The 72,089-nt window shown below is 35.2% G+C and overlaps 1 protein-coding gene across 2 annotated transcripts; it reads right to left on the reverse strand.

The window, feature by feature from the left end:
- Positions 1-294: 294 nt before the first annotated feature.
- LOC129257307 (metabotropic glutamate receptor 7-like) lies at positions 295-17,761 on the reverse strand. 2 transcript variants are annotated; one of them, XM_054895601.2, is made up of 6 exons: positions 17,474-17,761; positions 14,431-14,592; positions 11,312-11,512; positions 5,528-6,585; positions 3,939-4,188; positions 295-2,756 (listed from the first exon to the last, which is right to left on the reverse strand). In XM_054895601.2, the coding sequence occupies exons 1-6, from the start codon at positions 17,577-17,579 to the stop codon at positions 2,677-2,679; spliced, it is 1,857 nt and encodes a 618-aa protein (XP_054751576.2). In that variant the 5' UTR covers positions 17,580-17,761; the 3' UTR covers positions 295-2,676. The 2 variants fall into 2 exon arrangements, with proteins under 2 accessions (XP_054751576.2, XP_063953040.1); XM_064096970.1 differs by having other exon boundaries at positions 3,933-4,188.
- Positions 17,762-72,089: the final 54,328 nt, after the last annotated feature.

Below are 72,089 nucleotides of genomic sequence, written 5' to 3' on the forward strand. Positions count from 1 at the left end.
GACTATACACCACTCGTTTAAACATGATAATACTAATGATGTAGCCTACGTTCTGGTGTCATATTACACTCTAAAAACGAAGTGCTAATTCAGCTCTTAAAGAGCGTGTATAGTGACTGCACTTCGGAGTGCTGATTTTTTAGTTCAAATTTGAACGAGAAAATCAGCACTCCGAAGTGCAGTCACTATACACGCTCCTTAAGAGCTAAATTAGCACTCCAGTTTTTAGAGTGTATTAAAAATGTGAAGGACAAGTCATGTAAAATCATACATTAGGATAGTACATACGTAAAATGGTGAATATTATAATGCTAATATATTATGTTTTCAAGTGGTGAAAGTTGGTTCATCATTATATTTACATCCATTCGTCATAACGACAAATGTATCCAAATCCGTACGCTGTGAACGTGCTGCCAAACGAAATAACATTTATCGAGTATGTTGTAACAGGAACCACTCAGGCTCAGCACGGTTTTTTTATTCGTGGAAAACACATATTAAAGATAACGTTTTGCAACAAATTAGAATTCTTTCATCCATTCTTGCATTTATGACATAAGGTTGAGCAATCAATAATAGTTGGCTCGAAATTCAAAATTTCCTAACAAATGTGTTGTTGCTACTCGACTAGAATTAATTCGAGTAATATCTAATTCATTATACTCATGCATGCGTTAATGCAGGCAGGCGGAAACTACTTCCGATTGAGTGACAACGATATTAATGAAAAAAAAAGCGAAGAAGAATGTTATCAAACTCGTATAGATAACCATTCACAGGCCATGCAGACAACAGATAAATTGCCACATTATTATTTTTTTCTATAATAGAAGAAGACAAAAGAGAAAGGGGAGGAGTTGAAATTGAAAAGGGAAAGAGACCTTTTGCTTGACAACACGACAGAAAAATGAATGGAAATATATAAGAATTATATTCATAATAATTAGAAACTAGCAAAAGAGATGAGAGATTTCCATCAACTTTTCGCTGACATAATTTTACACTAAAAACAACTGGCAACGAGATAGAGAGAGATAGATGGGGGGGGGGCAAAATCCTCATGAACAGCTAATAATTTCACAAGCGTCAACTTTCAGTATTCTTGTAAAGTTCATATGAACTTTGTTTCTTCACTATCTGAAATTCCCGTGTCCGTAATTTCTTTTCTCTCGGTAAAATTGGGGATAAATTATTATTAGACATACAGCATCGTTGTAATCCAAGTCACAATTTGTGTGAAAGAGAAATAATGCAATTTACATTCGATCAGATGAAGACAGTTGTGCAACATTGAGACATAACACATGAATAGTCTTTAATAAATATCCACTGCCATTACTTCAGATTGCAGGTAGAAACAACTGACGATGGTCTCTTTTCCTGGAAACGTAGATCATATAATAGTGTGCTGTCTGACCTCAAGATGATTGATAAAACCCCCAAACAAGAAACAAAAAAGTACATATATTTCCAGTTTTTCCAAGGTTATTCCATGGCAGTCTTTCCCCTCGTAGAAAGAAAAAAATGTACAGACAACATCGAGGAAATCTGACGAAAAGTGCTGTTGTTTAGACTCAGATTGTAAGTCATGTAGATGGTGCATGTTTGACGGTCTTTGTTGCACTTGTTTTTTTTTTTACACAGGCTAATCACTTTAGTTTATACCACAGGTGCCCTACCTGTAAGGTACAGCGTTTTTCACAACATTTCTTGCATGACTGGAGAAGACGTTCGAATTCTTTCCTTGAAGATCTGATCTTCAATTCTCTGATCTCAAATCCGGCGATTGATACACAAATCACATACCTGACTATCTGATTCGCTGTATGTAACTGTAAGGGAATCGGCACTTAGAACACGCGTTTAATTCAAGCGGGTATAAGATTTCCAAAAAATTCCAAAGTCATATAAATATATGGTTGAAACATGCTGATGACGTATGGAGATATTTTGTGAATCATAATGATAATGCTCAGTAGTTTGGAACGGCAAGCAGGTAACAGGTAGCGTATTTTCCCACATCAATTCGTGAACCCTTGGTCCTGATAGCTCATCTGCTGAGATGTGGAATGGATGAAATCTCCTCTATCATGATTCCCAAAGCATGGTCTTTGGAGATCATTTTACACTTTAAAATTTTATTATTTCATTGATTTTTCGTTACTAACAAAATTTGGATATCCACTGCCTCCGAATGTGCTGCTAAACGTCAGAATGCATGGTGTTTAGATAAACATGAGACAGTTGTACAGGCGTCTATAAAGATATATGCTGATTTTACGTAATACTGGCGAGATTGATGTTGCAAGGAGTTGATTTCAGCAGAAGATAATTCAAATATTTAAAAATACATCCGCTATGTAGAATTTTAGAAAATCTAGTTGAGAAAACATATTGATGAATGTAGGAAAAACTCATTAATCCCGAGCACCGGTAATTCACAAGACGTATATAATCTCTGCTGATCATTAAATCGCCTTCACACAATGGCATCAACCTAATTACGACGTCATAGTTTTCCAGAGTGAGTAAATGTTCTCACGTTGTAACGACATGTCTTTTGTCTTTTTATTTCATTTCACTATTCAAAGTGTCTGATTCATACACTTGTTGGGGTTAATCAACTTTTAATTGGTTCAATTGTCTTTGGTCATAAATAAAAGCATGGCTGTGTCAGACGTCCGTCGATGGCAGGTCTTGTCTGTTGAGATGTGTTTGTTCATCATCAGAACCAGCAGCCTTGAAGTCAAACTCTGCAACATAAATAAACATAGGAAGAAGAAAGACTAAATCATAAAAGCGCAAGCATAAGAACAAAATTTATAACTAAGCTTTCATAATTTACACAACATGCATTCATGATTAGATATCCCTGCAATCAGGAACAGTGCATCTGAACATGCTGAAAGTGCTGATAAATGAAAACAGTCTTTAAGAATTATGACCCGAAGTCATCATGCTCGATAAAGGGTTATCAAACATGCAAATCATTTGCACTTCGTGAATGTCAACATGCCTCAGAGATTTTGTTTTCACTGAAAGACCAGGAATAATTGAAATATTGTTTGTGTATTGGGAAAGAAGATGGTTAATGCAGAAGTTTTCCTCAAAAGGTCTATCGAATGTGTGTCCACCATATTATTTTGCACCGAAATGATACTCGAATTCCATCTTCTAATTAGTTTCATCATGGATGAATGTAATACAATGCCTCTTACAGAAAGGTTTTGGGAACAACATGCTGATTATATTTCAAGATTGTTTTTGTATTGCTAGAAAGTGTGGCGATTGGGTTAAAATTTTCCTATACATTTGCATTTATATATACTTCATGCTGTTAGAGAAAGCGAATGTGCATGCTTTTAAGTCCTAAGAAAAGATATATTCGAAAGCAGCCAAAGTAAATATCCTGCCAAAAAAGTAAAAAAAAACACCAAATCAGATTTCAAATGTTAAAGCCAGTTATGTTTGTATCTGCTTATTGGATCCGTAGTATACCTGATTGGTTGTTTGCTTTCCAAATTATATTGCAGAATTCTAAACCGTATGTGAAGTGCAACACGAGAAAAGATCTTTGCAGAAGCAGTTCTCCATTAATTGTCGTGCTCCTATTGTCAGCTTAGTACATATAGACAAACACAGTCATGATGACCCTCCAATATCCCTTTAGTTCTGAAGTTCTGCGGAAGGTGAAAGTGCAAAAGATATCGCTCCAAGAGGTGGAATGATCAGTGTGTGCAAGCTAGTGTGTGTGTGTATGTGCATTAAAGGTGATTCTGATCAGCGAACAGTGTGGTGTGGGTATTTATGAGCTCATTCAGTGGTTCAATCATACAGATAATGTTAAAGGTTGTTGAAGCATTCTAACAGACACACGCACACACACAAATCAAGCTAATCTTGAACCCGAATACTTTGAGGTGCATTACCTATACCTGATGAGGTTGTATTCGACGTTGGCGCCGTGGTCAAAACAGGGCGTGGCTTCATCTCGCCATTGGGTCTACAAGTGTTTTCTGCTGACCCACACGCCGAACGGACCCGACTATTCATCACCATGGTACCCGTCGGTTTCTTGTTTTTATGGGGAGCAAGTACCACGATGTAAACTTTTGGCGCGAATATGCAGCCGAGAGTCACAGCTGCGCTGATGATGATGGAGAGGCACAGGAGCATTTGTTGAATCTACAGAATTTTATAAGAAAAAGAAGAAAAAAATGTTACCCCAAATTATAATAATAATAATGGCATTTATAAGTGGCTTAGCGCTAAATCTGTCCTATATGAAAATAATAATTCAATATAAAAATAAGGAACTGCTTAAATCAGACACTCTCATACACTTAAGGTACTGAATGAATATTACAAGGGTTGAAAATGAAGAAAACTTCGAAAACTTTCGATGCGTGGATCTGAGATGATCAAGATTGCGTCAAACATTATAATGTGATTAATCGAGCATTTTGAAATTAGATATTCCTCATATCTTTTTAATGTTGATCTAATTTTTGTTTTAGACATTTCTATGGTCAAAAGATAAATACATTAAAAGAAATCCCAAAAAATTATAAATTATGAATATTTACACTTAATGGGATATATTTTGATATGACAAACACAATACTTTTTACATCTGTATGGAATTCGTACAATAAACGGAAAATAAAAATATTGTTCAGAATAGATAGTGAAAAGGAAACGTAGTGAAGAAGGAAACGGACGGAGTGTGAGACACTAATCAGAGTGTGAGAAACTGAGAGAGAGAGGGGGGATAAGGGGAGGGGATGCGCGGACTGAAGAGGGAAGATACGAAACAGAGTCATGAGTTTATAGTAAGAGCGAGTAGAATACAAACTGAAAGACATGTTTACACGACAATCATGATAACCAGACTAACCATCCTCGGTTGTCGTCTAAACTTTCTCAGAGGCGTCAAAGTCATTTACATACTAAGCGGACGTTCGGTTTCTCAAAACAGAAATAAAAGTTAGCGAATCATTCTCACAGATTTATGATGCCATGTCTTATTCTGCATTCCCTAAGGGCTCTAAGAAATAGAATGACGTACATTCTGGTTTCTTTAAGACCTGTGGTTTTAGACTTTCTTTTGATTTGCTCTAGAAATAGTTTATATAAACACCAAATTATCACTCTTTAACTGCATACCAGTTGTGTAACACTAAACTGGTTTCCTTTTGTCGTATGGCACTGAAGATCACTACTCGCAGGATGACTCTTTTAAAGAGCATTTTTCAAATTTGAAAAAAAGTGTACATTTTAACCAAAAACATGATGAAATTAGATACGAATTTTGTGTTTGCCTTACATGTCCTCGTTGGCTATAATATGAAAAGTGACATATCACATTGTTACAAAGCAGAAAAGAAAGGAACGCGGATCCCGTTTTTATTACAAATCCATAATAGATTTGGGGAGGGGGATTATATTAAGTGAAGAGCATCTCTCTAGTTTAATGATTGAAGATGCTACACAACAATGCCAACATAGATATTTGTATACCTACCTTATAATCTGTTGCCGAAGTACCAAGATAAATTGGAATAAAGGCCGACCACATGATGCATGTCGTGTACATTGTAAAAGCGATAAATTTGGCTTCATTGAAATTTTCCGGCATTTTACGAGTCATGAAGGCATATAATGTGCATAAAAGTACAAGAAGCATTGCATATGCTAACGAGAGTGAAGTTGCAAAGTCTGTGACACTACAGTCAAGAATGACTTTGTTCCACGAAGGATAGTGTTTTTCAGTTTGTGGTGGGACGAGTATCAACCACACGACCACACCAATCACCTGGACTGATACTAAAAGCGAGCAGATGACCAACTGGGACCGTGGACTAGTGTAGCGAGGTCTCTTGACAGAACGCTTTCCGCTGTTAAATATTCTGTAGACGCGGTTTGTTTTGGTAAAGAGCGCGGAATAGGAGATGACAACAGAGAGCCCCAGGATGATGCGGCGGAGACAGCAAGTAAAGGTGGATGGTCGAGAGATGATGGTGAAGGGTGTGATGAAGGTGAGGAGGATACCGACAAGAAGTACGTAGCACAGCTCTCGACCTGATGCTCGTATTACCGGTGTGTCGTTGTAGTAGACGAACACCGCAATGACATACATGGTACTGAGAATCCCGATAATAGACATGGCCACGGGGACAATGGCCCAGGGTGACGACCAGTGTAGATACTCAATAACAATATCATCACATCCTGTACGGTTCTCGTTAGGGAGTGAACCCTGAGAGCAGTTTCTGCACGTCCATTCATCGTGGCGGTACTGCTGATACTCACATTTGGTGCAGACCCAGCAACATTCGTCGCCTTCGCGCTTTTTCCTGATGTGGTCTTGCGCGCAGGGTAATGAACACACAGATCCTGGTATCCGGTTGCTTGGTGATTTGTCTCCCCAATTCAGATTGGTTGTGTTGAGTCTTAGGAATCCGCTTCTCCATGACCCTATTGGCACGTACTTGTAATGATTATCAATCCTCTGGTACTGGTACAAATCGTAACTTCCGGGTCTGTCGCCATCTTTGTTAAACCGTACCTCACCACTGCTACCTGCAAGTAACCAAACCCATAATTATGATTATTTATGAAACATTTCCCCAAACATGTTAGAATATAGAAAATATTAAAGTACATTACGAATACCTATGGATTATTCCCGCTAAAAGAGTATACCAATGGGCATGACGATGTCACTAAAGAATCATTACTTCTTTTATTTTTTTTGCTCCTTCCCAGATGATAACTGGTGCTCACTTGATTTAATTTATCTACACTGTTTTCCTTTGAAGTACAGTAAATTAGGATTCTTCGTCAATAAATGAAATATATAACCGGGAAAGCATATCACGATTGGCTAGAGGGGAGGGGGAGGAGTTTGGAAGGAGTTTCTGCATTTTATTCATAAATCAATAAACTAACAGATTCATACAATAGCAATGATATAAATGAATACATTTTTTGTGTGTGTGACAATCGAAAAGATAGATAATTTATAAGACTCAAAACTGTATAATAAACTTAACAAAGCATGTAAAATAGTAAGTTGGGTAAAAAATGCAGGGGCCAGCTATAATGAGCAGGAAACTGTTTGAAACAATAGCAGCCAGGAGGGAGGGCTACATTGAAAGCGTAATGCACTATACAGTGCGTATCAAAAAAAGTTTACACTTAGAAAAAATCCTGTAAAATTATAAATTTGTAATATCCTGAAGATTTTTCCACATTTTAACATTGGTACAGATCCATTTAAGCAAATGACGATATAACTGTCGAAAAATATTTCTGCTCGAGTGAGCACCATTTACTTTTGAAAAGTTAGTGAAAAATGATTTGCGCAGAACTTTGAAATAGTTATACGAATAAAGGTAGACCTTAATCATGAAGAACACGTGGAATTTAGCTAGTAAAATTGATTTGAAGATATCTTTTACCTTTCTTAACATGTTCCTTTGCCCAAAACACTTCGAAGAGTGCATTGCGCCCCACCCCACTCCCCCACACACCAAGGCCATCGTGACGATATTTGCTTTACACTGAGCTGTGATTTACATGAAATGGCTTAAGCTTGATTTTAATTTTGTTAATCATTGTCAAGCTTAGAAAAAGTGTAGAGAATTAAGTATTAAATGAAAAATGAAATTTAAACCCACTTTGAATGATAAAACCTTAATGAAAAAATGCTGGAGATGTTTGATATAAACTTTTGTTCAGATTGATTTATTTTCTCCGATCCAGCTGGCACAAAAAGGGTAAAGTTTGTGCTTACTAAGTGTTGAAATTTCAATTTGGGTGGCAAAATTGTTACAAAATGCTTGAATGTATCCGTTTTATTTCAATTGACTAAAAGTGCAAGGGAAATGTATGAGAAATGGTTCGCATGCTTGGTAAGTTTGATTTCGCCCTTTCCCCTTGACACAGCGTGAAAACGAGCATTTCTGCGCAAACAGATTTCTGCGAGCTTTACAAAAATGGACAGTTCTCACTCAAGTGTAACATTCTGTCAAAACTTTTATTTTCATTGGATAGATGAGACCCAAACCCAAGATTATATGTGAAAAAAATTACCCACATGTTGTATATTTTTTAATTCCCAGGGCTTTTTCAAACTGTAAACTTTTTTTTGATACGCACTGTATATATATACTAGTATACATGTATATTAATAAAATGATGTCACGAAATATAAAATATTAAAATTTAGAAAACTTGGTGGGGGATAAGATAAAGTAATTATGGCTAAAAAAGTGCGAGTTAGTAAGTGGGTGAGTGCAGGTGATACATTTATGTGTACTTAGATATAAAAAACTTTTTCAATGAAGCTTTGAAAGAGATAAGAGACACAGACTGTTATGTGTCGTATTGTCTCATTAGTGAGCAATATTCTGGGGTTGGTTAGGTGGATATTTTTTTAATGACGCGTTGGATGAGTATTATTTGAAAATTTTTACATAAATATGGCTGTTCGGTATGTAATATCCTAAATTTTCAAGGTCTTTTAAGTTGTGAAATATTGGATCAGTATGTGCCATGTAATATGCATGTGTACAGATGCGAAGTGCTTTTTTAAGACGAAATATTATTTCTATTTTCGACTTACTGCTATACCCCCATACTATGTTGTAGTAAGATAAATAAGTATATTTCAGTCTTTTTGTGAATAGAATACATTTGTATCATCTGCAAATAAAATATATGATAATTCTCTAGATACATTCACAATGTAATTCATATATATGAAAAACATGGGCCCTAAAATAGATCATTGTGATACTTCACATTTCAACGTGCAAATATTAGATGATTTAGATTTGAAACAAGCATAATGGCGTCGATTGCTTAAGTAATTTTTAAATCAAGCGAGACCCACCCTCTGACTCCATCACTTCATTTTACAAAGTAAAACGTAATGATGTGATGACTTATTTTATCAAATGCTTTCGAGAAATCCATAAAAAATCACAATAGCGTGTTCCTTTTTATAAAGAGAATCAGAAATTTTGTCATATAGTTGTAAATATACCAGATCCGTTGAGTGATTATCTCTGAAACCGTATTGATTAGGAATCAACAAGTTATCACTGTTTGAAAAAGAATACATGAATAACCGCTTATAAACTATTCTCTTAAGTATTTTAGAACCACTCGGTAACAAATGATTAGGTTGATAGTTTGAGATAAGACATGGATCATCTTATTTATTTGAATTATTTTTGCAATTTTCAGTAGATCGGAAAAAATACAAGAGATCGATTGAAAATATGCGATAACGGGGAGGCTATAATATAAATTATTTGTTTCAATAGATAGACACTTATTCCATCATGCCCACAAAAATCTCATTAGTATTTGTTGGATTAAATATTAAGAATGTTCTGGAAAATCGTACAAGTATTCGAAAAAGTCAATATCATTAGATATTATTTTTTAAGCTTGGTTTGGGCCAATATCATTGAAGAAGTTATTAGATGCATTAACAACATCACTCGGGTCTTGCACGTATTGACCATTTTCTAGAGACTTAACGTCTTCATATGTTTCTTTTTCTTACCTAATATTTTTAATAGATTTCCATAATGTATAATTATTATCTTTATTATTTTCAATTTGATCAGAAAGTAAGATTTGCGAGCTAGGTGGATTATTGATGTTAATTTATTTCGGTATTTCTTGTATTTATTCTTTATTTTGAGTTGTAGGCGATTTTATGGATATTTTATAAGATTTATTTCGAGTAAATATGGATTTGATTATATTTTGGGTAATTCAAGGTTGTTTGTTCTTCTTTTTATTTGATTTGATTTTTATTAATGGCTCATTTGAGGAGAGGCATTAACATTTTGTTCAAAGTAAATATAATGCAAAGATTCTTCAGCTAAATCTACCTTCATGGAATCTATATTTTGATGGGTTTCTTTCCGTCGCATTATGTTTACTTTATCACTAGCTTGGAGTAGGCGTTTATCATTTGGATACATTGCAAAACAGGCAGATGGCCTAAAATATCATAGTAAATTGTTCCATTACTTTTCATTATCAAGTGCATTAGAACAAATATTATCAAGTATTGTATTGGATATGTTTGCGATTTTAGTAGGTTTATTTATAAAATGATAATAAATTTGTGAAATGTTGGCCGAGTGTAGTATAGAGAAGTGATAGATCAATATTCAAAGTCGCCCGTGATATAAATATCTTTGTTTTGACGCTATTATCAAATGTAGTTTCTTAATGATTATGTTCAGTTTGGCTTTATTGAGCTACCATACACAGACATACATATTTATTACATCTCAATAATGATGAACCAACTGCCTGTTTTCCTTAAAAAATATATCTATCTATCTGTCGTCTATTTATCTATCTATGTCTATCCATCAATCAATTTGAAGTCGGCTTGTGCTCCGCCACTGGTTATACCTGATTTGGTATAACAGTGTATTTTTTATGTAGTTTGAACATAATTAATTGAATATCAGTCTAAAACATATAGTTAAATCGGAAATGTTACTCTCGATGCAAATCAATCGTGTTTGGAGCTTTATCAATAAACAAGTATAATTTCTCATATGTCCACGTAATCAATGGAGATTGGAAAAAATCGACCATTCTCATCGGGGAGTACAAATTGGATCAGTAATATCTTTTGTGGGAAAACCCACTAATTTGTATTGATGGTATTCACTTGGCGATATTTACGTCATAGGGCGATAGCACTAAGGTCATTCAGGTATAAGGATAGACAAGAAAAAAAAAGGAGGCTGCTGCTACGATTGCAATAGATTCTACAACCCTAAGAAAAATTAAAATCCCAAAGCTAATCAACTAGATTCTATATATATATATATATATATATATTTATATAGATATATATATATATATATATATATATATATATATATATATATGTATAAGTCTTTTGGGAGATGGGGGGGGGGGGGACTACGAATCCTGCTCCCCTTCCCCAGCTGCGTATACGTCCATGGATGTTAAATGGAACAAATAGGGCACGTTTAACAACACGGAATTCGTCACGGTTATTTTTCCGTTAAAAAGTTGTGTTTATGCATATGGATATGATGGAGGAGGAGGCTCGTCATTGTTGTTCACTATGTTTAACCAACGCTACTCGTCCGTCCTCAGAAGCACCAATGCACTCTTCTTTCACCCCCTCTAATCTTGCCCTGTCTTTAAGTATATAGTGGAGTACGCTCAGGGGTGGGTAGATTACGCACGAAAGCGGCAGATGTTGTAAATCTATCTTGAAACTCGACAATACCTTCGAAAGCAATGTCTTTGAGATAGTTGAGATACTTTGCGCCGTCAACACCTTGGGTCACCGTACTACATATCCCGTCCGTCCCGTTACACAGCTCTCGTTGCATCCTGTGCAGGGCATGGGCTAGTGCGTAGGTGGCATCAATGACAAACGCCACTTTACCTTCCTGTTCGTAAACCTCTGGCGTCAGAACCTCGGTCCCTGTGCAAAAAAAAAGATGCAAAGGTTATTCATTCTTATAATCTTTCGTTTCAGTGTGTTAAATTACATACAGAGAGTTTGTTAAATATTGTGTTACTTGTTTAATTCCGTTTTGTACAGAACGGAGTAGAAAATTAAAATATATTTGAATCCATTAGACAGATATTTCTAAAGATAATTAGCATAAACAATTTCATAGAAAAGGAATTGAAAATCAAATTTGTTTGGAGCTTTGCAGAACAGTAGGACGTGTAAAAGAGGCACATTTTCTGTAAAACCCAAAGGTAATCAAAACAGAGATAAAAATAGGAACTTTTTGTCGTTAATATCTATCGCTTACTAATCTATTACTTTACTACTCCCTGAAAAATCCCCGGTAAAATATAATTATTACCTTTCAAAGAGCTTTAAAAAAATCACATTATCTATGTCTATCTGTGAGCAGAATCTTGTTTTTTGTTCAATGACTGAGTATTCGGCAGGGTGATATATTTCTTTATTAACTGTTTGCATGCGTTGCTACTTAACTTTTTTTTGCACGTTTTGGATGTTTCTATATTTCGACGAAAGTTTGTCTAATCGATCATGATATTTTTTTCAATCCATAGAATAATGATATGATAGCAATATACTTGGGTTATTACGCAGTATCTTATATTGCCTTGGGGATTCTTTGTAATGGAATGAAAGTGTAACCTACAGCGAGGCAATCCTTGGTTACAAAATACTGTCTTACGTCTCATTAATCAAACAGATAGATGGCGCCGAAAATATTGGAAGAATGTAGGTTAGCCTGTGATGTCCAGTTTGCGTTTCAATTCTTCCAAGGAGGTATTACCCCTTCCTCCGAATATTTCTGTCCTCGCCCTATAATTGGTATTCCATTGAGATGACCCAACACCAATTATCCTATTCTCGGTACCAAGACATCGTTTATACAAGTTAAGTACTCCTTGAAATAATTGGAGCCCTTCAACAATTTTCAGTTTAGCTAATGAATGTTCAGTTACCAACATGTAATGTGTGAACATTGCCTGATTATGGCCTTCGTATGACTGAGGTTATTTATTTCATGATTGCTCTATTCATTTTTTTCAGTTTTGTTGTGGATCATGAAGAGTCATGTGTTTGATGAAATATGGTTTCAAGTGTTTGATGAAATATGGTTTTACAATTGGCAATTTCCAAATGACATATTATATCGTATAACATATCATTATAAATGGAGTAATATTAATTACAATAATAATGATAATAAAAGTAATAATAACAGTAATAACAATGAAAAAATAATAAAATAGTAATAATGATAATTCGATCAGTTCTTGTATAGCGCATTATGTACCATTTAAGGCTTCTATGTATTTCCAAAGACACAATGGATATGATCTTACTGGATTTAGCTTGGCGTGCCTTTTACAGCGAAATTTCATTTCAAGAAACAAATTCCTGCCAGTGCCGGGTACCAATTTACATCACCTGGAATGATTTCTTGCAGAAAGAAATTACATCATGGCTTGTATTCGAACCCACAACCCTAAGTTCAAAGTCAGGAACTTTGAACTCTTCTGTATTTAGGCAATTTTCGCCCTGTTTGAGGTTTTGAATGTTCTAATGCGTCAACATATTCTCGTTACTTCTAAAAGGAAACAGGTAAGCAGGAACGACGGTGATTTACATTTGACTTGATTATACATGTATACCTTTAAGCCATGTGTCTCCAGGAAGGTCGGTCTTTGAAATCAAGCTCGAAAGAAAATTGAAACTAATGGGAGAGGCCGGCTGACAAAATCAATGGGCCCTCTTTGAATAACATATCAAATAAACAAGACGTCACTCCACATGGGTAGGTTTCAAACGACAAAAATCCACCTCCAACGTACGTGCGCGCGGTAATTGCGTGAAGCAATGAGATGAAATTTCTATTCCACTGACTATTTCATTTCCATTTCCCTCTATATTTTGTTAAAATTAATTCCTCATCTTGAGGAAGCAAATTTCTTCGATGCCTATCATTCGAACGTAGTACATTCCCGCTTGCTCGCTGCTAAAGTAGATCGATCAGGAATAGCGGGGATTCCAAAAGAAAGTCGAGAACTGTTCTGACGGCAGATTTTTAGAAGTGCTACACCGCTCAATGTATTTGGCCAATTAATCAGCCAGTCACTGCAATATGACATGCAGAAATAATCATACACAATATACTTCGGCTTGAGTAACTCATAACTCATAAGATACGGAAGAATGCACTAACCCTCTAACTGAACAACATGTTTCCAAATATATTGTTAGAGCATATTTTCTACTCAAGAATTCAACGTCACTCATTTACATGGCTTCCTAAATGATATTGTGGTTTTCCTTTAGTAATATATATAGCCTGGCATTTTCAGTCTAATCCTACCACATCTTTTTTCAGGTTCTATATTGCTGTTCTTTGTTGCCCTCCAAGTTGTCCTTAAAAAAGCGTTAAGTTTGATTATGACACACATGTAGATTGGTGTAGCTTTGAAATCACTATACATCTAAAGAATTATATCAAATTCAAGCTTCTTCTGCAATTGGTAATTTCATCAAAATTAACACGAATGCGCATCTCATTCATAATCATCATTTTCATCTTTATTATGTTATAACGAGTAGGCTTATATCTGCAACCAAACTTTTGTTTCTGCTAAGGGCCACTTCTGAATATATATATATTCAAATGTCAGATTTCTGTCGATATACTTATGAAGGGATAGAAGTACAAAAATATGAGCCCCCGTAATTATTTTCTGATGATCAATACAATATCCCAGAGGTGTGCACTGTAACATAAACTATGCAGCATTTTTTTTTAAATTTCGCCAGCCAGTAAGACTTCCTTTGGGTCCTCCTGAGTAGAGAAGAAAAAAAGTATATTTGTGTGGTCGTACCTGTACATTCGGTTATAGTTTGGGCAGTGGGAACGAACGAAGCCTCTTCACGTTTGACCCTGATCGGGTTGAATGAACAGTGGAAGGTCCTCTCCCAAAACTGTTTGAACCAGAAGTTGCTGTGATTCAACGGGTTCAGAGATGTGAAATAACTGTCGAAACCTGGAAGAAGAAGGAAATAGACAAATTGATGTAAGGAAGGAGAAATCAAGAGAGAACGAGGGAAGGAGGGGGGGGGGGGTAAAGGAGAGGATTGGGTCGGGAGGAAGAGAGAAAACATTAACGCCACTGATGTAGGTCGTCTATAGTAATGTAGTTGTATGACCCTAATTCACCAAGGACTTGATGATAAGACCTGCTGAGAACGGACAAGATCGAAAATTCCCTTTCTTAATAGGTCTATTAAAGTCTAGGTCAAATGTTTATCTGTGTTAATGATGGTATCTGCAACTAATTTGGTTGGGGTTGTCACCGAAAAAAAAATTGGGAGAACATTAATATGACATTTAGCATAAAGATATTGGCCTGGAAATTAGTAACTTTTAAGAGTCCTCATGTTAATTATTTGCAATTATTTAAATAGAGAGGTGGGGCGAGAATTGAGCGAAAATTTAAGTTTTATCGAGGAAAGGATTTTCTTTATTTCTGCCACTACAAGAAATACTCCAAAGACACCTCGAATAATATATTTGGCTACCTCCTCGCAGGTCCTGTTGCTCGCCGTGTAAACTCCAGTAATTCTGAATATTGTTTGGTAAAGAGGGCGAGTGTGGGAAACAAATCACCCTTTGGAGGTTTTTTTCTGTTATCAAACAGACCTATTAGAAAACCTACATTAATATATTATCCTAAACATTGTCAACCTCATCCAGCAACCAGTAATCTCTCACTACAAGCACGGTAATCGACATAATTTTACCTATTGAAGCTGTTATTGTGTTTTTTTTATATATAGGATTATTAATTACATTTTTTCTACCTTATTGTATTGATGTGTCTGATAAATTAGTGCTTGCTTCAACGAATTGATGACGTATTGTGAAGGTTCCTTTTGACTTATTAAAGTAAAAAAAAAAATGCATTTTTGCCGTACTTTTTCTGTTCAGTTACATGATTCATCTAATTATATCGCTTCCACCAATAATATAGTTTCATTTAATTGCATTCATAAAATCATTAACCATGTTAAGTTAGGCGTTAGGCTTTTCGATACTTCACATACATGTACACACACGTAAATGGTCACACATTGTACTTATACACACACGAACACCCTCGCGCGCACCCATCCACCCAACTAATGTAAATCTTCCAGCGTTTTCAATCAGCCATTTGTTTTCATTCTACGCAATCGAATAAAATCATGCGACATAGAAAGTGTTTCAAATTGTTGAATACGGTATGAATTCATAATCTATTTATTATATTTAATAACACAGTAACACCTTTATCAAGCAAGATATATTTCTTCAACGCGATAACAAGATTTCCTGCTCAGAACCTCAGGGGGAATAACCACACGTATACCCTATAGTCTAAAAGTAATCTCATTCAGGGCATTTCAATACTTTTAAGTTAGACTGGTTCACACAAGACTTAATTTATGTCCATTTCCGAAATCGATTATCTAGCACAAAAAAAAACAAGCACATGCAAAACATTGAATAATGAACCCGTAACATGCCTCATGGATTTACATGTATACATGACATTTATGTCAGTCTGGCGCAGAACTAGATACACCCACTTACGCACACTCATGTGCACGCACACCACGTATACACATCTCATACATAACACACATCCATTCTCACACATCTTCATATCGTCATCATTCAGGAATTCTTTTTGATCTTTGCAATATTTAAGAAGTGATATACAGATCATATTGGACAAACATCACTTCTGTGAATCAATAATCATTGTTTTGACAGGTAACAGAAAATAGTGCTTTTGTAATAAGGAATTACGTAGCAAATACTCTAAGCATAAAATTGAATTAAATCGACACTTTGTCTCATATAGATGCTGTCATCATAAATTAATAAAGGTCTATAATGTCTAACACGGTTCACTGGCTTAGAAAACCAATGCCTGAACTAGTATTGACCACAGAGGACATATAACTTATGAATAATAGACACCAAAAGAAAAGCATTTGATGAGGCAATAATTGCAAAGCCTATCAAAGGGTGGACACCATACTCGAAGTGTACACTTTGAAATGCTAAATAGGGTGTCCATATTGTAACGACAGTACCCCCAACCATTCCTCAGTTCAATATCCCACAAGGTATGATCATCTTAATCCGAATGAAACCATACCCTGCCCAGTGAAAAAGAACAGGCCGATACTTAATCACTAGACCACACTTAAAGGAGAATGAAACTCTTGGAGCAAGTAAGCTTTTGTGAAAGCAGAAAAATAAAAGAATAGGATCAACAAAAGTTTGAGTAAAATAGGACTATCAATAGAAGAGTTATGAGCATTTGAATGTCGAGATCACTAATGCTATGGAGATCCTCCCATTTGCAATGCGACCAAGATCTATGATGTCACAGATGAACAACTCTCCCCTTTTGGACACTGAAAATATACCCCAAAACATCTCTTTTTGCTCATTCTAATCATAATATGACAAACGATTCGTCAATGATATAATGTTGTGAAACCTCTGTACTTGTCCTCTCATAAAGAGAACACCTCACCTTGTGATAGACTCTATAAAAGTGAGAATATAAGTGAAATAAGTACTAAAGTAATGAGGGAGTTGTACGTGTGTGACATCACAGATCTTGGTCGCATTGCCAATGGGAGGATCTACATGGCATTAGTGATCTCAATATTCAAATGCTCATAACTTTCTTATTATTCATTCAATCTTCCTCAAACTTTCAACAATATGTTTCTTTGATTTTTCTCTTTGATATGGATTCAGCTGGTTTCAAGGGTTTCATTCTCCTTTAAGGATAGAAAGTTGGCAATTTCGTTGCGCTTATGCATCAGTACGATCAATGGTAATTAAAGATTACAAATCTTTACCTTTGTCTGGTGTCCTAGCTGGTAAAAGAGTTATAGCGCCCTCTGCTGCTTGTTCCTGCGTCTCCACTGCATTGTGTTTCGTACCCCAGTCGTCACTTCCAATCATGATAAAATGCTTGGTCTTATTAGCACGCCTCACTGCCTCAAGTAACCATCTAACGTCTGTCTCGGAGGCAAACACCACTGCTCCTTTGGCATTGGGCGCTTTTTTGATGAGGTATTCCACGATATTATCAAATGTTGCATTCGTTGGATCACGGGAAATCACTTCCGAAGCGGCAATACATATATCTGAATATTGAAAATAGTATAAAGAGGATACAAAAATCGGTTGCTTTAATTAATAAAATAATCAAAGTAAAAGTCCTCATCTCTTAATTTTGTAAATGTCTACGTTAATATCACCCGCTTTTATGAAAACTGTTGATTTGATAGTGTTTTCTACAGAAAACAAAATCAGTTTAAAAAAACCTATAAAAAAACCTAAAAGGTAAAAAAATAGTGCTTTCATCATTCATTAGTTGAAATCTAATAATTTTATTTCACTGCACAGAAAGAATGAAGAAAATACTGAAGAAGCTGACTGACTGTTAACGTATCGGTAACAATCGGTCTGTTTGGACAATGCTTGCAGGTGTAAAGAAATTCAAAACGTATGAAATTAATTAGTATTCACGAAAGCACACTCCCATTGGCACATTTACGCAAAAGGGGGTACAAGACATCTGATCCAACATGCTGAAAAGTGGTACAATGGCTTTCATTTTATCAAGAAAGAGAGCGCATTAGGATTTCTTTCTAAAGTAGCTGGAGAAGTGTTTAAGTTCCCTAAGGAGTGACACTAACACACCCTGATGTCCGCGCGATAGACACATGGTAAATCCGACCATACTAAGAATGGCTGTCATCAATATGAGTAGGATTATGCACCCTTTCCACCTTAAAACCTTGGTACATAAGCTGGGCGGTATCCCTTTTAGTCACCAGATTCCCAAGTTCAGTACGAAGAAAGTGCTTGATATCAACACCACTTCTACTTGGTACACTTACTTTCAATTGAAGACCCTAAGTAGCAAGTTAGTACGGCATGGTAAACTGATATACGCGAGTCGCATATGCAGTTATTATCTGGGCCACTTGAACGGTAGCCCAATTTTGCGTGTAGACAAAGTGTGGAAGAGAATAACAACGAAATGCAGTGAAAGTCGTCCTGGACAGGAGAACACGTCATAATTTTAGAATTAAAGTCTTCTTTTCAACTACATACAGTGAATATTTATTGCTAAATTAGACTTTTCTCAGAAATAACGTACCTGCCATATAAAATCGGGTATCGGTATGATACGTGATCATTAGCTATAATGGACATTGTGTAATTAAGCCAACAAACTCAGGTTTATGATGAAGAAATAAATAATTGGTGTCAATCGCAGTTCAATTTTAATGAATAAGAAAGTGTATAAGGATGTATCATAATTGTTTCTTCAAAATGAAAAAAAAAAATTAGTTATGTTTTTTTATTTACTATATTTTGATCTACCCCACTCTCAATGACCCCCCCCCCAAAAAAAAAAAAAAAACATAAACTTAATACGTACCATAATAATCTCCAAATGAATTTGAATTTAATGATATATTGAAAATATTTTGTTTAATCTACATTCTTTACGGATATGAATATCCATTATCTATAAATAAACATTAACTATATTTTTCTTCAATCTAATGGATGGCATTGACCAGACTATGTTGTATATTGCGTATGTATCTTTCGTTCAACTTAGGAAGATGAATTAAGGATGATTGTGCACAAAAGATTTACAAGACAGAATTTAAGAATAAGTTTAGTTAAATAACCATGCGATCGATATGTGTTTGTGGTACCCACAAGTTTTCAATTGTGGCACGGCGAGATCTCTCTGGAAGTTGGAGAAGGTGCAAGAATTCTCGCGAAAAACTAACAAGATCGATTGAACACGCCAAATATTTGCTTAAATGTATCTCAGACATGACATTCCAAAAAATACAGTTTCAATCAGAGCACGTTCCACGAGGCGAAAAATAGATAGCTTTCTCTTGAGAAAACATGAATGAATCGTCAAATAAGAAAACATAGTAGTATGCCTTTCGTTCCTGCGTGCATATGAAAATATTTTCAAACGAAGTGATCGGTGCGAAAGGTGCGACCCTTGAGCGCTGTGTTAATGTGGTATAGCGTAACTTTATAGGGGTATGTCCCCTGAAGCCCTGTATAGCCTTACTTTAGTGACGCTAAGACCCGCACGCAATAAGACACCTTGTGGCCCCAGGACACTGATAAAAATTCCCCACCAAATGATTACTTTTTCCCGCCTATCGATATAAATATAGCAGAGGAGTCTGAGGGATGAGAAGGGAATGCATCTCAGGTTCTCATGCACGTATATTGCGTCTTCTCTAACTCATGCTCCAATGTCCTTCAGATGGCGTAACCAAGGGGAGGGATAGCCGGTACAATCTTTGTCCCCTCCCATTCGCCCAAATATCCTACATTGCGAGTGCGGTACACTCGATATATTTGTTTCCTGCCCGCCCTGCCCCAACACAGACCCATTTGTAGCCTTTCTTTACAAGCCCCGGTGTCGACATTAAAGGCTTTAATATCCGAAAAGGTTACTTTCCCCCAAATGAAATCCTTGCAGGTTATTTGCTGGTTCATCATTTGAATTCTGTTCTCAGACACAATCTGATCTACCCAATACCTACCGAACACCTGGAAACCATCCTTAAAAAAAACTGTAAAAAAAATTATATTGAATGCTATAAGAACCTTTTGTTTAGAAGAATTAAGTGAAAGACCAAGCAATGATGTGATCATGACTATTAATTAAAAACAGTATCGAAAGAGAATTAACAAACTTTCAAAGGACAAGTCCACCCCTTACAAAAAAAAATTGATTTGAATAAAAAGAGATACATCCAACAAGCCTAACACTGAAAATGTCATCAAAATCGGATGTAAAATAAGAAAGACATTCTTCTGGGTTTGACTTGACCTTTAAAAGGGGCGAATACAGAATTTCATAAGAATGAGGAAATAAGGGAAAAACATTTTTTTTTAAATATTTTGAATGGCAAATTTTGTTTGAAAAAAAAATCTTGTTGGCAAGAAATTTCTCTCTCATATTTTTCCCTGAGGGAAAAAACAATGACTAAAATAATCACGACACTGAATGATGCGAGATTTTCTCTTCTATAAACAATAAGATATATCTGAAGTAAGTGTTTATAAGAACAATTGTTGTTTAAATTGCTAATAACCGATGTTGCTGACACATGATAATCGCCATGATGAAGCCGCCCATGTGGTGTGGATAAGGAGACCGATCTATAAAACGTTATTGTTCAAAATGTAACATGTAACCTTGCCAATTTAAATGGCGATTTCACGGTGTAGGAGCTAAAATTGGCGGATCCAACACTTCGTTTAACAAACGTAGAAGGTTAGGTTCAGTGTTCAAGGAACTAGATCAACACCACTCAAAATATGCCTCTGGATATATTTTTCCGTAAAACTGATTATGAATACTTCATAACTCGGTAGGCGGCGTTTGTACCAGATGCCATTGAGCGTATATGTCTGTCTTGACGAGACCACAGTCTTGATTTAATTTGCTCCAAGATTTAGGTGCTATATGGAATAGGTCCCGCTGACCTAAAAACAATAGAACGCGATCGTCAGTTCCTGCATAGAATCTTTACTGGTTTGGGGGAATGGTTTCAATGTTCCGACCACTAGGAACGATGACAAACACATTCTAATCCCGTGTACCGTCTCCCTACCGCCTTGGTTAGCAAGACATAGAGGCGCCAGACATAGAATACATCCACATTTGCATGCTATTAGGGATGGAGTGTTGAGCCATCAACAAAACGATGAGGGGAGGCAAAAGGACTCCAGGCGATTTTATCTCACTCCAGTCAGTAGATTGCCAATTCATATCTGTTGATAGATTCTTTGACCCATACTCCTAGTTGATTACTACAAATTTGGATGAAGATAAGCACTGACTGCTGTAACTCCTCTTTTTGTTAAGAATCTTTCTGATATTGGTTGGGTTTTGATTGGATTAGGTAAGGCTAGAGAATGGTGTTTCTTTTAATATTGTTCTTCAAAGTGAGATGATGTACATAATTTTCATATTTTGCCCAATGCTATTGTGTATGCTCGGGAATACAAGTACACAATGAGGAAAAGTGACTGATGAAATTGACTCAGATTGAAACAGGACCCTACAGCTAAAAACGTATTTAAAATCAAATCTCATTGTCAAGTACATTTACATGAAAACATCAGATAATTATGATGATAGGAGCTACATAATAGCAACATGCTTAACCTGGGTAGCCCTAACAAATAAAATATTGAATAAAATATGAAATATTTTAATCGGAATGTTTTAAACAGACATAAAAGAAATTAAAGATTGTGAATAATAGTGTCAACAGTAAGGGTATTGATAATTCACGGAAAATAAAAAGTGAGTCAATTCTCCGTACATTGAAACACCCGGAGACAAGTAAGTCTAGACAGAGCTTTGTAAGTAGAAAATGATCCTAAATTTATTAACTTTTTAAAGCGTCGAAAACCGTATTCTCCTAATCATCATAATTATAGTTGTAATACTCTGCTAAGGAGTCTTTTGATGCTCTATAAATGAAGAATTGTTAGAATGTGCTTATATAACTTCGAAGCTCTCATAGGAGATCAGTCGTCTCGATTTTTTCGCCGAAAAAGAGGGGATATTGTCACAATTCACAGCAAAATCGTTTCAAACGAATCAATCACTGCAATCGTCGTCTCACTAAGAAGCGAATTTCAAACGCACTTCGTATCGCATTTCTATCAAGATCGATGCAGTAGCATGCAAACTCGGAATACATACCGCCAAATTTAGCACGTTTTCTCTCAGATTGCCGTCAAAAGCACTTTCAGGTCTCTAATTCAAAATGCTAAATTCGTCATGTTTGTAGCATCTAATGGACAGCTTGATGTGACACCATGCACTTTATATCGCCCTGGCTGGAGAGTTTCTTCCTGCATTTTAGGGGGTGGGCAGATAAGAGGGTGACCTAACGTTCCTGATGTCACTGCTTCATGCCTGGTATCACGAGCTCAATCAATGTGGCATCCCCTTTCATGAATTCCATTCAGGTCTCGGAGTCGAATGGCCTCAATTTCCCCATTATGATGAAGAAAACTACCATTTCTTAGACTTTGTATCTTCGAAATAGAATTCGATACTTCATTTGTTCAAAACATATTTGAGTAAATTACCGTCACGTGAAGTTTTATTGATTCACATTTTTGAGTGAGCCACACGACTCTTGTCACGATGAGATGGTATATATATTGCTTATTGTTCTTATACTCTGTCAATATGAGACTTTAACTTTGTAATGCACCCTTCATATCATCCACACCATTTCTATAGTTTTAGCTACACAAGTGTGTACATGTGTTCCGTGGGTTCGAGAGGACGTGTGCGTGTAAGGGTGAGTGCATGTGTGTGTTTGTGGGGGTGTGAATTTACGTATGTATGGATACGAGTGTATGCTAGATATGTGAGTGTGGAATAAAAAGGCAACTGAAATTCACACGTCATGTTTTGATATAATGAAATTAAAAAAAATATTCATATTTTCAGTATGATAATTAAAACTACTTTTTAACAGTTCTTGGTCAGAAGTAATTAACCAAATCTTAATACAAGTCCAGTGGCTGTTAAAAATTATTAAAACAATCAGTGCACCATAGTAATGTTTTCTCCTTAATCACCTTACGTAAAAAAAAACACACCTTTGAACTCTCATGAGATCAACGGAATTGACACCTGCATCATACTGCTTTATGATTTTACTCGCAATTAATCCTTGAAAGAATTTTTATTGTAGGAATAGGAGACATTTTGCAAGGACAATATTTTTGAAAAACTACTGTGACCATATCGGTAACGCAGTTCTGGGGTCCGTTTCATAAAACTCGTTACAATAACAAATTTACAATAACAGTTATAAGCTATTGAAATCCTTCAATCTGATTGGCTAATAGTAAACTTGTTCTAGAAATCTTGCATTTGTTATAACAACAAGTCTTTATGAAACAGGACCATGTTTTTGTGGGGCCGCTTTCTCAGAAATAATTACAAAGAGATCCCTGCAAGATAATACATTGTAGTGGCTCTGTGTACAAACATGATGGGAGATATCTTAAGTTACAATAAGTTCACGTCAGCATTAGATATCAAAGTCAATCAACAATATTCTTCATACTAACAATATAGCTGCCCGATTGGTAAAATGTTTATCATAATTACAAACAGTTTTATTCTTATAACTTTCAAAGGGATCGAACACAAAATGGTGTTGTGTTTCATTGATCCCTAACAACATTACATAGACCCTGCCCTTGACTACTATACATTAATTTGTAAACCGGTGCAGTCATAAAACATTTCCATTGAATGCGTTGGTGCCCTATAATGATGTTAAAATCTCTATAAAACATATTCTTAAGCCGCAGATTAAACGGCACGTGCTTCGAATAGATATCTGATAGACCTGATATCTAAAAGGAAAATACGAACATATTACTCCAGCCCTAAAAGAACTCCACTGGCTTCCTGTGTCGAGAAGAAAACAAGATCCTGACATTAATGTTTAAAGCTCTACATTACGCAGCACCTACTTACATCAATAACCTTTTTGTCATGAAGCAGGGCCACTATTCTTTACGATCGTCCACATCTACCACGGACCAAGCATTATAGAGATCGGGCTTTTAGCCATGTAGCCCCAGTTATGTGGAATAGACTCCCAAGCACTATCAGGAATTTGATCATAAGACATTTTTGTATGGACATTTTTGTATGGTGGAGCGTTGTGGCCCAGTGGATAAGTCTTCTGACTTTGAAAGAGAGGGTCGTGGGTTCGAATCCCAGCCATGGTGTAATTTCATTCAGCAAGAAATTTATCCACGTTGTGCTGCACGCGACCCAGGTGAGGTAAATGGGTACCCGGCAGGATTAATTCCTTGAATGCATGAGAGCTGAAAGGTAGCTCGAGCTAAAGCCGGTGTAATAATAATAATAACAACTCGCCTCGGAATATAATATTTCTAGATAGATGGCGCTATATAAATGCCTATTATTGTTATTATTATTATTAATTTGCTTGTTCATGTCACTTTCTGAAGATTAAAAAAAGTAGTAAAAGTGGAATATTCTTCGGCTATATATATATATATATAATAATAAAAATATTTATTATTATTATTAAGATAACTATGCGCTGAATGATTAGTACCAAAGCCTCTAACAAGATGTACATCATGGGGAAGGAGGCATCGTATTTATATTCATGATATACGTGTCCTTGAATGTACTCAGACGCTTTGCAGAGTAGTCCAAACCAATCCCAAACTCCTTGGTGTAGGTAATGATAACCATTCTATGGTTGAACATCCCTCTTTACTAATATCCTGGGGATATTTATGTTTCGAGATGCATATTGAGTCATCAAAATTGAGCGAATCGAGCTTCCTCACAGCGCTTCCTTCCATAAAGTTCTTTACCCAATAAAATATACATTTTCTTCTACCTTTACACAATCTTCCGTCTTTATGAGGGAAGAACGATTATAGAAGCTGAATCGGGACAATGAAGCCTCCATTTCGGAATAATTTCTTTTATTCCTTTGTTTTGGTTTAAAAATAATTTATATTCATAGTATCAGCTCATCAAATCTCATCAATTGAACTTAGTAATGAATTGTGACTCGTTAATGTGCGAATGTTATATACCAAAGTACCAGGAGATTCCTAACCTGGTATGAAGGAGATATTGACTAACCAACATCAACATAGAAATCATGACAATTTCGTGTCGTGTTGATAAGGCTTTAATAAGGCGTTGATAATGTTTTAAGGCAAGACGCGACGTTTGCGGAACTGCAAAGAAAGTCTTGAAATCATGAGTTATGACATACTTTTCATCATTGGTCCTTCAAGGGCACTAGGTATTTTAGATATCGAACAGGGACCCTTTTCAACCTATGATTTTAAATTTCAAAGATTCAAAATGTACATGTATGTTTTGTTTAACGTAGGGGTGATATTTTGATGGATTTATGATGTTGAATATTTTACTAGGTGAATGTTATTACATAATGAAAGACGAAAAATGACAATGAATGAAATGAATAAAAGTCAGTCTGAACCAATAACTTGATAAAAGATAATTGGTTATACACATAGAAAGACAGAAAGGAGGGTGGCAGGCAATGACGAAGGTACAGCTTTTTAATAGTCAAAGAAACGTAACGCAGGAAAGATAATTAAGCATGCAGAAGGAAAGATATATAGAGTGGAAAAAAACTAATGAGGAAAGGGCGATCGAAAACAGAAACACTGGATAGAAAAACAAGCTTAGCAGACATGACGAAGAGGCCGCAAAATTGATCAATGCTCCAACCGAATACACTGCCCCTCTCGGAGAAACCCCAGCCGCGAGAACGGCACAACATCAGAGGCAGACGCGGGAAATATGAGCTCATTCGCCCTCAAGCAACAATAGGAGGAACGAACTGAACAAAAAGTTTGGACCTGGGTAACCTCACATTGCAACCTCCACTAAAGAGTGAGAGATGGAAAAGGTTTTAAGGGAAGAATGCTTCACATCCAGGAGAAACCACTGATAGATCCATGGGCAACGTAATCCATGAGACTTACTACTATTTAATACAATACCTTTGCCTCCCCTTCTCTCAATATTTATAACAATTCACGATCACCTAGCTGTCATATAGGCCGTCATGATATTGTTAAAACATCCCTTTTCATTTAATCTCCTTTATTATATATTCCTCTGTCTTCCATTTCCTTATGTTGGGATGGCATAATCTTATTAACACATGTTGAAGCATCAATGGAAAAGAATACTTTGAAGTTCAAATGCAAATCCTATTTATCACTATTAGACTATAGAACCCGGCATCAGCGGGAATGAAGTCTAGATTATAACACCGTATGATATATTCGACGATCATAATATGTCACAGACGTAAAAAAAAAACGATGCTAATTATTAGTATATTAGCTTCATACCAATGGAATTATTGGTGTCATGAAAAAAAAATGGGAGTCCAAGGAATATCCATATAAACTCACGTGGCGTTTGTGTAATTAGGTGAAATTGGCGTGGAAGCAAAGTTCACGCCAGTTCATTCATTTTAAAGAGTGTATATCACGGCTCACATGGTTGTCCATCTCGCTTTAATTTAGCATGAACAGTATGCATACCTAGTAGAGGGAACATACCACATCCGTATTATGTCTTCTTCAGGCCTATCCATCTGGAAAATCGCAATTAATGGCAGTTGCGTGCATGGCGCGCCAAGCGTCATCATTGCCTTCTATACTGTTTCTTTGAACCCTGTTGTAATCTACAAAGTGAATAAAGTTATTTATTCTCTTGATCTCTAAAATGACATATATAATCACAATAATTAATAGTAGAATACCGTAAAAATAAATGACACAGACAAAAAGTATGACTTTATCTTTCATTTTTGGGAGCTATGGTCCGTTTTGTTTTAAAATCTTTAAAACAAATTTATTTTTACGGCATTCTACAATTACTATTACCAATTGTGAGTATTGTATTTCGTAGATGCCGAAGTAGACTATTGTTTCATATATATTCATTTCATTTCATTTCTTGTTCATTTTCTAGCGGGGTTCACTGGCTGTTGAGCACCGCTATATATAGTGTATATATATATTTTTTTTTTTTCCTAAGAAGATACTCTGATGCCAGATTACGCATATACCTACGAAAGGAAGTGATAAAATTTAGGATTTTGGTGGACTCGCAAATGATCATGCAAGGGTGCAAGTTGATATTCATAGTATGATTGATTTAAGGAATGAAAATTGAAAATTATTGCGAGGAGTAGGGTTGTGCGTATCTTTTTGAAAAACATACAACCGCTAGCTGTATATAGTCTATTAGCTATCTTAATAAGATATGAATATACTATACAATCTAGAGGAAGTTGGTACTCCCCCAAATTTAGTTCAGCGTTGTATCGCAAAATACAATACTTAGCGTTGCGAGAAAGATGTGAGAGATACCACAGAGCCATGTCATAGAATAACGAGCTGAATCCGACATAACGTCCACAACATTCAATCAAATAAGTACCCATGAATGTCAAATATGAGACGCGCACCTTTTGAGTTGGGGCAAAATGGAAAAGTCTGCAAGATAAATAAGGTCGTCTTGTACTTTAGGGTCCCTTCTCTACCCCCCTCCTTTCTCTCTCCCTCTCTCTCTCTCTCTATCTTTGCCACATGGCCGTGCAATCAAACAATCCGTATGCCAGAACGTATGGCAAGCCTAATTTGTGTGCTTTCAGAGTTGAAGCAAAGCGAAGGCTCATTTAGAAAATAGGGCCATAATTTAAACTTAACATTTTAGACAAATACGCCTGTCTGTGTGATGGGGTTCCTGAGTGTTCTGACTTATGATGAAAGATGTGCATCTATTCATAGCTGTAGCACAGTATGAACCAATTGCACTACACAGTCTTTATGAATGAATAAAAATGTAAACAATCTTCTAAAATGCATCTTTAAAATAATGCCCAATATCATATTTAAGCAAGTACAACTTCCAATTTTTGCAAGTTTTTATAACATTTTTACTAGCAGTTTCCATTCTACCATTTGTTTGAACACGTACATAGAAATGAGTTGTTCAGCATATAATTTGGCATGTTCATCTACCAATCTTCTAATATGGTCATTTCTAATCCACCTCTCTACTTCCTCATTCGATTCACTGTATGACAACATTCCTAATGAAAACAGAGTGCATTTATTCGCCTTTCCCCTTTCTTAGATCCAAGGCCGTTCCCTATCTTTACAATTTCAGAGTGCATTAGGAGTGCACGTAGCAGACATTTATCATTTTACCTATTTTTCTACTTTATCATGATATAATGGTTCTTTACAACGTAATGGCCTTTTGTGATGTCATTTATATATGATTTTTGCCTTCTTTATATATTCTGTAATGTTTGAGCCAAAATTGGAAATCGATACAGTCTTGCATTTTGCAGCCATTAAATAAGAAGTGAAGTTACTGGTGATTCTGGACAATGATAATATATATTATTAGACCTTTAATATTTTCAAGAGAGCATTAACGAGGTAAAATTATTTACAGGATAAAAGAAAGAAAGTTAAAGTCATGTGCATTATTATGGTTGTGGCACAAGGTAATGATCAGATATTATAAAAACACTTGCTGACAAACGTATATTTTTTCCTACTGAAATGGACAACATACTTAAGGGTTGATATGAATCGAAATGGGCAAATATTCCCAAGGGTGTATTTTAATGAAAATTCGCTGCAATAAAAATACTCATAAGTTTTCAAAATTGGAAATATAACAAGAAACATGGACGTGGATAGTTATAGCTTCAGCTTGACCCTAACTGATTGTTAATACATCTGTTGTAAACTATTATTCAGTGGTCAATATCATTGAAAAGGTAGGTATTTATCACATGATAAGTCACGTTACCTGTGGACCTTGTAAGATTCTTGAAAGCATCGATGCCCTTCTCGCCGTAGTTGCCAGCCGAGGCGACGGTAGCGACGTACCTCCATCCAAGTGCCTTGACCACATCGAGCATAGCCTGGGCCTGGTAGGTGTCTGGTGGCACTACTCGAAGAAAGTAGTCAAAACGGGATTTATCGCTCAACTCCGGACTGGTTGAAGCATAACTCACTTGGGGAATCTACACAAATAACGAAAATTAAATAGAAAGATTATTCATTTAATCATTACTAAATAAAATCTCCTTACTAGGAGGCTTGTCGCAGACATTGGGTAATAACGTGAGCTTTTGCAACTGCGCAAAATAAACTATCACTAAAACAGCTTTTTATTTCAGGATAATTTGGTCCCAATCTCTCATTTAAAAAGGGACTTTGTTTATGATATGTATCGTTACGCGACAAAGGGATCAACATGTAGTTTGGAGTGAGTCAGTTATACAAAACGAATCATAAATTATGTCTCCAGCTTAAATTTTTTTTTAATAATTTTGTGGCAGTGTGACCTGGCCAAACAAACAATGCTTGCAGATGGAGTAATTTATGATTATGAAATGATCTTATTCGGGTAATTAATGTGGTTCTTTATGATGAAGTATTTTTTTGGCATCGTTATCTCTTTGTGCCACACTTTCTAGCACCAGCTGTGCCATAACATAAAGTTAACTCAAGTCACTATCTTATCACGATGCTTTTACCCTGAAAGCAAAGAAAAGGAAACATCGAATACTTAGGAGCTGAACTCTTTCAAGACGTGGGGCTACGCAGTTCGAGAGGGGGAATTAGAGAAAAGTGTGAATATGAAACAAAACAGAGAGCCTACCCCTTGCAAACCGATCGCGACTGTACGATTTAAATTACATGGCGTATGGCAGACCCGTAACTGACATTACAGCTAACATTACGCTTGCATTCTCGCCAACTCTACGTCTTTCTTTTACGCTTGCGGTCTGTTTCCGCATATGATAAACGCCAAACTAGACGATCTATCGATTTTATTTCGCTTCAAATCGAAGAAAGACTCGAGTATATAAACTCCCTGAAAATGGTCATTGATCCCCGGGCATAACAGGAGCAAATTCTATTTCACGGCCACAAAATACTATGTTTTATTCATTAATGTTTCTACTCTCGCTGACTCGATCTCACACCGAGTTGGTAGAGAGGGAGAGAGAATAAAAATAAGGAGGGGGGGGGGGGTTAAGAATAAACATTGTTTAATCTACATTTACATTTTTGTTAAAGTTTTTTATTTGATTTTTTAACCCATCTTCACTCTTCAGGAAATTATATCACCGTTACATACCATTAAAATGTACATGTCATCACTTATGTCATAAAGGTTGATGACTTTAATGGAATCATAAATTTCCCACGGAAAAAGTCTAAAAGTAACCCATTGCAGATATAATTTGAATATATTTATCTGGAAACATAGATCTTTGTAATAAAAGATCTGCATTTCGTATACGATAAGATTTCATTCTTTCCATCATATCGGATGGTAGATTCATATATGAATCAAAAAGTTTGACAAGAGGAAAAACATGTCAAATCAGAAAATTTAAATTTAATTTGCATTATTCAATTCTCTTCTAGTTTTCTATGATAACTTTTTCATAGCTTGCAGCTTCAATTTCATAACGAAATCAGGAGAAGATTATCTTTTTCATGTCACTGTTTGGTAATGAGGAATTCTAGATATTGTGAAGAAAAAATATAGGACGCCTGTTTTTAAGATAATATGTGGTTAATACACTGTCATATTTACCCCAGAATGTTTATGGAACGCATGAGGGCATGTAAAACAATATTCATTTTCCGAGAAATTCATTTAATATCACACGATTTGGTTTACATTGACGAAATGTAGTGAATTAAACATGGACTATATTAACAACACTCGTTCAGTCAATACCTTTATTTTGAAAATTCATCTGCTTCACCAGGAAAAAAAAAATCTATTTTCCGAATGAATATAAATCCATGCAATCATTGTCGCAGCCATTGTATAATTCAGAGACCACAAGTAATTGAAACTGGGTGTACTTGTGATTAAATCAACCCCGATAAAAATGATACATCGTTGGTAGGAGAGAAATAAAAAGATGGATATAATTTGGGGAATTAGATATGGAACAATTGAAAAAAAAACTTCAGACAGAAGTAAAACAAGGATAAGTAGGAAGCAAGAGAGATGTTGATAATATCACACAAGCTAACATGATGGGATTAAACTCAACAAGTCGATGATCGTAATAAGCAGACGGGAGCCGAGCTAATCGATTTGTAGCTACCCTCAGCCATACACTCCATGGGGGTAAGAGCTCTCATCCTACCGATCTTCTATTTACTTATCCTCCCTCTCCGATACAACCCATGGCTTCCAATGATATTGAGAGAACGTCACAACTGCCGGGGTTTGCAAGTCCTTGCATACTGACCAAATAAGTGAATAACCTCAACCGATTTTCTTATTGAAAAAAGAAAAAGATGATGTGTATTCTGAAGCTATTAAAGGTATACTGAACATATTTTACAAATTCAAATCAAAATACATCAACAGGTTTAGAGTTCCAAGTGATTCATGATTAGCTCATAATCGATAATGGAAATATAGTATTATGTAGCTAATTATCATTGCTTAACCATGATGCAAATGCAAATTTTTGGTTTAAGCTCAAAGAGTTTAGTATGGAAAGGATAGGAAACATGTGGTAAATGATAATTGTAAAATAATCCTTTATAGTACTAGGCCTAAGTCAATATACACTCTCCAAAGATTTGAAATAAATCCTGATCAGCTGTGAATAGAACAGCCGAATATAAGATTAAGATTTAAACCGTATGTATTTGAATATAAAGCAAACAGATTTAAATTTAAAACTGTTTGATATTTCAAGATTTATTAGTTATCCAATATTTGGCTGGTCACTATTTACAGCTGATCTGGATTTATTTTAAATCTTTGACAGTTAGTGTGTGTGTACAAACTTTACACTACTTGGGAATTAATGTATCATAGTAATTGCTTTTCCAATGATTCCATTAAGACTTTATCTTTAGTAGATATGAACATTGCGAATGTCAAATATAAACATAGTCCATATTCCTGTGCTAGGGAATTTGAATATATTTCGCGAGATCAAAGAAACGTATTATGTTCTGCAATAGTAAATGTTATTTTTTTGTTTCCAGGTTTTGAATTATCTCTTATTAAGGTCTATCTTTCTTCGGAGTGCGAATGGCTCGCTGATGAAAAACAATTTACGTTTTTTTTTCTTTCTAGAAAGAACACTTATTACTGAGGGAAAAGTGTTTTGAGAATTCAGATGTTGATTTGACATGAAAATACCAGAAATAATGACAATTCCTTTTCACATGTTCATTTAGTCAAGAAGTGTAATCGAAAACAATTTAGGCGATGGCATTAATCTGCGACAAGATTACGAAATATTACTGAAATCTGTATCCTGGACTGCTACACTTTTTACCAAATAGGTTAATTTTAGATCAGACAGGGTTCAACGAGTCTTTTCTTGTTCGCCTCGCATTGCACCCAATTTGACCCGTTCCTGTAGTAAGTGGAGCGCAAGAAACTAATGAGAACGACCCATAATGGTTCCCTGCTCCCTCAAGCTTTGCCCCTCTTGCGTTTTTGATTACGCGTCTTGATGCTAATCGTCGTAGATTTGTGTGCCGAGTTTCGCGATCATCCACATAATGCAACTCGCCTCCAACTGTTTATTTCAATAAAGCTAACATTTATCTACCCCGTTATTGCCATGTGTACACAATGAGGAGGGGGGCCCTTTGGTAACCTTTAATACAGATGTTGCCGTCCGACCACAATCGTCTGGATACAATTATTGAATGAGAAGAATTGGAATTGTTATTTGGATGGACATGAGTGAAGCTCTCCCAACACTTTCACTACAGCGATAGATCCTAATACTGGCGATTCATGTATCGGATGGTGCATACAATGGCATTTACATCTTTTCACTTTAACGAGTTCTTGAAAACACTCTTCAAGGAGTTTACGGCTAATTCCGATATGATATTAATTAATTTTCCTCTTATATAATCAAGGATTATGGATTGGCATTGTCATAAAAAGTTGCTTGTTAAAAGTAGTTTCAAAAGATTCCACACCCGCACACGACACATCACCTCTTCCACATCCACACACCGCCACCCACACACCCACTTTTGAAGTGCTCAGCATAAGTAACTGCTTCAAAACAATGCAAAACATTTGAAAGTTATAGGACAGTTTTGATCAACAAAAGGCACAACCAATGAGGTAAGGGGTGTATGGGGTAATGTAAACACTCGTTTATGAAGCGTTTTAACTTGCATCTGCATGTACCTTTATAATACAAATGCTAGATAGGCTTAAGACTTTTTACAACAGAAAAAAAATGACAAGACTACTGTAACAGGAAAAAAGGCCGAAAACTTTAATGAAACATTTGGAATCTCATCAGAAGTGAAAGATGATCACCTGGCTTGAGGAAGTTATCAAGTGTGTTTGTTCATCAACTGCTTGGGTGTGGACATTCAACTCAGTGTTTCAGGTTATATACTCTTTAAATACACTGTAATAAATATGTTTAGAAAGCCTTTAGCAAATCTTACAGCTTAGTTTGGATGGCGAATGATTTTTTTTTGTAATTTCCAGTAAATCGATCTCATTTTACTTTATGAAAGGTTTATCTGTGTTTTGAAAAAAATACGACGATTCTATGTCACATACACATCCCATTTATTTATTTTCTCTTGTTCATTTGCTTCGTGCATTTCCTTGCCAAAACAGATATAATAAAAAAAAAAACGTCCATATCATCCACGCAATAAAACTCGCACTTTCAACTATTTATACCAAAAAAAAATCTATATTCACCCTGATTTTAAATGGTTCGATTTATGTCAGTTCTCGATATTATTTCAATGTTCGAGAGGTATGACAAATGGGAGCAATGGGTGAATCTTTGAATGCACGTGACCTAGTTTCATTAATACTTTCGGCTAGTCTAGTTGAATGCATCATAAATAAAGGGGTCAGTTTTTGGTCCCACACGAATATGTTTTCCATTGGTTTATGACTTTCTTTTATACATATTCATTTTGATATATTGTTGAGATCAAGTTCAAGTTCAAGTTCACGAAGTTTGAACAAGAACTTTGATGCAATATCTGATTTCATGTCTCATATTCCTTTTCGATTTTCAATATATGGGTTTTTTGAAACCTGGTTACATAATAATACCCCTATGTTATTTAACGTAAATGGGTATACATTCTGATAGAATTCAAGGTCGAGGAGGTGGAGTTGGTCTTTTGATATCTAAAATGAATTCAAGTATAGTCGGTTGAGTTTTGATAAGAAATTTCAATTCAAATCAAAGCATATAATAATAATAATACTCAATATCCATAACGCGCTTTTCCCACATGGCCCGAAGCGCTCACAATTTCAGTTAAACTTATTTATACAAACAAAAACTCAGGATGACATATCAAATGAAGGCAGTTGCCTAGAACAAAAGACAAATTTAAGGGACTTCTTAAATAATTCAATTGTTGGGGATTTTCTTAATGTGAGAGGGAGTTTGTTCAATTCCATTGAAGATGCAACAGTGAATGTTCTATCTCCGGTCTGTTTTGGTTTAGTTGGATGATTTATTTAAGTGGGTCTTCAGAGAATCTAGTTCTTCTAGCTAGGACATAAATTTCTAAACAATCAGCCAAGTATTTTGGGGCTAGGTTATAGCATGGCCTAGGTCCATGGTTATAGTGAGAGGTATATAGTGATTTGTAAACAAAAAGAAGTAACTTTAAAATAATCCGTTGTCCAATAGGGAGCCAGTGTAAATTATGTAACAGGGGTTCAGGAGGTGTGTCACGGCGGACTTTAAAAAAAAGATGGGCAGTCCAATTCTGGAGGTGCTGGAGACGAATGATGTGAGCCACTGGTATTGAAGAAAGAAGACCATTACAGAATGGTGATAATAATAATGATGAAGATGATGATAAAGTAATAATAATGATATTAATAATGATGATGATGATAATAATAATGATACATCTTATTTACCCAGGGTAGCCACTTCAGTTTAAGCTGTTCTTCCAGCGAGTCCTGTATTGCATGTTATAACATATTTTATTACCCTTCTCCAATCTGAATGCTGAGCGCCTAGCAAGAAGGCAGGAGGTCCCATTTTAAAAGTCTTTGGTATGACTCGGCCGAGGATCGAACCCACGACCTCCTGGTCATGATGCGGTCACACTGCCACTGGGCCATCATGTCTGGTTTGAATAATTTCACACGATTTGAGTGAGCGGATAAAAAGCATGGAAAACGAGGAGTTCATTAAGATATCTCAAATGGCTTCATACTGATCATACTGCAAGCGAAAGACGATCATCATTTTTACTTTTTAAAATGTCTACATTCATCCATATATTACCATGATTTTTTTTTTTTACCGAAAAACAAGTTTTCGTTTAAACCTGGCATGATATCTAAGAAAAATGTTGATAAGGGAAATGTTTTTTGTCCATCCTTCCGTCATCCCATCCATTAATTGATTTACATATCCATTGACTTATTTAGTCATTCAGTCAATCATGAATGAAATGCGTACTTAAAGGTCAAGTCCACCTCTGAAAAATGTTGATTTGAATCAATAGAAAAAAATCAGACAAGCACAATGCTGAAAATTTCATCAAAATCGGATGTAAAATAAGAAAGTTATGACATTTCAAAGTTTCGCTTATTTTTAACAAAATAGTTATATGAACGAGCCAGTTAAATCCAAATGAGAGAGTCGATGATGTCATTCACTCACTATTTCTTTTGTTTTTTATTGTTTGAATTATACAACATTTCAATTTTTACGAATTTGATGATTAGGACCTCCTTGCCTGAAGCACAAAATGTTAAAATAATGGAATTCCACGTGTTCAGGGAGGAATGAAACTTCATTTCACATGACAATGACGAGAAAATCAAAATATTTCATATTTCATATAATAAAATACAAAAGAAATAGTGAGTGAGTGATGTCATCAGTTCCCTCATTTGCATACCGACCGAGATGTGCATATAACTGTTTTGTGAAATGAAGCGAAACTTTAAAATGTCATAACTTTCTTATTTTACATCCGATTTTGATGAAATTTTCAGTGTTATGCTTGTTGAATTTTTCTCTTTTTATTCAAATCAAGTTTTTGTTGGGGTGGACTTGTCCTTTAATATAGAAATGAAACGTGCTATATTTTAATGATATACTAGGTAAAGGTAAAAAGAAGTATTTCAACTTTCTTATTTTGATTTTCGTGGTAAAACAATTTCAAAACGTGGTGTAGCTCTACATAAATTTACCTTCCTGATCCTCAAACTCATCCCCTCTGAACAGCTTTGTTTGGGAAAAGAAATAATTGTAATTTAAAAAAATATCCATTACGTAAGTAAAATCTTGTCAGGTAGAATTAAAGCCGTCAAGTCGAAACGAACTTAGTTATTGTATTGCTATCTCTGTGAGTTATGGGAGTCTTAAGCTATAGTAGTTATAAGCTCAAACTCAATATTTAACCAGGGTATCGGCTACATCTTGCAATCGATCTATCGCACTGGTGTCCGGGGTCATCATACAAGATTCTTTGGATAAATATCACCCAGCACTAGCGGGATAGAAAGTCAATATTGGTCATGGCATACGCCAGAGTCCTTCCTCTAATCAATTGGAAGAGATGTATGAATACGATGCACTTGTGGCTTGTTCATTTTCTTTAATCTTGATCGAATGATTTCGAGAGTCAATCAGGGTGTACTTTGCGTCGAGGATATGCCATATTGGATTTGACGAGTCTCAATGACATTGTACGAGTATACATCTTTAATGTTGATTCATCTGTTGTAAATTTTCATTTCTTTTATTAAGGATGGTACTTGTATTAATTTGTTTTACCATTGATTATTTTATCTTTTGCCATTGGCGCCACTACGACATGGCAAAGCACAACCGCTGCAATTATTTGGTTTTTCTTTTGAAAAAAAATACTTGAAAAAGAGGCAACATTTGTTATCATCGGGTACGATTTCACCAAATACAGTATGGGATTATTAAAATAAGTCTTTCCATTACAGAATGGGAAAGGTATAGCCACAGAGTCTCCATGCCCTTCTATAAAAATATGATTTATTTGCACGTTCAAGATTTCACTGTTCCTAGGAAAAGCTGTTATGAGATTACTTTCAAATTTTCTTCGCTTTAGACATACCTTTTTCACTCTTCCATATTACATGTTTAATCATGGCAAAGGTAAGTAATTCTTGATTCGTGGCCTTGCATGTATCACGCTAACCTTATATAGGCCTATGCTGTCATAACAATCTGTTCGGGATCGACCCATGCTTCCTAATCTCACAGGAATTTTAAGTCACCTTGGCAAAAACTTTTGACCATGAAAAGTACACCCCCGTGCAAGCAATAAATAAACCCTACCGCCAACTCTCTGAAAAACGTTTTTTCCCCGCCGATTTCCTCGCAAATGTACGTACACTGTCTCCATGTGTGGCACATGAGGTTGAAGTGAACGCCTTAACCCTACAGATAATAGTTTATTGGTGAATGATTCCCTGAATCAACAGCCTGTGATTTGTCCAAACATATTTCCTTCTTTCTCATATTTCAGACCTAGAGACGCGAGATGGGTAGAATCCAATGCATTTTACACGCGACGACAATTGGAGAAAAAAAATGATAGCAAATGGCGACAAGGACTTTCCGCCTGTTTGGATAAACTCTCAATTTTGCACAATGATAATCATTTCTGAATTCATTTGCACACGGCAAGGCACCAGAAGAATTGACAAGATGATCTTATTTCGGAAGCAATTATAAATTATTACGAGGAACTTTATTTGGTATTTCTCGATTAGATAACGAGGGGGGGTATAGGGTGGAAAAGAATGTATGCCTAAAGACAAAATTGTGTTATGGATATATGAACAGCTTTCCGATGAATAAAATTAAGAAAACATCTTAGTCAGATTCAAATAGTGTAGAGAGGATTTCATTTATCAGTCATAAAACCGTATTATTCCAAATTCTTTTAAATACCAGCAACCCCAGAAACCCCATCAAACCTATCTCTTGTAGTTTTGCTGATGCTGTTATGAATTAGGTCACTAGGGTACACTTCAGGAATCGCTTTATCATTTATCTAAAAGCACACTGAAGAACTTGTCATCGTCATGTTGCATCCAGCTCCTGTATTCACCAGTTAAATATGTTGCGGCATAGGAATCAAATGATGATGACTATCCTAACACATGGAATCGATTATACTTCAATGTTGTTGTCCTTTAGAGGTAATGATCATTGCACGTGTTTTGGTATTTAAAGCAGATTTCTATTCTTACATGTGCAGCAATTATTTGAAATATAAATGACATGCTGATTAGGAGCTTGTTACTGCATTTGGAAATGTGACGTAAATTAGCAAGGTCATCAGGGTTCGTTTTGATTAAATACTTTCTTTTTATTTTGGGTACAGTTTTCTTTTCATTTGATGATGAATAAAATATTTCCTTCATTTCCCACTGTGAACAGTTATTTTTCCCCAATAGACGTATGAAAAAAATATTGGTTATTTGTATGATATAATTATCATAGATTTAATAGAAAATATTATTCTTCCACCCATCATGCTATTGTAGAATATTCAATATTATTTTAATTTTAACAATACCGACAAATATATGCGTATGATTATCATTATAATATGCCATTTAGGACATATTATACTTTTTTTCTTTAATTGAAAGAGCTTTGTTAAGGTTAATGTATTACGTCCAAGGAAACAACTTTAGCTTAAATATAGATCACCAATTACTGTTTCCAGGTCTGTGTGTGATTATTGGAATTTCACTCGTCTAGACTGATTGTTTTTCTGGTTGTCTTTCTGATTGTATTTTTGAGTACCTGGGCATATTTTCTTTTGCCGAAATTCAAGAAGAAGGGAGTAGGTTACCTGTGAAGCGTTTCCTCATCATCTCCCAGCATGCATCGAATCGATTGCAAGGTGAGAGTTGGTTCAATATTTAACGTTCGTGACATCAGCTTTTGTGAAGAGTACGTCGAGGTGAAAAACACTAAGATTAAATCTCAACTCTCTGGAAAGAGATTATACAATATTTACTCCCAATAAGAGGGTATGTGTGGTTCATATACCTTCGAGACGTGCTGGAACCATCTTTTTTTATAACTATACATGAAGTGAAGTCTTTGATGCCTTTTTTAATTAACACTGGGTTAAATGCTTTATAAACATGTGGCAATTAATTTGATGGGGGAGGCAAGATTTTGACACCTGAGAATGTAGACTGAGTAACCTAACACTACCTTGTTGCGGAAGGTGAGATGATTGCTTCACATCACAACTGATGGTACCTGTACTACCTTTTCTATTCTCCACACCGAATTGTGCCCGAATGAATGAGTGGGAGGACTATAGAAATTGATAAGTGACTGGAGGAATGTAAAAACTATTTTCACGCGACCCCGTACCCCATTTCTTGATTCAACTAAAAAGATACGAGTATTGCTAGTACAAAATGTGTTTGTTGGACACAAAAAAAAGCAAATGATTCTTTTACGAAGGCAAGAAAATTTTTGAAAATAGGTAGCGACTTGACAAAGCAGTTGCGTGAAAACGTAAAATAGTAAAAGAAAAAGGTAAGATTCCCTTCGACCATGAGTTTGCACATTAATTTTACAATTCAACAGAAGTGAGAATGCATCATTTGCAGGTGTAGACATACGGATTGTGTAATGAAGTAATTTATCTGTGATTTTTCCCGACCAATGTTAATTTTATAAAGATAAACTATAAGTATTTTGTAAATGAAGTTGGTGACATAATTCTGAAGAATTTATCAAACTAGCTGTAGTAATTTATAAAGCGGATTGTGTGAGAACACGGCAATAAGACTTAGGGTATTAGATGAGTACTTGGTAATGCCTTTCATTCATACGTCTTACCTCGTTCAAGTACTATCATATTACTTAAAGTAGTATCTATATAACAATAGGAATGCATGTTGGAAATTAATGCAGCAATGATTTAATTGTCATTAAATGCGGAGTCCCACAAGGAAGCATTTTAGGCCCCATTCTTTTTATGCCTTATATCAATGATATGTGTACTTGTATTAACGAATCTAAATTAATTTTATATGCTGATGATAGTGTCTTGCTATATTCAGATACAAATCCCAAGATAATTGATAAAAAACTAAGTGCAGATTTGGCAAATTGCATCGAATGGATGTCTGACAACAAGCTAGTTTGCACGTTGGGAAAACGAATAGCATTTTATTTTGTTCGAAACGAAAGTTAAGATATACACACGATTCCAAGGTTACATATAATAATCAGGTAATTGACAGAAAAGATTCAGTAAAATATTTGGGAATTAATTTAACAAGTAACCTATCATGGACAGGTTTGGTAGACTAAATCGCCAAAAATGCAAATTCACGCTTAAAATGTTTGTATAGATATCAAACCTGTTTGAATATGAAGTCTGGACGTATTTTATGCTTTGCTTTAATACAATGTCTATTCGACTATGCTAATGCGGCTTGGTACGGTAGTCTGGGTGTTACGGATAAGACAAAGCTAAGAATAATTCAAAATAAAATTGTGAGATACATAAATGTTTTAGGACCAAGATCACATGTCGGATGTAATGAACTTGAAAAGGCAGGATTACTTCATGTAGATCACAGATCACAACAATTAGTATTACACCACGTGCATAAAATATTATATTCGGATACATTAGATCATAATATTGCAAATAATTTCACCCGTGTATCAAATATCCATAGGTACGATACTCGAAATAGTAATTTTGTATTACCAAAACGTGAAGGACATATAGGGAACACTTTTTATTTTAATGGCATCCAATCTTGGAATGCTCTTCCTAATCAAGTAAAAGTTGTTAAAGTTTTTTCTCAATTCAAGAGTGCATTAAAGAAGCACCTAAAACTGGAAGCTACTCGAGAACAATATTACCAGTAAAAATCACACATTTCGTACAGTTGGTTTCTAGTATTGTAGGGTATGTTAAAATATAATCTTGTTTCATATATTAGGAAGATTATTGTTTGCTTCAGAAGTTTGCAAATTATTTGACTGATGGATATGTATGTATTTTATTTTTGCACCTTATTCCAGTACTTGTCGTAGTTTATACTTTTTGTTACAATATGTTAATGTTTTATACTAACTATGGGACCCCATTGGAAATAAGCCTTTCGGCTTTCATGAGCTATCCTGTCAAGGTATTCTTCAATTTCATTGTAATCTCCTGTGATATTCTTGACGAATAAAATCAATCAATCAATCAGGTAAACGATTTGTCATAATTTTGACATCTCTCATGTAATTTCAGTATACATGTATATTTTTTAAGATTGCTATAATAAAATTAATCTTTTTGCAATTGCACTATATTTTTTCAAGAGCAGTGTCTTTACACTGATACAAAATAATAATCAGAATATTTGAAGTGGAAAAAGTAAAAAATATACATGTATGTGTCCAAATCTTACAGCAAATTTTAATAGAATCATTAAAAAAAAAGTGGGTGAGTGTAATGTGCGTTCAAAAATAAAAACGTTCTCCATTATTTATTATTTAATTATAAAATTGAAAAATGATAAATTAAACTATTTGAAATCCTTACACGAATATATAATACTAGCTTTTAATTCTTAATTGTCATTGTCAAATCACAAATTTTTGTGACAGCTGTTTAGACGAGGTAAACAATTTGGTAGGTAGTCGATTGCACAGACAATCAAGCATCTTTTGATTGAAAAGTTTGCACGACACCAGCTGTCTACAATCCTGATAAATCTCATCACCTAATTACCAACTTTATCATCCAATATTGGATCCTTTCAATTGAGGTGTACAATACATGCACCGGCGTTAGGTAGTATTTTCTTCGGGTTAAAAGAAGAGACATCCCTTGTGTAAACAAAAAAAAAGAAGAAGCAGGACTGCGTTCTGAGATTTGCATGTTAAAAATACAATTTCTTGCCGTGTAGTGTGATACATGTATTTATATATTTTGCTAATTTGTTCAAATTCTATAAACATGATTATTTATTTGTGTAGTCCTTTAAAGTCAGTAGAATTCAACAACGGTGGATTGGGAATATGCCATACTGTAAGTAAAATTATGGTACTAATATATTAAAAAACCTAATAATAACGAACAGTTTTAAATGCATTAAGATAATATTTGATGTTGATGAATTATCTCATGAAGACGAACGAACATGACCTTCAATCTATATGCATAGTGTCATTCATTTTCATTTCTGTAGGAGTACGCCAGCAGTTTTATTTCACGTTCTACAAAGCAGCCGCATATCAAGCTTGACACTAATTTGTGATAAGGTGAGATATGGTCCATTGTTATTTCATTGATTTATTTCCCCGGCAACCTTTACTTTATTGTGATCAGACCAATTATCCTCCATTATTGTAGATCTTCCATCAGTATTTTACATTCCAAAGTGGTAATCAGGAATGATGAAACCTTCATTGTATCCTTCCGTAAAAAAACTAGCACATTATGAGCTTTTCATTAAGTAATAAGTAGAATATACTCAGTATTTCTCGAATCCTTAATACATGCGAAGATAGGAATATTGACAAATGTTCATTATTTCATAAATAAAATGTGAAAGTTACTTGATTAAAGAGTATAGTCATCCACTAACAACATTTAATATCTATATAAAAAAACATTTTTAGTACAATTACTAGAAACCTTATCCTGTTGAATTTAGCATGGGTATTTCGAGAATATACCAAAACGAAATTATGTTACATTTCACTCATGTGAATGAAACAATAAATTTAAACAGGAATGAATTGCTATCAAAATTACCCCCAAACTGATGGGGAAGCCTAGCACTTTCAATATTTGAAAAAGGATACAAAACAATCTGTTATCCAATTTCAGAAAATTTATGCTTAAGCTTGTTCACCCATTTGTAAAGAGACACACATGACAAGTACAAGTTAAAAATTAGTATAAGGCCAAATGCCCTCAGTCAATAATTGACTCTCTTCGGAAACAACATTTGAAAACAATATACGCCTTAATTCACATCTAACGTAGATCACGAATATGAAATTTGACAATCGGTGCTTTTTTATTTGTTATTTTGTGAGTTTTCCATTGATTTACATCCATGCACTCTGCATTTCATTTTCTTTTATATGTTAAGGTGTAAAAGTGGGCTAATGATTCAATAGATCAATTGCACCTTGTCTTTCTTGGTTGGTTGATGTTAAACCGTGCATGGTGCGTTATAACGCCCATTCGCTAGCAAAGGTCGACATGTGCTCCTTGGAGTAGAATTTACGCTTCTGTCTGATTAAACTCGACTTCTAGTATCGTCTTCTGACTATATACGTCCATCGGTAACCCCCGCCTATGGCAAGGAAACACACCTCTCTTGTAAACCCAACCGTGTATGTGAGGGTGTGTGACTATGTGCGTGCAGAAGTGGGTGTGTCTCTTAAGTTGTGAATTTCTTAGCGAGTGTATGTGCTTGTCGGAATGGGTATGTCTGTGTGCTTTGAAAACAGACATACATAACGGATGTGTGAGTAGTTTAATTGCTTGAATATCCATTCCGACGGCTAAGAACTTTACTATTGGTGATTAAAAAAACAAACTCTTCTTTGAAATTAGGCTGAAACGTACCCTTCTGCAAACGAAATAATGGCACATATAGGGTGTTCACACAGTGTCCTATGTATATATAAATTTCACTTTATTACTACATTAGAGTGCTCAACTTTATCAGTGTGAAAATCAGTCCACACTATGGACACCTCGGCATAAAAGTATGGGTATCCACAATGTGTTAAAAAAGTCAAATATTTGAAAATGTGATTCGCATTGTTATTACACTCATATTCAATCGTGTTAGGTTGACATTGTCAAAAAACTCTGAGACACACTTCATGTTCTTTACAGTAGAGCATTGAACCATAATAGATGCAACGGAAATTATTTTCTTGATTCTTTACATTGCGTTAGTCTCATCTAAAAAGTGAGATGCAAAAAGTGCTGTTTATGAAAACTCTATGGAATTCGCAGATTGTTTCCTTGTGTTAAAAAACGCGGTGTTATTATTGCTCATAAGCAAATTGATTTTACAATTTGAATGATAGTGGATTATGCATTTTTTTAAATAAAAGATAACATGTTTCATGTAAATTATCTTTGAAACAATGATGAAGACTAACTTGGACACGAATTCTTATTAAGCTTCTCACGTTACATTTTTAAGAGATGCTTCAAGCAATGGTCCGCGGGGGTTTTCTCTGCAATATTCACCGATTAAACAGGATACTTGTTGAACTATCGATTAATCCTTGGTAAAATTGAAGTGTCTTGCTGATATGAATTGGAAAGGTGTGGGGGGGGGGGGGAGTCCGAAGGCTTTGTCTCGCAGAAAGGTTATTGTGAGATGGTGTGAGTGAAAAATATTGTTGATTTAATATCGAATATAGTTCAATCAATAATTAGTTCGTGTGGCTGTTTTTACAATGAACTCGTAAATAAGACGAGGTCTGCTTGCTATCAAATGTCTATGAAAACATTATTTTTGGTTTAGTTCAGCACATCTCCAAGTATTAGATAAGAGGTGGATATTTAGGGGTGACATAAACCACGTCACTGCTTTTATATATTTCATAAATCTCTGAAAAAATATGGATTTCTATTTTCCACACCCAAACCTGGGTATCACTCCATAACGGAGAAATAGGTTTGGACATCTAGGAATCGGATGAACAGGCTTTTCAACTGCAGCAATTGTTTATTAAACACGGCACATATTTACGATGCGCCTTCGTGCGTATCTTCCGCGTCTTATTGAATTACTTGGGGCAGCGTTGAAGTCCATCTCGCGTAGTTGACACCTCAAAATCAAAATAGCAATGAGACAAACCAAGGATTTTCTCCTGCATAGCGATCGATTGACGGTAGGACCATCTTGGCATAAAAGATCGATAGGGCTAGAACCATAATGATATTTATCCCATGCTGAAAGGGTTTTGAGGTCAAAAGAGGCTTCGAAGAACCTGATCATTCTAGATGCATATGCGATTATATTAGGTTTACAGGTGTAGCCTTTCGCTATTCTGTCTGGGACTGTTGACGGGGGGCAAACGTCCTCTTAAACTCGTTTCCGATCACAAAGTTGATAAGAGATAAAGGGGCCAGTCAGGCAAGCCAGGATTCTAGGCAATTCATCTAACATTGCATGTAGACCAATATTCAGGCTGTTCATTTCTTGGGGAGCTATTGATAGAGCAAATGTGATGCGCGTTAGAGACAAATAACATCACTAAAATAAAAAAAAGGAGAATATTAGAATGAAAAGCCACAATTTCAGTGTTCGAATTGTGAATTTACTGAGGGGCCATTATGTTTTACATTCAAAGTTACTTTTTACTTACATTTTTTCAAAGGCAATTCCAATTGAACAAGATATGTACAGTATTCCTAGATTTCAAATTACGTAGATTCACCCTTTTTATTGTAATGTCGTAACTCGGCGGCGAACTTCAATGTTTAAATGATATAAAACTATTCATAAAAAATGCAGCAAGATTTCAATGTAGAAAAAATAAGCGAAAACATTAGAAATCACATAAAGCTGATGATTGTTTTATTGTACCCTAAAATCACCTGCCGCATCGGAAGTGCATTAATTTGCATGGGATGTAAAGTGTTTCATCTTAACTTAATACGAAGATGAAATAAAATCATGTATTATCCATATCTTAATTGTGTTATTGTATGAAAGGAAATAGAGGAAAGAGAGGGAGATGGGGAGAAGAGAAGAGATAGAAGACAAAACAAAGGAATAAAGGAAAAGAAATGAGAGGAAATAAAAAGTTGAGAAATAAGAGATAATAAGAGGAGGGGAGGCAAAAAGAAGAAAAGGACGAAGTAGAAGAATACATGAAGAGAAAGGAAGTAGAAGAAAATGAAGAAGAAGAAGATAAGATGAATGAGGAAGAGGGAGGAGAGGTATGGTGGTTATAATATTTACCCTTTAAAATACAGAGATGAAGTATACGCGCTCTCAATGATAGGCAGACAGCGTGAAAACTGCCACCGACACGCTCTGACGCAAATCTCGTATTATTGCTGCGATTGGCTTGGACAGTAAACATCGCCATTGGACCAAATTAATAGCCCCAAATAAAAGATCCTGAAAATGTCCTATAGAATTTCCTCACGGTCAAATGTAAATTGTTAGTGACACTTATTATGGATTAATGTAAACATTTCCTCTACTATGTTAAAGTGGTTTAGGGAGACAGAATTAGCTGACGTGGTTATAAAACATACCACTTTGTGGGATTACACAAAACACAAAGTGGCATAAATTGCCATTTTTCACAGATCTTTTTCCTTCTCTCCAAATGATCTTTTCACTATTTCTATCCATTAATCAATTCCTGTTGAAACTTAGCAAATTGATTTATAATAATTATATTTTTACATAAATACTTTCATTTAAGCATTATTTTGAGCATACAATTGTGAGGGTAAAGTTATTCAAGTGCTCTCTAAAATTAAAGGTAACGTAACAAACAATATTACCACCCATATGTTTATGTGTCTCAATAAAAATCAAATGCCAAATATCTCTGCTAGAAGAATGGTGATCTTTCAGCAACTCTACTAAAAATGTGTTTGTGTGTATCCGTATAATCAAATGCAAAGTATCTCTGACAGAAATTTGGTGATCTTTAGGTAATACTAGTAAAACATTAAAACATACCATTTTGTTTTTGGCCGGGTGTTTTTTTCCGCGTAAGAAGGACACTCGTGCATAGCCATACCTATTTGTGCTTGCGAGTTTTTACAGATAAAAAAACCAACGAGATCAATAATGCAACCAATCTTTTCTACATCCCCATTTTTCAACTTCTGAAAGATCTTTTTTCCTATCCTTCTTCTTTTGGCAATGCCGTAAAATAGTTAACCTTTTGTCAGTCGGAACCAATATTCCCTACATTCTTACTTTACTCCCCACCTAATGAACGGGAGGGCATGGGCTCGATCCTGCGCCTAGTCAGACTAAAACAAAAATTGAACATTTTTTTAGTATTAAAATGGAGCAGAGCAATAAAAATATGTAAGGCAGAGCAAGGTGGAAGATCGGCTATAACTAAAGTGGCTACCCTATGAGTTATTATCATTAGTAGTATTATCATTATTATTATTGGATGAAGTACGTAATTTATCGAATGATCCATTCGTTTATCCCGAGGTCTCTTTCTTACTACCGTGTAACATTGGGACTTTGAATATGTTGCAGATTGTATTTTTCCTTTGCCTTTCCTATTTGATTATCATTTCATAGGTTTTCAATGGGGCAATATTCAATTGTAATTGTAATGTAATAATGATATACGTCGGTACAGGTCTGTTGTAGATTGAATGTTCTCATACATAACAGTAGTGGTAGTTTGTTTATTATAGAAAAAAAATGTTGGGGATTTTTGGGAAAACTCTATTTTCAACGCATTCTTGAAACGACTCACACACCGGACAAGAGGTTCACATTATTCATGCAGTATTATCAGGTATAGCGATGTTGGAAAAAAGTGTCCATTGGATATTTTTAAAGCAGTCCTTCACATTTTATCTATATTCCATTGGACATCTTTTTCGTTATGGAGGCTTAAAGGAGTTTAGTTGTCATATTGGTCTCCTAGATCTAAACCAGTGCTAGTCAAAATCGAATCAATAAGTTTAACCCATCTCTCATCCCAGTCGTTCATTTATCCATATATCTGTCTCTTAACTCGTCACCGAAAGCCCGTCTCCGCCAAGTCCATCGAGTGTTTGGATTCCTCATGTCAGTCTGTCTCTCATAATCACGTCAAGGTATGCAATGAAAAATTATGTGAAGCACCGTTGATAGTACCTTTCAACATGTGACATACGAGCAGGAAGCAAGCACGTCAGGTAAAAGAGAGATTACATACCCAGCCATACTCATGATGTTTGGCATTTAATTCAAAATATAGACTAAAAGAAAATCAGACAACTCAATTCGACGCATATGTTTGTTTGCAGATTGAAAAATGAATTAGACGGTTGTTGATCCAAGTGTTAGGAGCGGAGGAACTATATTAAAATAATTTGTGAGGACCCGTCCATCATTTTAAGAAAACATGAAAACATATAAGGGAGACAGGAAATGAAGTTATTTTTAAAATCACAAATAATCTTTTGAAAAAAGATCCTTCATTAATGTTCTAATGCTGTAAATATTCACGTTGAACAATATAATTTAGTTTAGTTTTAACAACAGGAAAGCTCACTGAGTTTTTTTAAAAACCTTACAAAGACTTTAGGTATCTGTGATAACTAATGAAGAAAGATCCAAAATAATGAGTTACACAAATCACTTTTAATTTATTAGCTAACAAGTATAGTCTTACAATTTGACTATAAGGGTCCTATTTTACTTGGCGTTAGTAGATATTGTAAAACATTGTTCCAATTAATTTGATTTACTAGAAAGGCATCGAGCATTAGAATAATGTTTTGCAACAATAAGAATGTTAGAAAAATTAGTAATATTTTTTTTATTATCCATCAGCCGTCTCAAGATATCATACAACATGCTGAGCTATTTCTATGCGGTACCACTTAGTTAGAGGCACACTATATTCTTACATACAGCTCTTAGGCGGAACCAGATAACAACTTTACAAAATTTACAAGAAAATATGTTAATAGGCTTATGTACATAATAACGTTTGAAAGAGAGCATGTGGGAAGTATACAGGGTTTAATTGATTTGGCTTTCATGAAATTGGTCGAATACCTTATATTAATGTTGAAATATGTACAAGTATATCAGCTAGGAATATTGACTGATATACTTGATGAACTTCGCCAAATACATAGGCAGGCTATAGTCGTAATTTATAAATGTTAACTAAAATTACACTAAATATTTTGTAGAACTCTGCGAACACTGGTAAGTTTGTCATAAGTGATAGTCGTTCAGACATTCCAAGACAAAAATAAATTGTATTGCGATTTTATGTTTGTGCCATTGTGAGATTTGAAGAAAGAAAGAGAAAGAAGAAGAAAGATGGACGGGGAGGGAGGGGCGATGGATAAGGATTAAGATTTGTGTATAGTATGACAATTTGTTATTTGCAATTTGAGGTGAATCAGTATTCTACGGTTATAAATTCGGATCTACGTCCGTATGGAGCGTTCAAGATCAGAGGTCCTGGCCTATAGGACGGTCAAGTCGTTTTCAAATGTCATGGGCTCTTGCACGTGTTTGGTCAATATCAATTTATCTCTTCTACTTACCTCTCTTTATGGTGGATTGCTATTTATAGGTAAGACAGCAGAGCGGCCCCTTCGAAAGACTTCAAGGAATGAAAGTTGTGTCGCAGTTTTACATGAGAATATAATTATATTTTCAATAACGTCTGTCATGCACAATTTCCGTTTTGTTTATCAATATTATAGATGTTTTTTTTATATTTGCTTAATCATGCAAATGAACCCCAAAACCATCAATGAAATAATCCCAATCTCGTGAATTATCAAATGACTTTAATGGAAAAGAAAACCGTCAATAAAAATTGATCAAATGTGGTTTGTGTGAAATAAATATTTCATAATTGATATTCCGTAGGTTGGATTACGACAGAGCTTGTAAAGATTCGATAATCAAAATGACCCGGGTATCCAAAACGCTTTGCCTTTATGAGCCCCGTTCATCACCTTTTCTCCTCCGGCAACCTGCCAACAGGAAACCCGAGCATTCTGGGCTAACTGCTGCTAAGATTCTCGTTACACTGCTCCTTTTTACCTGCTAATAATAAATATAACAGTGCATTAAAGTAAGGTAATAGGGCCAAATATCAAAGGGAGAACCAAAACATAAAAAAAAAAAAATTTTATCCTAAGACAAAAATAAATATTAAGGTTCTCTATCAAAAGCAAATAAAACGATCAGCGTTTTTTTTTTTTTGATGAGGAAGAAGATAGGAATTGCAACTCGACTACATGTAGATACGAATATGAATATGACTTTCATGGGAATTAAACTTGAGATAAAGGGGTGATCTATAGCTAAACTTTGTGATCCAGGGTGACATAGTGGTTAGTTTTAAAGTCGTAAAGTGGCAACCGCTGAGTGGAGTGTGTGTGGGTGTGTGCGTGTTGGTATATGTCCGCGTGTGAATGTGAGTGCTTGCTGCCAGGGATGGGGGGGGGGGGGGTCTTCCTATCTGCATGGTTAGCAAACGATATGTTTGAGTAGATTTTAAAAAAAGAATATTTTGTTTGGGAGTGTGGAAAAGGTTTTGTTTGTTTTGTTTTGTTGATGTTGTGTTTGTTTTGTTTTCGTGTGTGCTTTATATATAAAATCTTTATTCAGATTATTGTATACTTTCTAAGAATAAACATAGAGATTTTTTTTTCTGTATTGTCTTACAAAGGTTGGAGGAATGGATATACATGTATAAGTACTTTTTTTTATTATGGGATAACCTCTTCACTTAAAAAAGTCTTTACTTTCGATTTTTCATCATACAATACGGTATTATTATACAGTAAATACATCTGAAATTACGATGTTTTTGTTATTGGTATTATGGGTTATGATAATATTTGTTCGAAAAATTTATATCAAAATGTATATTATTTCATTTGTTATATTGCTGTATACGTGTACTTCACTTTAATTTGTATACATGTATTTGATTTATTACCCTTGTGTGTATGAAAATTGTAATAGTATCTGAATAAAGGCTAAAAAAGCAACAACAACAAACAATATGTAGGATGTACACGTGTGGATGTATGTTATACATACAGACACACCCTAACACTCTAACGCTTATGTACACACACACACATATATATATATATATATATTAATATATATATATATATATATATATATATGTTTATATATATATACTGCTCATTTTGAGGGCTATGCTTTTTGCGAGCAAACCTCTCAGAAACATTTTTTTTAGTGGTATGACTTTCATTTTTAAGAGCTTTGCTTCTCCGTTTTTCTTTTAAAATCTATAATTTTGTGTTTTTCTTGTATATGAAAGATATTTAACAAGACGCTTTGGGCAGTAAACCAATATGTATCAAGCTTTCAGCTTCTTCATGCGCTCTATAAACAAGAAACCAAAATAAAAGATAGTACACAAGCAGCACACAATCATGTTAGCAGCAGAATATAAACAAATAAAGAGATAGACACGCACAAACATATATAAATCCAAATATATCTGTATAATACACCCCAGAAGATGATCTCCAAGTAAGATTCAGGTAAAATAATTACACTGTGGCTTTCAAGCAACACCACAAGCTTCCTGTTTTATATATTTCGTCACAATATAAACAAGAAACAAGAGCTATTTTAATGGACAGTTGTCTGCTTATATTACATACATATACACACGCACGCAAGCACACAAACATGCATAACATATATATATATATATATATATATATGAATTGGTACTTTTATAATAAATGGTATGAACTTGGAGGTCGAAACATTCTAAGTTCACGAAAACGACTTCAGGTCAGGTGACTTCAGGTGTCCTGACTTGAGGTCACTCTCAGGTGTGCATTTCCATTGCTGCATATATATATATACACATATACATACACACACACACACATATATATATATATATATATATATATATATGCAGCAATGAAAATGAACACCTGAGAGTGACCTCAAGTCAGGACACCTAAAGTCACCTGACCTGAAGTCATGTTCGTGAACTTAGAATGTTTTGACCTCAGAGAGTACTATATACCTTAAGGACGCACCATAAGATATAAAAAAAACTTGACTTGCTATATGAGCAAACAAAAAACAAACAAAATTGATTCACCATCAGAGTAAAAAAAAAAACTTTTGTCACTGACAAATCATCTGAAAGGGGAAAAAATTGTCTCAATGGACTATTGGGGAAAAAAATATCCAAAGAAGAAAGGAAAAAATTTATTAATTTTTAAGTTTTTTTTAGTAGGGTGGCTCCTTCAGTAATTAGTATACTGTTGTCCTTGGAGGCCCTACAACAAAACTACAAACATAACAAACATGGGTATAAAAAGTGTACAATGTAAAGAGGAGAACAACACAAGGTGCCAGTTTATAAATTAAGAATATTATAACGCCAAAATAAAAGACTAATTGAAGATTTGGATTGGGCATTTCTTAAAAAGTTAGGTAAATTATTCCAAATGAATGCACCAGCAAAATAAAAACTTTGTTTGCCCATTTCAGTTCGAACTTTTGGCAAAATCAAACCTGTGCTTTGTGCACTGCGAGTACGAATAATAGTTTCAGATTTTTTTAAAGATATTTAACTAATAAGCTGGATTTTGATTAAGGAAAACAGAAAATATCATTTTACATTTAAATTATTTCCATCTATCTTCGATGGGAACCAATTTCAGTTTGTTTAACTTAATTTGGGTAGGAGTTCTTAGATTGGCTCCTAAAATTACTCTGGCCATTTTTTGTTGGTGTTGTTTGATCATTAATTTTTTTTTTGTTCTGAGCACAGCTTGACCAGGCATTACTACAGTATTCAAACAAAGGTAAAATTAATGCATTCGCAAGGAGTTTTAATCCTTCCAGAGGTAAGTATCTTCTCGAACGACCAAGTAATGCTATCCCTGATCCTATTTTTTTACTTGTTTTTGTCACACGTTCTTTCCAATTTAATGTTGGATCTAGCCAAACTCCTAAGTATATGTAAGTGTAGACCTGTAAATTTTAATGTTGTTATAGTCTAATGCAAATATTTTTCTAAAGTTTAGCCAATTTTATTTGTAAACCAAATAACATAAATTCAGTTTTCTGTGAAATTGTTCTCTTTTACCCATTCGTAGACTTGTTTTAAATAAAAATTCAAGGCTGATTTACCATCACTGCTTTTACAATTAAAAAACAGAACAGCATCGTCTGCGTATAGCGTCACTTGGTATTCGGATACCACATTAGGAAGGTCATTTGGGATCAGGACAACTACTCCCCGGACAATTACCCCCCGGAGAACTACCCCCCGACAATTACCCCCCGAGGACAATTATCCCCCGGACAATTACCCCCTGAGGACAATTACCCCCCGGACAATTAACCCCGGACAATTACACCCTGAGGACAATTACCCCCGAGGACATTTACCCCCGGACAATTACCCCCGAGGACAATTATCCCCCCGGACAATTACCCCTGGACAATTACCCCCGAGGACAATTACCCCCCTGGACAATTACCCCCGAGGACAATCACCCCCGGACAATTACACCCGAGGACAATTACCCCCCGACAATTACCCCCAGAAAATTCCCCCCTTCTCTCCGGCATCAATGTTAGAATTAAGCGGGATCCATGGTAAGTTTTGGTCGGTGGCACAGGTTTTCGAAATATTTTCTATTTTATCTTACGTTAATTACTTTTTCATTCTCTTTTATATTGCTCTTTCTCCTGTTCTCTCACTTCTTTTTTCCTTGCTTTTTCCTTTTTCTTCCTTTTCCGCCTTTTTCTTCCTTTTTTGTTTAGCGGCGCCTTCTGCATCATGAAAAATGGAGGGGGGGGGGGGGGGGGCTGGCACCCGAAACCTACCGTTTGGTTATGCATATATACATCGGGAAAATGTGTAAACTGGCCCTCATACTAAGTTTTCATAGAACAATTGAACACGATTAGTCATAAATCACAAATGCTGAAATATCTCTGATTCCAACTGATCTGATTAAAAAAAAAATAATTTGGGTTTAATTTCAGGAAAGAAATCAGGCAAATAGATCAAACGTAAAAAAGACACCTAATTGTCCTCGGGGGTAATTGTCCGGGGGGTAATTGTCCTCGGGGGGTATTGTCCTCAGCGGGTAATTGTCCGGAAGGTAATTGTCCTCGGGGGGTAATTGTCCGGGGATAGTTGTCCGGGGGGTAATTGTCCGGGGGGTAATTGTCCTAGAACCTGGTCATTTACCATAGAAGTGAACAATAACGGGCCCAAATTGGCGCCTTGTGGTACACCTGACACAGACTTCCAACCCCACTGGGTATCTAATGGTGCGTCTCTTATCGTCCAAATCGATTACGGTAGGGGAGTGTAGTCGCATATTAGAACAGCCACTTCGTGTCTGCGGGGATGCGGGAATAAGGTGTTGCTTATGGCAGCGAAGCCGCTTCCGAAGCTTCCAGCGCCAGTACTGCCATGCCGGACGGCGAGCCGTGCACGAAATCATTTTTCCCACCGTAGTTCCGGACGCAAATGTGAATATTCATGACTCGCGACTTTGGAATAAGAGTACGCATGCGCGTGGACTAAATTTAACTGTGGCCGCCGTTCACGTTAACGTTGCCACGAATGAATCAGCACCCTCAAATTACCGGCACCCTTACATCATGTACATAAGCCTCAGGCTTTGATCTATATCTAGATCCAATTCGTGAACACTTTTATTAATTATTAATTATAAGACGAAGTGCTAGGCTAGACTAACTAGGGCAAGCCTAGGGTGGGGCCTAGGGCTACCGACTGCATTAACTTTATCTCAAATCTGGACCTGTCTAATGCCATGGACCATGGTTAACTGGTTAAAATTACGACCAATGAGCTTGGTAGCCTGGTTTGGTTTAAAAGGTCTAGTCCGTATATAAAACTAGTACCACAAACAATTGCCGATTTTGAGCTCGGAAATTAAAAACTTGTTTAGTATAAAAGAAATTGCACATCGATCTAAATTTTGTTAATCAAGAGATTTAGATCTACTCTGCGATTGTAAATGGTAGCCGTGCGTTTACATAAGCAGTTTACGAACTTGATTGGTAAAGAAAATGCATATCGATCTCAATTTTGTTAATCAAGAGAGTTACTCTGCGATTGTAAATGCTATAGCCGCGCGTTTACATAAGCAGTTTACGAACTTTATGTGCATGTTCTGTGCTGCACTGACGTGACGATTCTGATACAGTGTAGGCAGAGTCTAGTGAAGATCTAGAGAGTATAGACTAGATCTAAACTATTTAGATCTGGATTCTTCGACTAGTTCTATATACAGACTAGACCTATTAAACCACGGGTATTAAACCAATGCTACTATAAGCTCATTGGTCTAACGTAAGTAAACGAAAAGTTCGGAATTAACCAGTTCCAATAACCATGGCATTAGTCGGCATTAGGCATTAGACAGGTCCAGATTTGAGATAAAGCTAATGCTCTAGCCTAGGCTAGCTCTAGGCCTAGTCTAGCCTAGCATTTTGTCTTGTCATGAATGACAATTCGATAATGTTAAGAACAAAGGGATCAAAATATTGATCTAAGCCTGAGGGCCATGTACATGATGTAAGGGAACCGGTAATTTGAGTGTGCTATCGGATTTATTCATGGGCATAGCATGCATCGTTAACGTGGCCACAATTAGTCCAATTCGGCTACCAAACTAGCCTAATGAGTGATGATGGCGTGCAAAGCATCCAGGCGCAAAAATGGTTATTAAGTCAAATTGTTCTACTTTTGTAGTTAACTTGAGTATCATCACTCATAAGGCCAGTTTGGCAGCCGAATTGGTCCGTCCGGCTCGCCGTCCGGCACGGCAGAACTGGCGCTGGAAGCTTCGGAAGCGGCTTCGCTGCCACAAGCAACGCCTTATCCCCGCATACACGAAGTGGCTGCTCTAATACGCGACTACCCTCCCCTACCGTAATCGCTTTGAATGATAAGGTATATAGTACTCTTCGAGGTCGAAAAAAAATCGAAATTCACGAACATGACTTCAGGTCAGGTGACTTGAGGTGTCATGACTTGAGGTCGACTCTCAGGTGTGCATTTCCATTCCTGCATATATATATATTTTAATTTGATATCACTTTATTGAAGTCACAATAAAGGAAGGAATTTACAAAGTAAATACAAAGACATAATAGAGATTAAGATAGACCCAGGTCATAACGCATTACTGTCGATGCAGGGCAGTAGAATAAAACTTAACGTACAATTTCGATGTAACAGGTACATAACTTATACATATAAAATATCTTAAAAACTGAGTATGTGAAATGATAAATAACAGCCAAAAGTTAGGGTAAATATTAGAAAAAGAGAGAAAAAGAAATATACATACACACACACATATATTTATACTAAGTTTACAAATAAGCATTAGCAAATATCAGGAGTAATTCCGATCACAATACTAAATCTGATAAGCCTGCTATTAAGATTAAAAAAAAATTATGGATAATATATATATATTATGGATAATGTATATATATATCAGGTATTTTTTACTGCTAAACTTCGACTGTTGGCGGTTAGGCCCTTTTCAGATTTTTTCTGTTTTGGAGCCGGAGATTCGCCATTGTCATCTTGCAGTCATGGTAACGCGTCTTTAGATGCGTCTTTTACAGTGCGCTTCCTCCATCTTCAGCGCATTGATTTCTTTGAAAGGTGAGTTTCACAATCCGTTTGCCCATGAACAGACGTGTTTTTCACGACTGTTTCAGAAACGGATTTTGAATTCTCTTTTTTGTCACATCATGGGCACTGACGAAGAGTGTGACTTTACCTTTCATTTTTGAGAGCTATGCTCCTTTTAAAATCTACGATTTTATTTCTACGGCATTTACTAAACCTTTTGTGATTATTTTTTATTCCTTATGCCGAAGCAGACTATTTCTATTTTACTTATATATATATATATATATATACATACATTTTATATATATATATGTGTGTATATGGACCTTTTCTCAATCTACTACCGTTATTCAATACTAAGATTAAAAAAGCCTTTGTCGTCTTCAATAAGTTACATCTAATTTAAAGAATTTAAAAGTTCTCAGTAGAAAATATAAAAATATCATGTTTCACGTTACTTCAATTAGAAAGGGGGAGAAGATGAAACCAAAAATAATAAAATAAAAGAGGGAAAAGAATAGAGCGAGACATACAGATAGATGGAGAGTAATAGAAATAAAAAAGAGAAAGGGTTGGAGAAGAGGGAGTCATTAGACAAACAATCAGATCCGAATTCCTTATATGACAAATTGGACATACCAAGAGTTAAGAAAAGCATGTCTGTATTACTATTTAGAACAGTGTGCAGTTATCCAAATATAAAGAAGTCACTGGTAAACAGTGCCCTTCGGGGAGATTATATTAAGATCCGTGCAAGGTGAGATGTTCATTGGTCAAATACATCCTCTGAATTTGATCATCAACTCTTACCTATAGGTTGTCCTTATATATTTTTGATATCAGATTCACGTTTGTCATAGACCACAATAAGGTGATCAAAATATTAGAAATAATATTTTAAAGAATTCAAGAGTCATTTTGACATTTATCCTAGGACCCCCCCCCCAAAAAAAAAAAAAAAAAAATAAATAAAGTAAAAAAAGAAAAAGAACTTTAATAAAATGGGAGAAACACATCCGGATATACAAAATAGACAAGTGTGCATATTTCGATATTTCCCTGGTATGCTGCAATCACCGACTTTTTTTATTTCTTGCAGTTATATTCTAACAAGCTCATAGTAAGTTAAGCTGAGGGAACCGGAATACATCTTGCAAAATGCAACTCTTGGCGTGGATATGTTTCTCACCGAACCTTGAGATTTCTTCTAAGATTAATAGAACTATATTTACGGCAGCGAGTATGTCGCCCCAAATCCCGAGATATTCCGTCCTCTTGAACCGTGTTGGGGGTAAACAACCGTTAATAAACTACGCGTCCACATACCACCTGCCCCGCATGCATACAAACCAAGAGTTAATCAACTTTCCTTCTCACCAAAAAAAAATCAGAATGGAGGAGTGGTATGCGTATTATGAGTTCATATGATATGGGTGAAACATGGGTTGCATATTAGTTAAGATTTGTCTTGGTTTATTGGTAAAGGTATGTTGTGAAGAATCCTCGTTATTGGATGGCAAAGTTTCGTGACATTCGTGTTTTGGGTGTATCGCCTTACACAGTGGTCTATCTCTTTCAAAAGAAATCAACGGACCTTGGTATTGGTACTAAGAGTTGTTCTTCACTGAAATCGGATATCATCATAAATTGCCATGTATTTCATCTTTGGTTCTGTCATGCAAATACATTGTACATATCGGACAAAAAAATGTAACAATGACATTGAAAATAGATGATTTTCATATCTTTGAGAGTCCTAGGAGCATGTTTCATCATTAAAATTTAATACTATGTCTGTAAATATTTTCCCTCTTTAGTGAACAAGGTACTTTTGATTTACGAGAAATTTGGTGAATGAGCAAATATTTCTGAAGGTTAAGCAAATTTTCCTTCCCTTTTCACGCTACATTGATCAGATCAATTCATATTCCTATTTTCCTTTTAATGTTAGCATATTATTTTCTATTAAATTTTTTAAATATCTATTTATCTATTAATTTATTCATTTCATTTCATGATTAGATTTTTTTTTTTGGGGGGGGGGTGTTGGGGATAACTGCAATTCTCTGTCAATCCACAGCTCTCTCCAAAGTTGAGTTGTACTCTTCCTTTCATTCGGCCGTTAAAGATCGTTACCTAAGTCAAAGAGACACGCAATTAACAATACACGAGATCAAACGTACATGAATGAATGCCTAATGATGGGGTTAATACTGATATAACCCGAAACCTACCATCTGTGTTTACCCGGAGCAAAGACATCCACTTTCTCGGCCCACTCCTGCCGAAGGGGCTCCATTTAGCTCAAAGTAGTAATGGGGAAGGGATCTGACAAAAGGATTTAAATGAAGGCAACAAACAGTACAGAGTTTAATCAGCCGGCGACCAGAAAACGCAGTCAGGTGATAACTTTAAGATATACTTCACTGGAAAGTGTCATTCTTTCGTGGAAGACAACGATGTGATAGTACACAGGAAGAAGCATCTCATACTAGGATGGTCTCGGAATGCATGGAAGACTCGTGTTATTAAAGGTTATATATTTGGAACCGTCCAGAGGCATACATGAATCCTGTATTTTTCGCTATTAAATGTATACTATAATATCAATTAGATATTGTTAACTTTCATGTACCGGAAGGGCAAAGTGAAATCTAAAATCAATGTAAATGAATTAGTAGTTTAACAACCGAGGCCTACAATTACTACCAGGTGTGGCGCCATGGTATTTTATAAGATGAGGATATAGGAACACAACATGACTATGACTTTTTGGCTCTCAATCAAGTGAAGTCGTTGATATAAAGTTACTCAACCAGAATCCTTTTCTCTTATTTCCTTTTTTTTTCTTAATCGTTTTCACTAGTTAAAATGCGCTTAAACGAATGAGTATCATCGGAATACTTACTAACACTTGCTGAAATAGGCCATTTTAAAGACTCATTACATTATATTACATCATTTTAATCACCCGTTTATAGATATTGAGGTGAATTAACGAAATGTAAATGAACAAAAAATAGTACGCATAGAATCATAATATGCTACTTGTGGCGAGTAAAAGATACATTTTAAGCAAATACTTCATTTTCTCTGTTGTTCGCATTAATTGAGTTCACATTCTCTATAGTTTTAAACCGGTGGTATTTACGATGGTGCTATAACAAAATCATAGGAAGGTGCAAAGTCTTCTTTCGCTCTCTATCAAAATCAAACAACTTTATTGTAGATGATAAGTGTGCTTTAAAATGTTTTAAGATTTTTAAGGAAAACACTTAGTACTTACTGATGAGTAAAAAAATGATATTATTTTGTAGCTACCCTTGCTCAACTTCGCCGGACAATTAAGGTTTCCATGATTTTCGCAAAGCTTTATCGTCTTTAAATGGGTGACACGACATATATATGCTTCTGCGACATTTGCTCCTCGGAGGACACAGGGTTAGAATTAGGATTGCAATAGAGTTTTTGGTTCAGAATACTGAATATTTATCATCGGAGCAATTGTCGCCGGAGCAAATGTCATGGAAACCTTTAAAAATAACAATCCCGATTCGGAGCAAACGTTAGTATGAGTGATTTACCTTTAAAAACAATAAGCAAGGGTAATGTTGTGCATATCCCATATCAATCAAATCTTCAAAAAATAACGCTGTTCAGTGCATGTTTGTGTTTGTGCGTTTTGTAAAACCTTGAAAAAATTACTCTTAAAAAAAAAATTGTTACAAAAGTTATTTGTTTTTGTAGAAGTTCTTCCCAAAATTACCACATGCACTGGGACGTACATATTCACCGGACAATGTGTTGTCATATTTTGCAAGCTAAGGCTAATTATCATTTGAAGTGCACGCACTTTTTGGCTATTATTCATATCTTAGTCAGTCATTTCGATACCTTATACCCTAAACGATAACATTTACTTTTGACATCACTTTGAAGTTGAACAGTAGATAATCTGAATAAGAATGATAATTGTCACAATATTTCATATTTCAATATGTAATTTTCTTTCGACATCAAAACTCATTGGTATTTCGTCATCGACAACCACATGGGTTGTGGCATTCTAAAATTTGGTGTGCGTGTCGGAACTAATACGAACCGGGGATTTGAATCCAGGTCATCAAAATTCCCTCTGCAACTAGGCTCAACAAATACCAGTCTACATGGTGCTGTCGAGACTCACAGCAAGTCAACCGTAGACGTTGAAGTAGTTAGAGGGTATTATATGTGGCAGGACAGACGACGGAAAAGGTGAATGTGATTCCGTTTGCGGGGTAAAATATTCCACTTTTTTAAAACCCACCCAACCAGAGGAAAGACAAGATGGAGGGGAATGGGAGAAGTTCCTTGAACCAACATCTCGACTTTCATGCCCCTTTGAAATACGTATCTCATATTGGATTTCCTTGGGAAAAGAACATTATCACGAGTATTAACATGAAATAAAACCTGCGCCCTTCTATTACTCTTAAAAATCAAACTGGCCCTCACATTCATTGGTGCTTTTCATTGCAGTGTCATTTCGTAGGGACATTTGCTCGGATTTGCTAACATCGAACTATGAGAGTGGACTTGATAATCAGAGAACAGATAACCCTAGATTTCCGGAAGAACTTCGATCGCTATTTGATATACCTAAAGAAAACATCTAATTGTGGAAAATTAGAACGCTACTACTACTACTACTACTAATACTACTACTACTGCTTCTACTACCACTACCACTACTGCTACTACTACCACTACCACTGCTGCTGCTATTACTACAGCCTCTATTACCTCTAAATGATGCCTTGTTTTGTGTTTCTTGTTTGCACCCGGAAATTTCATGTACCCTTAAAGGTCCGAAAACCTTCTTGTGGTATATAGAGTATCATCAACTAGGCAGCTCCCAGTAGCGCACTCCATTGGTGCAAATTGCGCCGTTTGTCTTGGCGTGTTTTTTTTAAACTAAAATTAAATAGTAGTATACCAATAAACACTACTGCTTGACTAACGTCATCACCATCTTTGGCTAGTATGTGCGTTCTACAAGCTTTTACTAATCTCATCGGAAATGAACTAAATTCTACATAAATTTTTACTGAATGAGCTTGAGATCCATGGCAATTTAATTGGACAGATTTATATGACTTCAAGATATCAAAGGATAAAAAAAATGATGTAGACAATCCAACGAAAAGAATTAAAAAAAACCCCATAGAAATATGATTTTACCGTTTTCGGTAAGATAAACGGTATTCACTTGTTGAACTGGACTGTATGCTTATATATGTCAGGTTCACACCAGAAAAACATCAAACACACGTCAAGTAAGTTAACTTAATCTAACATGATTTAAGAAACACTATTTCGAAATTTTAAGGGTCATCGTGATTCCTTAGCAAAGGTGACTATATCTCCTTTCCACCTTTAATCAAGCTCGTTTGTGTTCTTTGGAACCCGAATCTCCGATCCCCGTCCAACCGCGAGACCAGAATACAAACAGGTAGAAATGATGAGTTGGTAAATGCCTCGGGTCAGATTGCCATCCTGTTTGGGGCATCAAGCACTGGGAATAGTCTCATTTTCGGAGGCGTTTTAGAGGATGGTCCATTTAAATAAAGTCCTTTCAAAACAAAAAAAAAGCTTCGAATTGACATTTTTACACATTAAAATGGTTTTGCAACAATGCTACATATTTGATAACAATGTGACTTATGACACTCTTGTTACAGTCCACAATCACGAGATTTATAAAAATCACTCTCTTCGAAAAAAAAAATCCGCTGTATTATTCCGTCCGAATTGTCGAGACACAAGGATCGGTACTTACACCACTTTCATTCATTCTACTTCAGTCAATTAGCTACAGTATCAATTTTATTAGCGCCTAACCACAACCTCCCATATTATATTCAATTTGTATAAGTGTTATGGCAAGAGGTACATCGAGGCCGAACTGAGCTATGGGTTCCACCCAGTGTCAAATAACACTGACGTCACCATAGTATGACGTCACTATTTGTCCCAACGAAATACAGATCCCTCCACCAACATTATTCATTAGCCTTTAATGATTGCATTAGATAATACAATCGATGTGGAACGGGAAAAAAATCAATGGATGCAGGGTTTACTCTGATGGTGATTACCTTTCTCCTCTTTTCCTTCTTTCTTGATTTTGAAAAATAAGGAATAAGAGGAAAGAAAATATGATTATGTTCAACCCTGGGTTCCGCTCTTCATTATCTCAACTGAAATTAGTTATTAGAGACGAATGAACTAAGTGCACGCTATCAGTTTGGGGAAAGGCAATTTTTTTGAAATCTCAGAAAACATTACTGTGCTTTGTACCCTTCTTTACAACCCCTTTTATATTTCTTACACTGAAGCTTATATTATTGCACACAAAAATGTGAATTGAAATGATGATGAGACGAACAATGTATTTCGTTAAAAGTTTTTCCTTGCAGTATCCACAGCATAGTATTCATTCACGTTTGTTCCCATTCTCCATTCTATTTTATTGGCTTCTTTATGTCTTTTCTTTTCAACCCAGAACCAACGATACGAGTGCGATTTTACACGAAATTTGTGATTGACGTGCAACTGTCCGGTTTCTTACCGTCTCTAAAAACTTTTGCGCCGATCGGACCTTTCGCCACCAAAAATAGGGGGCTATGATCAAACTGACCATGTAAAAATTGTAGATTTTCTTAGGAATATAAATTCCAGACATGGTTGCATTATAGAAGAAATTAACGCACTACTTTCATCTCGGAAAAAAAGAAATTTTAGACATGGCCATCGGCAATATTTGAAGAAAAATCTGATGTAATATTTAATTTGGTCATTGCTCCTGTAATAAATCGACTGTTATTGTAAATGTGTATTTTCGTAATGAAACTTAGTTACGTTTTTTCGAAGTAACAAAAATGTTTAAAATACTGCAAGAAAAACACCTAAGTGCTAGACCTTAGACATTGCATTGTTGTCTGTATATGTGTTCTGGTTTTTTATATTCTATTTCTGGTGTTATATATAAAAAGGGCGTATTAATTTCAAACTAAGACTGCAGAATGAAAAGAACATGCATCATTGTAGTACATAAATATTTAATCAAATCGTTATGAAGTTTGCCGACAATAAAATAAATGAAAAAAAGGTATGTTAATGTGAATACGATCAGAGGAAACAGTTGATAAGAGCAATATTCGCAAATTTCTCTGGCTTCCTAATATGTGCAATAAAATATCGATACTCAATGATAAAAAAAGCCATGAGTGATTGATTGGTATACCTATATAATGCACGTTAGTTGTCTCATTTGCATGTATTTGATCTACCGTGAATTACTCACCTATTGTCTGCAAATCATACAGCTTTCCATACATCAAGTTATTGGACACAATATCTTCACGTATTATTCGACATGCAAGAATTCATCACAATAACCATAACAGGCAATCAAGTTTTGTCCTTTCCCTACGGAACAATGACATTTACGCAAATGTATTCTATTCATGACTAGATATTTCGTCGTTTATGACCTTGTAATCCAGACATGATCAATAACTAAACTTTCAGTGCACGATGGTGTATGTTTATATTTGTATCAATTCATTGTATTGTGAAATTGATCGATGACCTAATTCTACCAAGTGCAAATGTTAGGCACAAGGCCATCCTCTTTTTGTCATTCTCATCAGTCAGTTCAACCGAACATAAATGATTGTATAAATTAAACGATTCATTTATGTTGGTATTATAAGAGTCTCTTCCAGATACCAAAGACAAAGAAGACTCACTTTTAATCAAACATTATCAATCCGAAAATGTTAGCATTTGCTTGTGATAAATCATTTAAGCATGTCAGGTTGGGTGCTGACAACACATAATGAATAATCAATTATGATTTTGTTTAAAAATGATTTTTCGGACAATGATTATCTTCGGAACAAATCATTGGTAGAAAAACGAATATTCTTGTTGCACCCTTTATTTAAATTACTTAGCGTAACTTACACCTAAAAATGCGATTTTCTGAACTGATACTTTGGCACCTCTTCCAGAACGCCATATTGATGAAGACGAGAAAAAAGGTTGATCAAATTTAAACTTTCAAGTTATGAGTGCGATGAATATAATAATTATTAACCAAAAACAAATGATTCGTGTTGAACACTTTTAATGCGTGTGATGATTTGCAAATGCTACAACATATATCATCGAATCTTTCATGTATGGCTATTTAAATTCCTAAATCAATCCGAGAAATATTATTCTGTAATTCACTCTCACAATAATAAATAATTGAAGCAAAGCTTTGTTCATTTATTCATGAATTTGAAGAAAAAAAAAATCGAAGACAGTTGGAATACTCTAGATCTAATGAAAAAGAAAATATCCTCTTAAGGTGAAACATTCTTGTGTTCAGCCTTTTGTGCAGGAAGAGTTGGTGTCATATTCAGGGTGGAATTAAGAAATTAAAGCTAATTTGCTCCCAGTTATGTCATCTGGTTGACACATTCTTGCATGTACCTTCGACGTGATAGGTCAGTATGAGTGCGATAAATTTAGATGAATCTAAAATGCAGGAATCCAACTGATGAACAAGACAGACCCATCCCCTAGGCACCATCTAATTGAAATAAATATTGGAGATTGCCGGGCTTACGTCTGTAACTCATAAAGCTATTAAGATCTAGCTTGTTTCTCCTTGCCCAATACCTAAGGTAGAGATTGCTTTGATTGAAATCGGTTTCTATCATGAAATAGCTCCCTGACCTTGCTTATCGAACTCGTATCTGTAATTCCCGTTCGAAGCATATATCACAGGTATATAGGGTTCTATCTTTGCAGTTTCCTTAATCAATATCTATCAATATGATAACTGCATTATCATATTGATATCGTTAAAAATGAAATTTTATTTTGAGATCTTAAATAGGAAAATAAATCCATCTAATAGTTTGCATATATAGTGCTGCTTACAGGCCTGTATCCTATGTCTATTTTTGTACCTCACTCTTGTCTCTCGGACACACACACACACTCACACACACCCGAACACACACCAATGCGCCCGTACATAACTCACTGTTTCATCTACCCATACATATCCCCACATATTTAGTTCATAGGCCAAATATACATGTGTTCATAGACAGAAATTAGCAACAGGTTCACGAATAAAATATATATTTACTCTTAATACATTTAAAACCAAATTAGCAAAGTGGTGTGTACCTTTTATCCAAATATGGCTAAAATAAAGCATGTCTGAAATTCCTCTCTCAATGCTCACATCTTCACTCACGAAACCATATCTCAATTGTACACCCGATATCCCTTCACAACTTGAAACGCATTGATCAGTGGTTGATAACAAGTAAAATCACGATTTACGTAACTCTGTAAAAAAAAATATCGATTGACTTACATGTATACAAACATCAAATTGTTGTCCAGTCTATTTTTTGTCGAGAGTTGGATTAGAATAATTTCATAACGGCTTATGTATGCAACTGCAAGTTTAACTTTCGAATCGTAATGTTCATAAAAATGCAGGCATTCGATACTAAATGTAACACTTTGGTACCAGCAGGATGGACTATCTCCGACCTGATACTCAAAAGGGAAAAATCAATTTATAAACTCTTTTAGCCTGCAATACCACGGTTTTCCATGAGTGTAACCCATTTGGCACACTAACGTCATCGGCAACATGATCCGCCATATCTTATTGGTAGACGACAGGTGGTCGAAGGGCTCCAAAGTTTGAACTAAAGAGTCTAGACCTCTATTGTTGGCGCTTTTTACATTCTGTTTAGAGTGGCAACATGCTTCATTTAATGAGAAGTAATCGATTGCAATGTCAGAACTAATGAAATGCGAACAGTTAAAAGGACGGGAGGTTTTACCCTTCCAATGCATATCAATGTTACCGATAAGGGGCAGATTCAGAATTTCACAAAGGGGGTAGGTGGGCACTAAAATGGATCAAAATTTATATTTTTTAGCAAGCATCTTTCAAAAGGATTATGATAATGATATTATCATTATTATTAACATGATTATTGAATTAAAGACAAATATATAATTCATAAGAGAATAAGGAAAACAAATAGATTGAGAAAAGCGCGTATTTTAGTATTTTTAGCATCACTTAAATCTAGATTTTTGCATCCTTTCACTGAGCAACTTAAACGCTCTCCTATCGATTGGCATATTGCATAAATATATACACTGCCGGGCTTATAATTCCTAATCATTTTTTTCATCGTAAAACTTGATTGGATTTAAACCGTTTAATTGCGTCATGAATTTCATAATCTTACGATATAATGAATTCATTAATATTGAGTATTATTACCCAACATTTTCCCAATGATTTGGGAGAGGGTCCTCGCCCCGAGCCCCCTTATGGATCAATCAATGGTAAAATATGCACCTGAAATCCTGTGAATTAGTTTATGAAGCAAGGTAACTATAGTGCATCATCTTGATGATGAATGTGAATAGAAACTTGGATGTTAAGATAAGGAAATGAATAAAAATAGGTGAACACTTCTCGGAAATAACTATAAAAATAACTCTCTCGGGAATAACTCGGATACAATTCTCGGAAATAACTGTAAACTGATGGGGAAACTGCAACAAACAACACAAGTTATTTGTGAAAAAGGTATTCAAATTCATACATATTTTTAATAGAAACCTTAATTTCGGTTTATATATCTTTAGAAAAAATACGTACACTAAAACAGATTCATCATTTACTGCTTGAAGGTGGATCCAAGAGCAGTTTTAAATAGGATACACATTTATAGATATTCTCCCGATAATGATTATATCTTCATCATGTTAGCTATTCTACAACTGGCCATTTCTCCATTTGCAATTTCGTGTATCCATTTTCATAATTTCTACTTTTCTTTAAGGTGACCTTGTGACTCAGAAATAACGATGTCACCTTTCCCTTTACTCACTTTCATCAAGGTGAGAACACAGACAATGTTTTCTTCTTACAAGACGTGAACGGTCTTAAATAAGTGAGACAATTTCTCCTTGATGCTTTTAGACAATTTTTCATGATGCTATTGATGAACATTAAGGATGATAGAATTACGTCCCCGGAGTCTATTTCCATATAGATCTGAGAAACAGAGGACATGGCTGAAAATACTGACTCACATTTGAGAGGCTTGAGGTTGATGAAGTGCTTAAAATAGAGCATATAGTTAGTTCGATGAGAATGACTATTTATGTATTGTAGTAAACATGATATATGAGAAATCTGGGGTCAGAAAACTGACGGCATTTTATGATGCTATTAATATTAGGAGGTAAAATTATGTCACAGGACAAGAGAAATTTATCTAATTCGAGAAGCTTTAGATAGCAAGGAAAATACAAAAATGCTGTTTTCCATGTTTGTTCTTTTTCGTTAGAAATTTCCTTCAAATAAACATCGATAAATGCAATGCAGTCTTTATTTTGTTCCCATAACATATACTTTAGTAAATATGACATCAATTAATGAACAAAAGAAGATAGGATTAATCAAAATTATTATGATTCCAAACATAATATTGAAAGAATACACACACACATACCGTTTAAATTCTAAAAAGAAAACATGTGCTGTTGACATATTATTTACTCCATGTGTGAGAGACAATCAAAATAATATTTTGGAGCTTGTATATATTTCATGTTCCCTTTAATACGATGTTTTCACCTCTTAATTCTGAGGCACCGAGTTGAGATGCCACACCGTTTTAATCACGGTTAAACAGAGTCACACTTCAAGTGTTTTATTGTACTATTTATCTAATCGTGGAGTATTCACACTCGCACGCTTGCCAAATGAAGACTGTAAAGTATTGACATCCTGGACTTTAAATTTTAAAGCATTATGCTTTATGATATTGGATGACTAACGTAGTTTTGGCAGGTTACATGTTGATTCCATATTTATTTCTCAGTAGATATTTTGTTCAAATGTCTTTTGCAGTGTTTGTAGTGATTTTGAAAGGAAGATACGGTAACGATGATTTTGACCACACATCATGTGGGCCAAGCTCCTTTAAGTCTTGGATATAGGAACAACAGTGATTCATTCTACATCATGGTTGTGTGGGTGGATGTGTGTGGCTGTGTGGGTGTGTATTGTTGTCTGTGAGGTAGGAATGTGTTTGGTGAAGGTATGGGTGCATTGACGTGTGGATTTGTGTTCACGGTGTTTGGGTCGGTGGATTATTTTGATAAATCGGAAAGAAATTTCATACAGACTTCTGTTTAGTGACACATAATTTTCTCCCTTTCATTATATGCTAAAGTACCAAACACTGACACGTAATTACACTCTCTATACAGCGTGACAATAAGTTTCTTTTATCCAAATAATATATTTTGGCTCATGTGATATCATTCATCATTGGTGTTGACAACCTGACTGTAAAAAAAATTGGGGATAAAAAAGAGCAATACTATAGGAGACGTTGAAGTTTGACAAGCATTTAACTTTTGTTCATGAAAATCATGATTTTATATCTAACACGGTGAGGAAACTAATTTGGATGAAATATATCAACTTGCCAAACAGCTGGCTGAACCATGTCCTAAGTAGCATGTAGTAAAAAATAAATCATGGCTTATCAGATCATCACAATTTAGTAAAAAATAATTGCCCGTTTTCTTTGCGAGTCTTTATTCCAAAGATAAGGCTACATTACCAGAAGTTGGGGCCGAATCCGAGTTGTTTAACATCACTTCATTAGCCATCACATGTAAAGGCAAATTTTAGAAATCGCTCAGACAATTGGTACATATTTATTGGGATAAAGATATGACACTTCATCGAATTACTTGATACAATCAACGGCAGAGAACCCCAAATACCAACCCACTTAAATAAAGTCAATGGAGCAATGACTTAAGGCACAGGGTAATATAAAAAAAGGACGAACTTTTAATTCATGCTGTATTAATCATTGTTTATAAGGATACAAAAACACAGAGTAAAATTTATGCTGACACTTTTAAGATATCTGTGACTTGAAAATCATTCACTAAATCTCCTGGGGAAGATTAATATAACACGTTAGTGTATACGGGATGAAATAAATATGTTGTTTCCGGTCACTTTTTATCTAAATCATTTCCGGAATTTTTGTAAAATTTATTATTATTATCATTATTTATTTATTTTTATCTTATCTTTTTATCTTTTTTTTTTTTTGGGGGGGGGGGCTTCATTTTTATAACATATCGCAGACACAGGTGACAAGCGGGATCTTGCTGCTAAGATTTTGTTCAAAGTTAAATCAATGCTAACCTATGACCTTAATAAATGGAAACCATTGGAATTCAAACATCTACTTGTCCCAGTGTACCATCGAAAACTTAGGTGCCATAATTCTATATTGAATCCTCAAAGAAAAAAAAGAAAAAATGAACAGAAAGAAAGATATTTTACAATGTACAGTTACGGTGTTTATCTATACCTCAATTATCTTAATTTCTCAGAATGGTATGAGACTTTCAGTTTTAGTTTATAGCTTTGTCCGACACAGATGCACGTGCATACCCAATCAAAATGATTAATCATATTGGACTCCGCTCAAATTAGAAGCAACAATTATTAAGCACCATTGCTTTCTGTCTCATTCTTCAAAACAACAATTTCTGCAAAAAAATGAAGACATTGGCGTTCTCTCAACCATGATAATCACTGGCATCCGACATCTGCCACCATTTTTTTCATAGCTTGTTTGATATTTTATGAGCAATCTTGTTTAGGCTGCATTTAATCTACCGTCGTGCCCTTGGTTTCTGAAATGTCTCGTTAACCTTCACCTCTGATTTGTAGCTACTCCCTTCCTATAATTGAATTCGGTCATACATGGTATTAAGGTGGATATCCTTACTGCAACCTTCTATGTCAATTTCTTTCCCAAAGCTTTCGAGCTTTAAACCATTTTACATTTTGTAATATTTCTTGATAAATTTGAATTCACTAAGGTTAATGACATATTGGTCAGAATTCAAGTTATTCTTGGAGCACAACTCGTGTTTTTCAGCTATTAAAATAATTATGTATTTATTGCCCTTTCCCAATGACCACTTAAAAACTTATTTGGGTTGACATGATCATATCGTTATAAAATTCTATCTTTGTCGAATATACTGCACATAACAAAGGAATGCATGACCCTTTAATGGTTTTCTCTGACCATATTTCGGGCCATTTTACACAGTAAAAAAAATAGCACGTTGTTTAAGCCTGTCACTCTAACAACAGGTTGTTTAAACTGTTTTGTAATTGTTTAAACTTTTTAAACAACTTTTTTTAAAAGTTTAACCAGTTGTTTAAAAAGTCTAAACATTTGGTTAAAAAGTTTTAACAATAGTTGTTAGAGTGACGGGCTTAAACAACGTGCTAAAATTTTTAAACAGCGTTTTTACAGTGTATCTAAATCAAAACGGAATATGACCCCAACGGACTGAATTTGTAAGAGTAATGAAATAATAACAATCATAATTTACAATGTTGACGAAAAATCTATGAACTTGATAATAATAATGACAATAATAACATTATTATGTAATTATAGTCATACTACTTTAAAAAAGATAATCAACGATAATGAGAATGATAATAATGATACTACTAATAATAACAATAATGCAAGAATTGCCGAGCATGCGTGTATGCTGCACGTCACCCATTCTTTGCAAGCTTTGAGCTCTTGGTCTTCTCCAGGTGTATTTGAAACGAAATATGATTATAGGCAAGTTGAATAAATCGAGAAAAAAAATATATATATAAGCAAAAAGATACTAGAACGAAAGATTATTTTCCTTTGAACTAAAGCATATATCCCAAATATAAAGTTATGAATGTACTTTGCATGACATTTTTAGATTTATAACCTTCCTGTGGAGCAGGTGGAACGAACGGAATGATCAACAAAATATTATCGATCTGATCTCTGCACTGCATTGTATACTAATATTTCATTTAACATATCATCATATAACCTGTAATGCTAGATGTTTATTAGATTATCTATTTCAACGGGATTTTATATATTCTCAGCGTGCATATGGCAGTATGTTGAATGAAATAATCAAGTATTATCATTCATTACATTTAACCTAATTATACACAAACATATTATGTGAAAAGGAAACATGCAAGTTAGTTGGGTAAAATAGTTGGTAAAAAAGAATGTTTGCATACGTTCACGCAACATTGCATACATTTAATGTCGTATTGTGTGTTCTTTATCAAACAAATGTTCATGTTTATTTTTACCAAATAATTTGGGGAAATACACTGTGGCCTTATTTATGAGATTAA

The sequence above is a fragment of the Lytechinus pictus genome, chromosome 3, assembly GCF_037042905.1.
Source record: "Lytechinus pictus isolate F3 Inbred chromosome 3, Lp3.0, whole genome shotgun sequence".
NCBI lineage: Eukaryota > Metazoa > Echinodermata > Echinoidea > Temnopleuroida > Toxopneustidae > Lytechinus > Lytechinus pictus.

Coding starts and splice junctions, on each gene's coding strand:
- LOC129257307 (XM_064096970.1), bottom strand. CDS start 17,579: ATGATTGGAAGTGACGACTGGGGTACGAAACACAATGCAGTGGAGACG. Junction 11,513..14,430: donor AACTATAACCGAATGTACAG/GTACGACCACAC, acceptor TTTTTTGCACAG/GGACCGAGGTTCTGACGCCA. Junction 2,757..3,932: donor TACAACCTCATCAGGTATAG/GTAATGCACCTC, acceptor TTTATGTTGCAG/AGTTTGACTTCAAGGCTGCT.